Source organism: Phalacrocorax carbo, chromosome 3, assembly GCF_963921805.1.
Source record: "Phalacrocorax carbo chromosome 3, bPhaCar2.1, whole genome shotgun sequence".
NCBI classification, from domain to species: Eukaryota; Metazoa; Chordata; class Aves; order Suliformes; family Phalacrocoracidae; genus Phalacrocorax; species Phalacrocorax carbo.
In genome coordinates, this window is record NC_087515.1 from 30,408,547 (window position 1) to 30,460,098 (window position 51,552).

At 42.4% G+C, this 51,552-nt stretch overlaps 2 protein-coding genes and 1 long non-coding RNA gene across 9 annotated transcripts in view; 2 read left to right on the top strand and 1 right to left on the bottom strand.

The window, feature by feature from the left end:
- Positions 1-11,186: 11,186 nt before the first annotated feature.
- Positions 11,187-20,254, bottom strand: LOC135312494 (uncharacterized). Of its 4 annotated transcripts, none has more exons than XR_010372049.1 (3): positions 20,079-20,254; positions 18,624-18,784; positions 11,187-11,487 (listed from the first exon to the last, which is right to left on the bottom strand). It is a non-coding gene; the product is annotated as an uncharacterized LOC135312494 (long non-coding RNA). The 4 variants fall into 4 exon arrangements; XR_010372050.1 differs by having other exon boundaries at positions 18,684-18,784; positions 19,828-20,254; XR_010372048.1 differs by having other exon boundaries at positions 19,828-20,254.
- On the top strand, positions 20,195-27,613 carry SRP9 (signal recognition particle 9). Its single transcript, XM_064446356.1, has 3 exons — positions 20,195-20,377; positions 22,901-22,969; positions 25,040-27,613. Exons 1-3 carry the CDS (start codon positions 20,306-20,308, stop codon positions 25,157-25,159), a joined length of 261 nt encoding a protein of 86 aa, XP_064302426.1. The 5' UTR covers positions 20,195-20,305; the 3' UTR covers positions 25,160-27,613.
- A 7,047-nt stretch (positions 27,614-34,660) lies between these two features.
- EPHX1 (epoxide hydrolase 1) overlaps positions 34,661-51,552 on the top strand; it is a 23,591-nt gene continuing 6,699 nt past the window's right edge. The window contains exons 1-6 of one of the 4 annotated variants that reach the window (XM_064446357.1): positions 34,661-34,799; positions 45,418-45,514; positions 45,598-45,782; positions 47,589-47,769; positions 50,000-50,227; positions 51,271-51,400. In XM_064446357.1, coding sequence (XP_064302427.1) covers positions 45,603-45,782; positions 47,589-47,769; positions 50,000-50,227; positions 51,271-51,400 — 719 coding nt within the window. In that variant the 5' untranslated portion in view covers positions 34,661-34,799; positions 45,418-45,514; positions 45,598-45,602. Of the gene's footprint in view, positions 34,800-36,985; positions 37,164-45,417; positions 45,515-45,597; positions 45,783-47,588; positions 47,770-49,999; positions 50,228-51,270; positions 51,401-51,552 lie in introns of all 4 variants that reach the window. The other 3 variants (XM_064446360.1, XM_064446358.1, XM_064446361.1) reach the window with 3 other exon arrangements.

Sequence of the window (51,552 nt, forward strand, 5' to 3'; positions counted from 1 at the left end):
AGAGAACTGTGCATTCTTACATGATGTCACATTATAGTCCACAAACAGCTTTATTGCTCATTACCATGTTTGGGAACAAAGGGAAAGGGATGCCAATGACGTATGTTTCACATTGGAACAATTTCCTTTTCACACTTGGGGAACAGAGCTCCTCTCTTCTACATACGTTTTATGTACACACACAAAACCATGGGACGTCAGGATCTGAGAAAAAAAACCTCACTTATGTTTCATATGTAAATCAGTGACAGCCGTAGTCATGTGCTAAATGATAAATAAACTGGTGAGGTTAAGTCAGCAAAAACTATCATGAGTTAATTTTTAACTTCATTTCTTAAGCCATGATCATGCAAGTCATAAGGACCATCTTGTTTAGACTCTGCTCTTCCTAGAAAGGTTGGACTAGATGATCTCTGAGGTCCCTTCCAACCTGTGATTCTGTGATTCTGTGACCTTTGAGTAGGTTGGGCTCTGTCATGCATGAATTAACTGTTGGCATAACTGATAGATACAACAGCAAAGAGCATCCTAGATCATAAACATCTTTGGGAAAATAATAGTTTGTGTCAGTCCAGTGTATAGCACAAGAAGACCTCACTGATGACTGCCTTTCTTGGCACATCTGTAACGTGATGCTTCAGTTACTGTTAATTCATTAAATCAGTTGACACCGTGGGTAGAGGGTGATGGTATTTAGCATACAGCCAGAATTCACGGTAATGCGGAATCTGTTCCTCCCTCATGTTCCCCCTGTTGTACTCCAAAACTGCCCTCCGATGCCCCTGTGCCTCCATTTCTGCCTGTGTGGTAATAATTTCCCCCTCCTAGGAAGGATGAGAGACTGTCAATGTTTTTAAGGTGAACTGAGGTCTTCGGCTGGAATTTTCAAAGTGGACACAGCTATTTTATAAAGTAGGTTGTGACATTATGGATAATAAAGATAAGGCTTCCTGTAGCTGAGGTTTTTACACTCTCCATTTAAGTCACTGTTTGCTAGCTGAATTACAATATTACAATATTAGCAAGTACTAACTCTGACAGCTGAAAGTTACCATGCTGGGTATTTACCTCACCTGAATACTTTTGGATAATTCTAGCAACCCAAGCAAGAAAGAAAGATATAATTTTTCCTTAAAAACATTCACATCCTTTTCTGTAGAAATCCTAGCCCATCCTTACTCTGCAGCAGGAAAGGATCACAAAAGCTGATGTCAAGGAGGCACCTTTTGCTGTTCATACCATGAGCCTCTCAATTTGGCCAAACCTCTGAAAATTGCTTTGCACTCAGTCAAGAATGGACAGGCTTGGATTAAACGTGTGTGGCATAGCACAAGAAAGAAAAGCTAGAGGGACTAGGAGCGGAACACTTCAAAGTTATGTTAAGAGCTGACTCTGTGCCTAGCTATGTCCCTCCCAGAATCTGGAATAGAACCAAGAATTTCTGATGTGCAGTATTTTTCTGTTTTTCCTATGGAGATCCACTAAAAAAAGTGAATGCCTAGTCTCCTTGCAGCCTGCACAGAGAACGATACATTTCAACACAATAAGAGATGTCCATGGACCTCTGCTGCAACCTGTGGATCTGGAATTCCACCCCTTCCAAGAAAACAAAGGAAACTAAATGTGGTAACATGTGAAAGGACATCAGCTTTCCTTCCTTAACAAGCTAAGAAATTCTTCTGTGTGTGTATACAGACATAAACTACTTTGAAAGGAACTTGCAATGTCAATGCATTCAGAAAACAGGAAATAGAAGAATTGATGTTGACCTGGCAACCATTGCTCATCTGCTTTGACCACTTCCATTTTTATACAGTCTTTATTTCTGCCACCTCATGCAGAAGTTCCTCCAAGTCATCCGGTGCACAAGAATTACTTCAGCCTTTTATTATAGCATTAGTAAGTATTTGTGTGGTGGTAGTCCCTAAGTCGGTGGGTGTTGTGTAAGCACAGAGGAGAGCCAGTCTCTTCACAGACAACTTTGCAATCTGAAGAATCTGGACTGTAATTCAATAGCTGGAACTTTTTGCTGCAGTGCTCAAATTGAATTCAGCCAGCCCCTCAGCCAGCTTATCTCACTAGTCTTCCTTCTCCTCCGCCTTTTATTTTTTCTTCACTCCTTAGGCTTTTGTTTCTTTTTTGTTTGTTTCACACTTTTTCAACAAAAATGAGAGCATTCTGTATTTCTCCATCCGTTTTCCTTTCCTGTTCTTTCCCACAATTACCTCACTTTTTTTTCCTTCTTCAGCTTTATTTCCCTCTTCTGTCACAAGGAGTGAAGCATGAGCCTGGATCTTGCATTATCTTTGTAATTATTTGAACCCGTATTACGTCTTCAGACCACCTCTATAGCCATGAATGTTAAAACTAGATTTTTTTTTTTTTTTGATAAAAACTGATTCTGGGCAGCCTTCCAACTATGATATCAGTCTTGTAACATTTGCCTGAGTTTACTGACATCCTGAAAGAATGCTCTCAAGAGGTGTATTCTCCTGGCTGAAAGGGCCAGCAAAGGCACATCACAGTCAGTCATTAGCCTGCCCACAGCTGATTATTCTGGGGGTTGAAACAGTGCCAGGGGGAAGAATGAAGACCCCAAGAGGCAAGCTCTGGAAATGACTGGAAGAAAGATATGCAGGGCGGGTGAGGAATAAGCAGAAGAAAATCTGAGGAGGAAAAGGAGGAACTTAAGAGCCCTGAGGCAGAAGCAGCAGCAGCCTAGAGGGGAGATTTTCTTAGTGTGATGGAGAACAGGAAAAAAAGCACCGATTAAATTTTAGTTACAACATAATTCTAATCTATGAACAAACCTCCTGGTGATATCAGTATGAGATCCAGTGATAACTGGAGAGATTATAATGAAACACAATAGCCTGCCTTCTTTTCTCCTCAGCTCTGCTCTATCATCTCCCTTATCCATCCCTATTTTTCCTGCCTAGGCCTGCCCAGCTCCTACAGAAGTTAACAGGAGCTTTGCCATCACCTTCAGGAGGAGCACAGTTGGACCCCGTTTGCAGATTACTGTAAATTGAGGCCAGCCTTGGCAACATGCTCACAGAGGGGCCAGTTCCACGTCAGGAAGTCGGGAATGTTTCACTGACAGTGTTAATGCACTGCAGAGCAATAAAACTACTGGGTTCTGGCATATTATGGAGCAATATGACAAAAATTGCAGAATCCACAATATTATACTACCCACAGTTTTCCATTGACCCTAATTATAGTTCTGTTGCTAAAGCTATATAATTTGATTTTCAACAGCACACCAAAAAGGCAGGAGCTCAGCAGTTCCCCAAGCGATTGCTGGACAAATGTATTTTGCTTGTAGTCAGGGTTAAGGTGAATGATGAATTAAGAAATTAGATGTCTAAAAATTGGGTCTCCAGTTCGACTAAAGGGTGACAACTGATATCTGTTTGTTAGGGCTGGCATGCCTGTATCTTTGAACTCCAAACATTTGAAGCTGATGATACCTTTTTACTCTAATGGCAGGTGGTTGATCCAGTGGAGGCCACAGTGTCCAGAGATAACAAAAGGCCACCACTGGTGTGATGGCACTTGGGCCTCATGCGTATGACAATAAAAGCACAAAACTTTTTCTGCTTATCCCCATTATTTATCCTGCTTGACTTATCTTTTGCCATTTTGAAAGCAATTTTGTAACTCAGTGTCCATTGGTTGCTCATCTTCTGTCCGTTTTGTTTTGACTGCCCAGTTGGTGGCAAAGAACCATCAGCTGTCACTAAAACCTGGTCTGACATCATTGAGCCATTTCACAGAAGATACTAAGCAGCATTAGCTGGTAACACAAACAAGAGCATCCAGACAGCACTGCAACTACCCACACACAGCTGGAAGTCTCCATTTCCTACTGCGAAGCCACCAGCTTATCCAGTGGCTATCTCTGGAGTCTTTTTCCTTTTTAACGAAGCAAATCAGCAAACACAGATTGTAGCTTGAAGTGAGATAAAAATATTCGTTAGAAAAGGAAGATTTCAAGTTGTAGCTCTCCAATAAATTATTACATTACTCATCATGTGAATTCATGTTTGGATCTTAAAGCATTTTGCCCTTCTTTTATTTCTATATGTCTGTGTTTTTGTTTATTTTGCTGTTCAAGTCCCTAATCTCTTTCTTGCCTAATTTACTGTTGCCACACAGCTGTCATACACGGTCGAGCTGATGCCTGTCCCACCAGTGACAGATGAGTATTGCTGTGGTAGTGTCAAGAGCTGCCACCCTCAGCTCCCCTGTCCTAATGGAGGTTTCCACCTGATGGCCAAGTGCACAGCAGGAAGCCTGTGCTTCCACCTCCACGGGGCAATTAGTGTAAACCCAGTTTAAAATCCAGTTGAGGTAAACATAAGTAGACAACCAGGCTTTCCATGAAGAAACTGAGATGTGACATACTTTTTTCTGCCAACATTGCTCAGGTGGCGATAACCTCCAGCAAAGCAGCAGGGTGGGAAGCCTGGGGTGGCGACTTCTGTAGCTGCTGCAGCAAAATTCACCACAACTCATCTCTCAACATGGAGTAATGCTCTTGGCATTAGTGGGAATTGGGCATCCTCTGACTAAAGTGAAAAGTGGCAAGGGACATGATTTCAGATTGTTACTGATTTTGTTTTGCTTTCAAAGGCAGCATGATTAAAATTTGGATTCTAATTATCTGCCCTTTTTTTTAAGTAGTGATGCCTAACTAATTCCCATCAGTGCTTTCCCTAAGATCAGAAGCAAAGCTGTCTCTAAAATACATTTTTTAGATTCCAAGCCAGTCATATAAGAACACTGACCAAGATGAATCAGTTCTATGGTGTTCTTATTCTGTGTTTAATAATAAAATAAAACCAAAAAATACTAATGAAATGCCAAATCCTGCAGGGTGCTGAAAATTGCAGACTGTTGTCTGAGCTTGCACTCTGACCCTGGCTTACATTTGTCTGCTAAAGCACAGTAAGCACAAATGATATTATAGAAACAAATAAAACACAATTAAACCAATCCATTCCGGCAGATAAAACTAATGAAAGGTTTACCACTTCTCAAAAATAATGTGCTCAGTAGAATACAATCTCTCAAAGTGCAGTATGTGTTAACATAATACATTTCCATGCTTAGATTTTCAAAACTGCAAAATACAGACATTTATAGGTATGTGTTTCAAATTTAAAATAATCTCTTTGGAGCAGACAATTTCTTTTTCTGACATACCGAAGGGGAATAATGTGCATTGTTTATGCATTTGCTCAAGCAGTGGAATTTTACATGGCTAAACTTCACTTCATTAGGTGTATATCAGATTAAATTAGCTCAAAATCCATCCCAACATTCATTTTCAGATCACAGTCTTCAGAGGAACTGATTTATCAGATTGCCTAAATCCAGATGCACTACAAATAAGCAAGGAAAGACAAACAAGCCTCTTGGCATAAAACAAATGAGCTGGGGGAAAAGGAATATGAAAAAAGAAAGAGCTAAGGGAAAGTAAGAAAAAAACTGCCAGCGAGAAGAATGCAGAGTTTCAGATCTCGGAAGCTACCCTACTTGGATTTCCTCGTGTTCCACCTTCACTCCAGCCCCGCCTTTTTTTTTTTTCTTTTTTTAATGTTGCCCTCTGTACCACCATCCCTGCTCTCATCCATCAGCTCTCCGCTTTCTCATTTACATTCCTTTTTAAACCACTTCTCTTTGACAAACCTTATAAACCATTTAGAGTGCCTGAATCAGAACAGTTCAGAAGCACCAAAAAGCTTTGTGCATGGTCTGATCAATGGTAGCTGCCTGAGTACACTTTTAGCTCCCAGCAAATACAAAGGAAAACAGAACAGGACCTTAAAATGAAAGGTAGTTGAAAGCAGACCCCTTATCACACTTCCATTGGGTATATCCGTTTGCTGATTCTGGAGTTGTGACAACATTGTAAAAGAGTACGAGTGAAGGAAAATTGAAATGCTTGTTTGATACCAGTGCTGGCAAGTAACAGTGGCCAAGTGTTAGAATAACTACTCTTTAAGGAATTTGGGATTAAAGGTAAAATCCTTCCAGCTGAGACCATGTCTCCTTAGCCCAACAGAGAGAAATCTCTCTTCCTGCACAAGCTCTCCTTTAATGGTGGCTAATTAACCTGGTGTTACGTTAAAGATTTACCATATTTATCAGGTCTGACTCAGTTCTTATTCATCGCTACTGAAGAACACAGCAGAGATAACTTGCCTCATTTTCATCCTTGTTCATGTAGTTTGGCTTGGATAGAGGGTTAAATGAACTCAGAGAAGTTAGTTCTGCTAGATCCTGTACATGATACAGTTTTACCAGGTAACACTAAGACAGTCAGCGCCACATGTATTAGCATTATACTCCTCTGTTCTTGATTTTGCTCCTTTTGTTTCCTATCAGACTCTCTAGAGGCCTTAGTTTGTATTCATTCACTCTCTCAAACGTCTTCCCAGATGCTCAAATCCCACTTCTGTTATAGCAGTTTCTTTTAAATTTGTCTGGATCCCTTGTGCAAAGTCAGGACTTTACTGTTCCTTAGCTCAGCATTCTCCTGGCTGGACTCCAGCTCAGGTAATTATATCCAGGGCTCTCTCAAACTTCTCTCTCTAGCTGCATTTGGAGAAGTTATTCTTCCCTTTCTTTTCCGAACTGCTTTATAACATTGCAGATGCTGAGAACTGATGGGATGTGTATTTCAGAGAGGCTGTGCGTTATGCATTAGGGGTGAAACAACACCTACCGTGGGGGGACTGAAAATATGGTCACAGTTTCCTTTCTTTTTCATTTCAACATTATTTTAAGTGGACACTTGTCACACAGAGTAGAAGCTGAAGGACAAAAATTTGGTCCAGATTAATCTGTTGTTGCTATTTGAATGTGGAGACTTCTCCCTCTAATTTACTATTCTGAATCTAGCCTAGATTTGTTCAATAGCTGTTCAGTGGCTTATGTCGCTTGAGCCGGTTGTCACAAGATGCTCACAAAAATAGATTTCTCACTTATTGGGAGAAATATCAATACAGAGGCTAAAGAGAGAATGAGCATTGCTAGAGGTGATGCTGCTACATCAACCATGAGGCAAACTACAAAGCAAAAGCAATAGAAAATTTAATTTTGCAATGCCCATGTTCAATCTGCTTGTTAACCAGCAGTTCTCTGATTCTGGTACTTATCCAGTGCTAGGCCAAAGACAGCTCAGAATATCCTTTCCAACGAAAAAGGGTTCAGACAGTATCGCAAGGAGTCTGAAACATTTAAGAGAGAGAGAAAAATATGTTCCTTCTTAACTAAGTAGGAATCATAAATTCAGGTAAATTACAGAAAGAAAAAAAAATATATAGTAAAAACAAAGACAGACGACAGCAATTAATCTACTTACTAGATGCTGCTCATTTCCTGCAGGATACGGGCATGAGAACTGGCTGCAAGCACTTATGCAAGCTTATCTAACTGCTCACTGCAGTGCAGATCTTCCAAGGCAAAGAAGTGGATCTTCACAATTCAAGTGAGTAAATTATAATCAATTCTCATTCCCTCACCTTGGAGGGATTTGAGCTGTTGCTATCAGTTAGCAGTAGTTAGCTGTTCCCTAGTCTGGGCAGAAATGCTGCACTCAGGGAAACCTTGGGAAGACAAATGATTCAGGAGAGGGCTATGGTCACAAGAGGTTTAAGAAATGTTTTTCTAATCTAAACTTAAAGGCTTTATTTTCACCATGGGCCATCTATCAGAGAAGGATTATCAGAGAGCAGCCTCACCTACTTGGCCCTGCTTGGAATGGATGTTGGCCCAGATTACCTCTGGAGGCCAATTCAAGCCTACATTATTCTGTGGTTATTCTCCAGCCCTGATGATGATAGCCAATATCTGGAAAGAAAGCGGTCGTGCCTGCTCTGCACCCATAGGGGAATCCATCACGCTGGGGAAACTCCTACTAAGGAAAAACAATAAAAGAAACATCTATCTGATGCAAAAGTAATATAGACTATATTGCATATTTTTTTGTTTTTCTTTTCCCCTCAAATCTTCCAGGTTTTAAACGCTGCCAGGTTCAGCTCAGCTTTCATGTTAAAAAACAAAATGTATACCCAGTTAGACCATGACTGAACTTGGATCACTTGCTGAATTAAGTTCTCCAGAGTGGTCACGGCCATCACAGACTTCACCTGATGATGTCCACCTGGCTGAGATGGCTTCTGCACTTGTCCCAGAAGGGGCTGCGGGTAGCGAAACGGAAAGGGGAAGGAAAGGACCAGGGGTCTGTGGAAGTGTACATCTGGAAGTTTAAGTTAACCCTACCCTACTGCAGAGTTAAGTTAGCACAGCCCCCGTGCAGTTTTGATGACAGGACTTGGCTAGTGCAAAAACAGCTGGCACCAGGTACAGCGTCTCCCTCTTCTGCTAAACAGTCCTTTCATGCAAAAAGAAATTGACCCCACTGTACTCGGTAACATTTTTATCCTCCCTCCCCTGCAGTTCAGTGGAACGTAAGCAGTAATAAATCCGTATTTAAAGTACTGTTGACTGCTTTAGAACTTCAGCAGTAAAGGAAATAAAGTAAGCACATAAGCATGTAGCCCTTGCACAGTTAAACATGGCGTCTACTGCTGGGTATAACTGAAAGCACGGTTGACTAAGGAACTAAATAAAACTGTAAAGCACTACTGTATGATTTATATCACATGGATTTTTCTGTAATCTTTGTAAGTGGAAACCAGGAACGGGTGTGCATGTTAGCACAAGACAGATGACAGGAACTAACTCATTTTAGGATTTTTACTGCAATCAAAGCACTGGGGACAAGGAGAAAGTCAAAGCATACAAACATGCTTGAGTGAAGGAATTCTTATGAAGAAAAAATATTCTCTCTGTAATGATATCCACGTAGCATGGATGCAATTGGCTTACATATTACCACCTGAGATGAGTCTGATGATGATGATGCTACAACATGAATAGCTAATAAGAACTGTAACTTGTATTATTCCACGCCTGTGTGTTTTCAAGCGAGGTGATGTTAGAATGAAGCCAATTCTACAGCTTCATAACCTTCAGCATCTGTTTCTTTTTTCCTGTTTGAAAACTTTGAACCCTAGACAGGTTTTAAGGCCAGCTAGCAGGCAAGTTAAAATTGCTTTATCATATCCAGCTCAGGATTTTCTTATTAATCATTATGGGTAAAGACATCTAATGTAAGAACAGCAACAGTCTAAACTTCCACAGTACTCATCACCCAAATTTTTTAACTACTTTACAAATATTACTAGGTGAATTTGCAATGAACAGTGATATGCATCTTATCAGAGAAACAAAGGCACTGCTATTATGGATCAAATTTTCGAAAGCATTGCCAGTCTTATTCTCTGCAGGGTCTTAACACACAGGGCAAGTTCACCATGGTATAATCCTTACCTTACTTTAGTCACTTAGTAGAAGAGCCTCAGAATGCTCATATACATTTCTGCAAATGCTGTAACAATCTCCTGTTCTCAAAATTCGTTAAGACAGCTGTATATTTTACTTTTAAAGATGTTATGAAAGAAACAAAGCGACTGCTTGAACTGCTGCTTTACCAGAAAGTCCTTTTTGGCGGCATGATTGTGAACATTTGTAGATGATCGAAAATGTTTTGAGTCAAACTTAAAAAAGAATGTGGAAATAACCATTAGTGATCCAGAGGTGCCTGTGAAGATCATAGAGGGTATAGAAAGGGATATTAAGAGAGTGCTGCGATTCAGCTGGGAAAGATCAAAGAGAGCCAGATAACAGCCAGGGGACATCAGAGTACCATGAAAGTTGCTGAGGATGTAGGAAAAGCCTGTGTAGTGCTGTGGGATGTAAGGGAAGCTGAATAAGATATGTATGTGAAGAAAGGTCCCAGGATGCTACAGAAAACCAGAGGAGACATCATCATGACAGAGCTGCCTAAGAAAGCCTCACAATGCTATGAGATGCAAACCTCAGGATGACGATGAAAACCAGAGAAGGCTGAGAATTGCTGGGGACAGCTAACACAAGGGAATGTCACCGAATGCAATCGCATCAAGAAGGGCTACAACTGCTGGGTATAGCTGCAAGGATGTTTGAAATAATAAAGTCACAGAGTGTCCAGATTTTATGGGGAATAACAGATGCCGCTGGAGATCAGGGACCAATAAAGGTAAATGAAGAAGCAATTAGAAATATGCCAGGGAAAACCATATTATATCACGAAATAAAAAAAAAAATTCATTGCTAGAGAGCATGAGGGAGAATCTGAAAAATGTTTTCAGCAAAAAGCTCCCCAGCCTTAGGAACCTTCTTGGAGCAGCTGTTGAGCCTGAAGAAGGCTATAGCACATTAGGGAATGAGAGAGCAACCGTAAGATGCCAGATACAGTGAAGCAGATTGTGAGTTGAATGACAAATGTGTAAACTGTTGGTTGCTATAAAGGGCCACAGTGTCAGGAAATGCTGGAGCCTGCTGTTCTGCTTCTGGAGGCATCCAGGAAGAATGCAAGTTGAAAGAACACTGTATAGGTTGAATAGCGTCAAGAAACATTGGAGAGGGCCATGAATACCTTTAAGCCTGTTCAGCAGAGGGATCCAGACTAAGGCAGTGAATTACTGGAGTGGTTAGCTATGCAGCCACATAGAAACCAAGTCGAGGCTGTGATCTCCCAAGGGCCCAAGATACCAGGAAAAAGCTCGAGGAAGAATGCAGATTGCCAGGGGGACTGAGGAATCCTGCATATAAACTAGGGACAACTGAAAAGCTGTGAGGTCTGTCAGGAAGCACAGGGTAAGGTCACAGCCTGAAACAACTCAGATGTCTGGTTTCACCATTTGACTAATAGAAGAAAGATGTGACCCAAGATAATCCTGCCTGCTTCTCTTTTGGAGTGCAGAACAGAATCCCTTTCAGTACGTCTTAAAGCAATGAATGCTTCCTGCTGAACAACCAATGCCATGTATGGAAAATAGCTATCTATCCTATGTCATTGTATGTGTTTAAACTGGGCCTTGGAAACCACATGAGACTAGAAGAAAATAATCTCTTTGGGACAAGGGAAACTTTTTAAGGGCTAAGTTGTGCTTAGCTCTGCGTGCTGGCACAAGGAGCCCTTTTGTCCCTCACAGCACAGTTACACAGCAGGTAGATATCACTGGTCTCTCATCATGAGTTTATAAAATACTGATAGAGAAAAACAGTATGGAAAATATGTTTTATTCATGCAAACTCTAACTCCAGAGCACCAGTCCTAAATAGAGAAATGTGACCAATGTATTTATAATTCACAGTGGCCCTGGAGCGATGCCTTGCTGAAGCCTGGGCAGAACAAGGGCCTCAGCCCCCATCTGGCAACCTGTTTTTGCTGAAGAGACACTCTATTTGAAACCTGCTCCTCACTGCACATCTTCCCGGGGGAATGACGTTCGGCACCAGCACTTCAGCAGCGCATCTCTTCCCTCCCTCTAGCACAGCTCAGCCTCAGGAGAGCCATTCCGCAGCCTGTATTTGGATGGGGGGAGGAGAAGGGGGAAGAAGACAAAGAGTTATTTTTCATAAGATCTGCTGCGGAAGGCTGAAAACAGCCAGGTTTCCAACCTCTTTCCTTTGTTTGCCTTAGGTCTCTCAGTTTCTATATCAGGCTCTGGTTCAGCTTCCATTAGCGCTTCCTCATCAACATCGTTAACAATGGTTTTCTCACTAAGAGTATCACTAGGATTATACTTAGAGCCAGAATCCTCTGGCACAAAATCACTGTCTGAGTCAGAGCAGAGAAATAATTAACCCTCATGATACTTCTCTGAGGAATGAACAGAATACCTGATAAGATTTATGGGGCATCAAATTGATCCTGCCCCTAAGGAGAAAAGTGTCCATGTACTGAAGTTAGCATTGCCGCCAAGGAGTGAGGAGGTTCCTGTGTCAACGCAGGAGACATCTTCACTCACCTGTAAGTGGTTTGCATTACCCACCTTACATGTCTAAGCAGCAAACCACTGGCCTGCCACTCTGGCCCTGAATTAGAGCATGGTTTCATTACCCAAAAAATCTATCAGTGACAATGGATTCTCAGCTTCTGTGAAACTAGACAGGCTCTAGTCAGACAGGACAAGACTACCTTACTTGAAATTACCAACATTTGACTTGCAAACAGCCTTCAAACACTCCTGATCATATTCTCAATCTATAAGACTAGATTTATGATTCAACCTACAACTCCAGGAACTGAAATAGAACTGCTGGAAAATTTTCCCCACATATGGAGAAGAGTGTTGCCCCACAAAAGAGAAATAAGCATCAAGATTTACACAAATTTGCATATTTTTGCTGTTTTCAACTCTAGAGACCAGCGTTTTCCTTCCCTCCAAAAGGTAATCAGTCACTTTAGTGGCAGACACTCGCAAGCAAAGCTAATTAACTTTCTAGGTCCAGAAGGATCCCCTCCCAAAAGATAATATGTCTCAGTGGGGTAGGAGAAGGATAGTATAGTCTTAGCTGGCTGCGAGGGATCTCGGGAGAAGTACATATCATACAGATTTCTGTCTGAAAAAAACAGTAGTCTGTGAAGATCTGGAAGCTTCAAAATCCTTTCACTTCTGCTGGGAATTTAGTTCAAAGCAGCTGCATGCAAATTTTGCATAGCAAATGCTACGCTGGCAAATCTTTCTCATGATTCTTGTTTTTAAATCAACAAGAGTAAACTATATGGAAGAGGAGCTAGCTTTAGGGCAGCCAGATTTACCCTAACTGTTTGAAAATAAAAGTGAAAACAACCCTAAGAAAAAAAAAGGATTTGAAATATGTATGAGCAGACGCACTGCCCTGCCTCATGTCTTTGTGCTGCATAAGGGGGACACAGATTGGCTGAATCCTTATAGATAGAGATCTGGTGCAGATATTCCTCAGCAAGCATGCAGCTACCATTCCTAGTTCCTCTCACTCCCAGCCAGGAGTGGGTAAGAGGCAGGGAGACAAGGAAAAAGGGTCAGCATCAAGCAGGGAATTGCCTGAAGGCCCCCTCATGTTTCTCCAGGCCCTAAAATGATGACAGCGGTATTTCCTCCTTCATTCACATCTCCTGCATATGTGTTTCTGGTATCTGTACAACCTCTAAATTTCTGCCCCACCTGAAAGAAGGGGGAACTTTGTCATTTATTCCTGAAATAGCAAGATCACTTCAACATTTGACTTACTTCATACGCATTAAAAAAATAATAAGATCAGTAAAAGTTGCTAATGGAGAGAGAAAAACACCTCAGCAAGAATGCAATTGTTAAGACACATTTCAAATCTTGTTAGTAGTTATCCCTTCCACATAAAGTCACAGCCCTGGCATGTAATTTATACAGATACTCACCCTGCCCCCACTCCTACACGCTACCTAGATCTGCTTTCATATTTTTAATGTACTCCAAATCTTATGAAAGCACTAAACTTACAGATTTGAGGTTAAAATTTCTCTGCAGACTCAAGCCAACCAAAGGGACGGGTAAATACTTACAACCTCCATGACAAGGATCATAACAGCAGCACCATGTTGGAAGTAAGGAAGCCCTTCCCAGCACAGACCCCATCTCTTATGTATGCTTTACATGGGCCTGTGAGCCAGATAGCTATTCAAGCTCTGTATCATACGTCTTTCATAGAAAGCTTCCATACTGTAGACATCAAAGGAATGTGTGTGCTTGCAGTTGTTTCAGGTATTGGCAGTGCAAATGCCAAGAATCCACTAATTTGACCATAATTTGGACCTCTACCTGCACCAACTCTTGACCAAGGACAAACGCTTGAGCAGGGGAGCTCGAGGAGCCTGCAGAGGCTTTAGTCTGCTATGCATTCCTGGCAACAGCTGCTCTGCACAAAGTTTTTCTACTGTTGTAACTATGGGAAGGGGTATATGGGAAAACAGCTGCACCACTGTGGCTCCCCAAGTTCTGCCTGCCAGCTGAGCTGCCCAACACGCCTGTGTGTGTGTACAGCACAGGGCAGTGGCTGGCGTCCTCTTCTGCCTGCAGCTGAGGGGATGGGAGAAGTCGCTGATTCAGGTTCGCTCCCCCTGCTCAGCCCGTCCTACTTCTTCTTGTGGAAATTACCACTTCTTCAGATCTGCCTGCACCCCCTAACCTACTTTGGTCAACCTGAGACAGTCTTAGCTTAAATGGATTAAGTAGGAGGTTTTTGCTAACCCAGTTTGATTGAAGTGGGTTAAGGGGCACTCACAAAAGCATCTCTGCAAACACATCACGAAAGAGTATTAATTCCTGGGAAAAGGCAGTGACAAGTGGCTGGGACTACCAGCCACTTTTACTGACCCAGCTAAATCAAGAGCCCACTCGAATAACACCGCACAACTTTAGGGACAGACACGTATTTACTCTGCAAACAGCAAAAGTTACTGTTTCCCACCACCTGCATGTTGCTGCTCTCACAATAGGACAGGGGGAAGGGAAAGCGTGTCACTCTTTCACTTCAGCAAGAAGTCAGCAGGGTTCACCTGCCAGGGAGGTTTGAGCTTTAGCAGACTAGGAAATGCTCATGTCTTCCTTCCTGCAAGCTGAACTGAGGAAGAGGTAATTTCCATCTGATCTGGGCTGAGACATGTAATTTAGAATTAGAAGTCAACTTAGTTAAAAGTACGAAAAGCCCTTCTGCCCCAGAGGCAGTTACATGGCTCCAGAGGACTTGGGAAGGTATTGCTATAAGCATCTCATCTCACTTGCCGTTCTGCCATCAGTCATGGCAGCATGAATAACACAGGTAAACCAGCCTTAAGTCATGCCTATCAAATAAAAAGCTTTTCTATATAAAGATTAATGTAAGAAATCAATGTACTTCCAGTGTGTGTCAGCAGATGATCTAACCCTGTCTTAAGCATGCTCAGAAACTTCATGTAATGGTGATACAAAATCTATGAGCAGTTAATGCTAAGTGTCTGTCTGCTTCCAGTGTGCTTCAAATGCCGGTTCGTGAGCTGGCTACCAGATGTGTTCTTCTTTTCCCCGAAGGCCATCATGAGGACTGCTATTTCATTCTCAAATCTCAACAGTCGATGATGTGACAGCATAGAATCTGCTCCCTAACATATGTCTCTTGCATGACAGCACATTAATTTGAGTATGTTATCATGCTGAAGGGACTAACTGACCACTTAACAGGAAGGGATGCATCCTTCTAGCTATCAAAAGCAAACAGCTTAACAAGAACACTGTCAGAACAGCATCCAAAAATGAAAGGGCAGTTTTTGTTAAGGCCAGGCTGGCAATGCAGCCATGTGTAGGGACAGGTCTCTTGCTAGTGTAACAGCTATTGACATGCACGTATATAAACTCCCTAACGTACAGTAAGGTCAGATTAGACCATATTAAATGACAAGGTTTTTTTTCTAGTGGTTAAAACAACCTAGGATACAATGCTGCCTTGGGGAAGGCTATGGCTAAAATGTACAGTAAGTGTGGATCATGGTGTGCCCACGGTTGCGGGCTCCCCAGTGGCCTCGGTCAGGACATGTTTGGAGTGTGTTTACTTTCACAGGAGCAAGGGCACCAGGGAAAAAGAGGGAGGAGACTAACAGGCAGCCAGGTCTCATCCTGACTAGAAGTTGTGACTTAGCTGGGACAGGCGCCGGGACAGAACCCCAAATCCTCCTATCTGCATACAGCCTTAATTGTCATGAACTGTATTTTAACAATCAAGTCACACCAATATTTAGTCACCCTGTTAGGACAGTATGAGTCTGAATCACTCAATAAATTGCTTGTATGCAAAAGAAACAGAAAATTAGCATTGATGTAAGTATATATGGCTCAGCCTGGCAAAAACCATAGAAAGGAGCAGTACATTTTGTGCTCCTTCAGGAGCTGTGGAATGAAAACCTGTGGCTCGGTTTGGCAAGTTATAACCCATCCAGGAGCACAAACTGCTTCTGACTGCAGACTCAGGTCTCATGGGTACTGGGATTCAGAAGCCAGTGAGATGTTGAAGACCTCAGATCTTACTGCACTCAAGATCTATCTGCATCCTTATGCACATAAATGCCCTTTAAAAAAAAATAACCCTGTGTAATTAAAGTTTGCATCACTACAAATCCCAAGCTGTTTTAGACCATACACACACAAGAATGGAATGTATAATCACCATGCCCATACCTTCTCCTGAACTTCACTGAGGGCTGGGTTGAAGATATTTTGAAAGAAGTGACTATTTCTCCTTCTTTAAGTATTAAGCATTCCTGGCAGCAGTAACTGCCTTGTAACTAACTCCTCATTAGCACTCTTTTAGACCTGTATAACTGCGCTGACTTTATGTTGCTCCTGGTCCAAGAACAGGATTATCATCTCAGCACCAAAGTCTGCTCTTAATTAAATTGTAACAGATACAAAAAAAAAATATCCACTGAAATAAATAGAAAGACTCTGGATTTACAGCAGCATAACTGAGATCAGAGTTTGTCCTATTGTTTCCCACCAAATCCGTAATTTAGCATGATAATGCATAGTGGTCTGGACAAAGCTTCTTTTAGCTGGAAAGACCAGCTTGTTTTACCCACCGGTAGTATATCATGGTGGCAGATAACTATTTTAATGCATTTAATACTCTTATTTGAATTCCTTATCCAGGAAAGAAAAATACATTTGCAAATAAGAATATGGCACCTGCTTTAGATTGAATAAAAGCATTAATGAGAAGAACAGGAAACTAAATATCTAACCTTGAGTGATGCTGAGCAGCTGCAACTTCCATGAACTTTGTAGGAGTTGCAAGAACTCAAGATCCCTGAGGATGATATTTTAAGATTTAATGCAAGGTCTTTTTCTACTGCTTTCTTTCAATTTGTCTTTATGCAAAGGAAGACACTAGATAAAAAACTAAAGAAATTACCATGTGGAATCCAGGTGCCTGAACATAACTATACGAAGCAGAACTTGCAGTGGCAATGCATGTAGAAGCTTGATCAAAGAGAGATCATTAATCATGCACATACAGGTTGGATGAGGGGGAAAGGCCTGAGGAAAAACCGCATGAAAAATCTTCATCAGACAAGTACTTACATTATTGCTTCATAGCTTTTTATGGCCTTAAATCCAAGCTAAAAAAGACCTTATCTAAGGTGGTCTAGGGAATATAGCAAGGATATACAAGGACAGACTAAGGAAAGGGTAAATAAGGTTTTATAGCATTCCGGATTGGACTTACAAGTGATGGAATGGCCCTTAAGACTGCTGGAATGATTTCTTGCATGGAAAAAAGCAGGAACCCAAGAAAAGAAAGCAAGATAAGTATGTATGTTTTAGCAGAATTCTTACTAACTACTAAATTATTATTGGCTGGGTACCAAACACTCTGCACAGTGATAAACAACTGTTCATTTTATTTCACTAAACAAAAAGCCCATTGAAAGACTTCTACTATTACTGCAGTCACTGGAACTCACTTGAAAAATACTGTTTTGGACATACATCAAATACAGCTTACAGCTGAATAACTGCAGTGGTCTAAGTTACTTTTCAAACATGTCAAGAAAATGTTCTGTTCTCCACACAAGAGGAGAACAACAGAGCGAAGCAGCACACTATCTAGAGGTATCAGACATTCCCTGAGGCTCAGAAATAGCCTCTCTTTTTAATTGCTGAGATTTCAGCAACTGGCCATGCTTTCAGGGGAGCCGGGGGCAGGGGGTGGTTTCACATACACCCCCTCATTTTTGGTGGCAAGCCAGGAAAAACAGTAGGAATTCCCATATCCCATCTCACCACCAAAAAAGGTACATTTTCAACAGCTGTGTCAGCACAACAGTACGTGAGGCCACACAGTAAACTGGAAAATTAACATCTTGGTTAAAAAAATGCGTTACTAAAAACAGTGCTGCTTTTAATCCAAGCATAGGTTTGAACCCTGGCACAGAGTTACAAACAGCCGTGGCAGCACAACTGTGGGGCCATAGGTGGTGGTGGTAGCAAGGAAGAGGAAATCCTTCAGATCGACAGCCAGGAACAGGCTATGTGGAATTGTGTATCAGGCTGTAGATAACTGACATTGTGACACATCACAATTTTTTCAGAGGTAAGAACAATTATGAAATCCCTCTCTCTGTTCCTTGTCCTGGCTACTGCAGTTTGTTACCTTCAAAGTTGTGCAAATATAGCAGATTTAGAAGCTATATGCTAAACTGGACCACAGAAATCATCTGGTTAAGGAAAAATAAATACCAAAATGGATTTGTTTATTAATCTTGCTCTGTTGATTAGCTTAACTGAAGAAACTGTGTATTACAGCACTAATGACTGGCCATTGGCAAGCTCTTAAGTCTTGTGTCAAAGAACACATAAAAGACCCTGAACATTTGAGTCAAAATGAAAATCCTCTGAAAAGCAACCCTAAGGTGCTTCTGAAGGGACAGCCCGAAACTGGGATTTCTCCTTCGGAAATAAAATATCCATGTCCCAACTGAAAACCTGGACCCAATTTTGGTGAGCAATGGTTCTGTGAAATGTTATGCATGTTACAGGGTTTGCACTCCCCACACCTTTCATTTTCATGTAGTTACATCCCTTATGTGTCTGTAAAACACTACCAAAAGCAATTCCTACTCTGTTGTTATATATGGCTACCCAAAACCTAAGACAGTGGAGAAGCACTACCTCCGGTTTAGGTTCTGTGTTCAGGATAATTGCTTTAGGCTCTGTCAGTACATCCATCACCTTTAATCAGGGTTGTGATAATTAGCCCCGCTGAAAGACAGCTCTCACATTTCTGAAGCTGGGTTCTCAGACACAGCAGCATCTAAACTCTGTGAGCGGTTCTGCAAAGAAAAAAAAAGAAGTCTTAAGTCTTTCCACTATTCATAGCCTCCACTCATTGGTGCAAAGCCCTTTAAGAGAATTGTTTAGACCACATAACACCCACAAGTTGCAATTTATTGAAGAATGGCAGTCTAATCACTGCAGACTTTTTCAGAGTTGATCCCCACAGTAACAACTATTTTCTGTTTTCATGACTCAGTGAAATTCATTCTAGTTTTTCTCCCCTTACCTCCCATCCACCCTTTTATTTCTATGCCATGTTTCTTCATTCTCCCTTGCACCTATTGTGCCTTTTGTGGTCAAAAAAACCTACAGTTAGTATTTCCCCATGTCACTAGTGGAGACTGGAACAGCCTGCATAATTTGTCCCCTCACATGCAGATCTGCCCTGAACTCTCCAGTTTATTTGTTTGGCCGCAATGTTAAGGTTTGCTCAGTTCGGTAAAATGAACTTGAAGTTGTGAGTCATTATCAGGAGCTTCTGAGTTTTCAGTGCATCCCCATGAAACAGAGGACTGTGATTTTTACATGTTTCTTGTAATCACAGCAGTTACACAAGCCATAGTAACAGTCAGAGCTTAGTGCTGTGGCTGGCTACAATCTTTGTGCAATTAAGGAAAAAATCACAGGTTACTAAAGGAATGGGGTTTTAAAGCATAACAGGAGGCATCGCAGATCTTTTTTCCTAGCTCATGTAACTTTTGACATAATATCTAGTCAGTTTTATTTAAATGCTTTACACACACACATATACATGTATATTTGAAAAGCAGGGCTCCCCAAGATCTTTGTAATTTCTTAACTTTCAGTCGCTTGCTGAAGCCAGCAGTGTTACTTCCAGCACCGCGCTGGGCCTCAGCACCCCTCTGAAACAACTGCGGCTGCCCCGGCAGCCCCAAGATGCCAGCGAGCTGCTCAGAAACATCCTTTTTGTTCAACACGGAGCCACACTTCAGCTTAACAAAGGCCCTTCCAGCCTGGGAAAACCTGGGCTAGGCGCAGCTGGAGAAGCCAGCCGAGGTAACACAGGCTCGTCGCCCACCTCGCTTGGGCTGGCCTTTGTCCCTGGCCTCTCCTCCCGCTGGGCTCTCCTGCCCGGGCCGGGCCAGGCAGGGCCCCTCGCCCCCCCGAACCCCTCCGTGGGCCGCAGGCGGCGGGTATCTGGCCCGGCAGAGCCCCGCAGGTGACGCCCCCACGGAGACCCAGGCAGGCCCCCCCGCCGCTCCGCCAGCCACGGGACTCGAACCCGTGTCCCACGTCCGGCTGGCGGCCACCCCCAGCAGGAGCCCTCACCTCCGCGGCGAGCGGGGCGGGGCCTGCCTTCATCCCCCCGTCATCCCGCCGCGCCTGAAGGGGTCGCTGTGGCGGGGATGCAACTTCCGAGTCATGCGCTTGGCGATTGGGCGACCATTTCCCGCCGGCCAATGGGAGGCGCCGGTTTGCGATGACAGGGCGCCCGCCTTCGGCGCCATCTTGTCGCCGGCGGGGACACCGGAACGCCGCGCTGTGCCGGCCCCGCCATGCCGCACTACCAGGCCTGGGAGGAGTTCACACGCGCCGCCGAGAAGCTCTACCTCGCCGACCCCATGAAGGTGGGGTGGGGCCCGGGGCCCCGAGACAGGGCGGGCGGGCGGGCCGGCCTGCCGTCCTCCGCCGCCCGCTGTGTGCCGCGGGGAGGTGCGGTCCTGGGGTGAGGCGGTGGGCGCCGGCGGGGCTGGTTTGGTGGCTCCGGTGCTCTCGTTTCGTGTCTCCGGAGCCCTTCGTCGGGCCGTGGAGGTGGCCGGTGTGGCCTAGCCCGGGAGAATGCGTGTCCGAGCGCGCTCCGGAGCTCCCTGAAGCAGGAGCGAGGAGGGGGGTCACGGGCCGGTGCCGCCCCGGACCTTCTCCCGCGAAACTGGAGGAAGTTAGCACTGAGTGGACCCAAAACGTGCGGGGACGGTGTTCGGGTGTTATCAGCGGTGTGTGTGAACGCCGAGAATCCGACCTCAGACGCTGTGCTTATTTGCAGTGTACCTGTGTGTTGGAAACCGAGATTAAAGGAGTTCTGTAGAATGAAGAGTGGGTTGAGAGTTGGCTTTTTTAATGAGTTTCCAACGTATAATACTATATAATTTCTGTTTGTCTTCCTAAATTATTAAAAGTTATTCGTTACTCTAGCATCATATTGTTGCCAGCAGTGTCACTTCAGATTGGAAGGTGTTAGCTTCCTGAAGAATATTGCTGTAGGAGTTAACTTCTTGGTATATGACTGTTTTTTATTTCTGGTAACTTTTTCAGGAGTATGGTTTGTGCAAACATTAAAAGCAACTTTAGTCTTCAGAATTAGCACTGTGTTTTAGCTAAGAAGTAGCACAAAAGGTAATGTGGAACTCGTATGCCTAAGATGACTTCTGTAAGAAAGGCCTAGTTTTCCTCACCAGAAATAGAAGACACAGGGAAACCACCAGAAGTAGTGTTTAACATCTGTCTTTAGCTAGCATGGTTGACCACTTAATATGCACTTGCCACCTGTCTACTGATAATAAATTGTTCTGTTCTGCCTTCTTATGCTCTGTAATATACAGTTAAATGAAAGCACTTGGGAGGGATGCCACTGCAGTCAGGAGTTGCTCTGCCCCTTTTCTTAAGGGACGTCCAAAGACAAACTTTTCCTGACCATGGCAATAAACTTGTCTGTTTACGAAGGAGTTCACATAGGCCCCAGGATCGCAACACAAGTACTCTCCTTTTAATTTGCTGGAGAACTAGCCTGAGAAGACGTTTTATGTAATTGGGCCTGTCAGGGAAACTGAAGGAATAACAAGAATTGTGGGAGATGGGTGTGCATTCTTCACGGGCTGATGAGGCTGGGCAGTGAGTGCTCTTGCCTTTTGCAGGTGCAAGTTATCTATCTAGTCTGTGCCTGCTGCCTCTGGCAGCCACTCTTATGCTTTAGGGCCTGCTCAGTCAAGAGATGTACTGCTGCACAGCTGTTGTTGGGGGAGGATGACAGTTTGTTAAATAAGAAGGGTAGATCTGAGGAGATCTGTCTCGGAGCAGGAATTTCAAAAGGTATTGTGTAGTCAAGGAGACTGTGACCATTAGCACTGGTCGCTCTGTAAGACAAAGACCTGTTTGTAGTGTGAGTTTAGAATGTTCTCAAAAGGGTGCCTTGCTTTTTTTTTTCTAGTTACTGATGCTGGCTGAGACTAGAAACAATACATACCAAGTCTGTGTGGCCAGCTCTGCAGTTCAGGAGGAAGCATTTAATGCTCACTCAGTTCCTGAGGATGTTGATTTTTATTACTGTGGTTTTGAGAATTTTGGTGATTTGAGAGTCCAGGAGGAGTGCAGGCAGGGTGAAACTCAGGGCAGGTGTCAACAGTAGTAACTGTTTTAGTGAGAAGTTGAATGCTTGTTTTCAGACTTCAAATTTAGCCTTACTGAGTCTTGAAAGCAATTTCATCTGCAAGAACTCTCTTCAGTCTTCTGATTTTAGTTACTCTAAAAGTGTTATTCCTGTACCATGCCTTTCTATTTGCAAAATGTCAGCACACCTCAAATCTGTCTGTAGGCTTCAGTGCAGCTATTGAATTAACTGTAGTGACTGGAAAGACAACTCTTAAAGGTAATAGTTTAGGTACCGTAGAAGAGAAAGCAGTAACGCTGAGCTTACCTCACTCAGTTAATAGCTTTCAAGTCTTCATGTAGGATGACTACTTTGTGTTTCAAGTCTATAAACACAAGTTTCCATTTAGTTTTTCTGAAGTGTGATACCTGGCGGGGGTTGTCTTATATTGATATGGCTCTCATAGTTTATCTTACCTGTCACTGAGGTCCCTGCAACCATCGTTGCTGTACCTATAGTGGGTTTGAACATACCCAATGTTAAGCTAGCTGATGCTATTATAACAGTTTAATGTGTCAGGCAGGGAAACGGGATGGTTCAACTTCCAAACCGTCCTGGCTGTAGGATTAATGACCAGCAGAGCTGATGACAGCCACAGAGTTGGTGAAAATGTGAAGCAATACATAATTCTAATAGAAGACAGTCTGAATTTGGGCAGATTTCTCTCAGATATGTTTTGAGAATTGTTAGATGCAGGTGCTAATTCATAAAATGTTTGTCATTTCAGGTGCGGGTTGTTCTCAAATATCGACATTGCGATGGGAACCTCTGTATCAAAGTAACGGATGATGTAGCTGTAAGTACAGAATATATTCCCCTTTCAGGGCTGATTGTACCTCTCACAGACTTGCATTTTGCTGTCAGTCAGCTTGTGGGCTCTTAGCTGTTTCCTTGAGAGCACCTGACAGTTCCCTGAAAACTCATTGTGCCCGGCCTTCCGTGGTCACTGTGTCTGTGACAGACATTAACCCGTGGTTCAACTCTGCACAGTCTGTGAAAAGTTCTAACACCTCAGTGTTCTTTATGGGTGCCAACATAATTATTTTGGGATTCTATGAAAATGAGGACAAGCACTGCAAAAATTTTGGATCCTCCCTCTATCAGAAAATGCTTCACGGAACTACATTGGTAGCTTCTGAAGTATTTCAGGAGCATCTCTACACGGATGTGTTTAGTAATGTGAGTGTGGTCCTTCTAATTTGTTCAGAGTGGTGACACTTCCAACCATAGCTTAGGCTCCTTGTTTGTGATTATGAGAGTGTGGAGTGCTGTCAGACTGAATGACAAGACTTGCTTGCAGTTTAGAGATCCCACCTTCTGAAATACTGTTGTGCTGTCGGTTATGCATTCAGTAAAAACTGGTATACGCGAGATGGAATTCTGTGGTGCCCTTCCAAGGGCTGGATGGGCAATGGGCAAGGAGGTGGAGCAGCTGCGCTTACTGTTTGCCCTTGTTCTAAATAGCCTGGGAGGATGCTTAGAAGTGTGGGCGGGGCTAGGGTGCAGGATGGTAGGCAGCAGGTAGAAATGGTCAGCATGCATCAGCATACACATGCTGCTGTGTGACAGGTTCTTGGTGCTGGTGATGTTACAGCCAAGTTGTTGTTGGTCTGCAGTCCAGAGTAAGAAGCAGTAGTCTGCCTTTCTCTTCAGATTTGGAAAAATAAGATCTCTTCTTCCCAGTAAATGTAGTTTGGCATGGGTATTTCCAGTACCTGGGAGAGATGTGAACTCCACTAATGACACTTCTTCATAGGATAAGAGAGCTTATTATGGGCAAGATGTTGAGTGTGGGGGACTGAAGAGCAGTGAGACTAAAATCTTCCGTGGGGGAAGGCTGGAGTCAGGTGATGCGTGAACTTGGACTGCTTTCAGTTATAGGCCTTCTTACCTGCTTCCAGTCACAGGAAGCTTTACACTGTGGGGGGCAGGGGGTTGGTTTGGTTTTGTGGGTGTTTAGGGTTTTGGTTCGGTTTGGGTGTTTTGTTTTTTTCCTGAAGGTGGGAAGTTTTTCTCGCTGCTAACTCTGTAGAACTAATATAGCTGAAGGAAAAAAATAAACTGTTTTTCCTACTGCTTGTGTCTCAATTAAAATAGGAATTTAATGCTGGCAAAAGTTGCTGTGCTGACAGCACTGAAGAATGGAGCGTTCTGGTTTTTTCATTGTTAAATCATCCTGGGCAGCCATACAGGTCGTGCTGTACAGGTGTAAGGAATTACTTAGTCTGCAAAAAAACTAAGCAGTCTTTGCATGATAAATCACTGGCATATTACTCTTGTTTCTTTTGCATTTACAGGCTTGTCACATGAAGGAGTTCCTTTTGATCTTAATCAGATGTTATGTTCCTTATTTAGTACTGTCTTAGAAACAGATTTTGCTTGGGGGAGGGGATCCTCTTCAGTGGGAAATACTAAACTGATTTTATGTCGCTGGCATCATAACATTAAGGACTGTGAAAGGCAAAATAAATATGCTTTCAGAATATGGAGAATAGGAAAGTAATTTCAGGTTTAAAATCTGCTTCTGTGTTTAGACCACACAAACAAGGGTATCTTTAAAGGCAGCTTTAAAACCCAAGCTTTAGCGCCTCCTTTTTGAGAGGAGAAACTAGGATAGATCATGAACTTCCCTGTTCTCAAATGGAAGGCATGAGCTTTTCAGGGAAACTTAAATGTAAACACAGATGTGTGTGTATTTTAAAACAGGGTAGGTATGTGTTGGGGCTGCTTCAGGGTAACAACGTGCCACAAATGAACGCTTAAGTATTTACCTTGTTTTGTGTGTTCCAAGCACAAATTTGTTGCAACTGTAAACAGGATAAAAACAGTTCAGTGAAATCTGATATTAAGCAACTTTCTCTTACAGTGTTTGCTGTATAGAACAGACCAGGCGCAAGACGTAAAGAAGATCGAGAAATTCCACAGTCAGCTAATGCGACTCATGGTGGCTAAGGAATCCCGCAGTGCTGCCATGGAAACAGACTGAATTGCTGAAAATAAAATGAGTGCTCCGGTCATATTTCACTGGAAGAAAATATCTCTTGGATTTGAACGAGTACTGGGACAGGAGATGCTTTTATGTACCGAAGTGGACTGCTGACAAATCTGAAGCATTTCCTCCACCACCCCCCTCCAGACTCTACCTTGGAAAACTAGGAAAATAAATGCTTTCAATTGAAAGCTTGTATTTATTTTTGGGAATCAAACAAGAAACTATTCTTACACATTGGGTATGCTAAGAAGACAAGTAAATATTTTAAATCTACAGTACTTTAGTCTGAGTTTGACAGGCCACAAGCATATTTCTGGAAAGTTACTATAAAATGTCATATGGATTTCCTTGTGTTCATACCTTATGCTGGTGTATTCTCACAGTGAGAAGGTTTATTAACCTAATACTGTAGCATGATGACTGGATCTAATAAATATTTACATAAATGATATACATTAGTGGGGTTTAGAAGAACGGATGCTTTCCAAACTGAAATCTTAAAATTGCCAGTTTGTATTAGCACTGTCACTAGCAAGGATTTAGCTTTTAGTATTGATCTGGGTCATAACCTGTGATGCAATTTGTAGAACTGTTATATTGGCTAAATAATTAAACATCTGTATTTTAAAACTTAAAGTAAAACTTTGCTTAAGTATGGCTAGATTGATGAGGAGCTAGGAGTTTCTTTTCTGCTTATGCAGATATTGCTAATAAAAAATGTATGTGTTTTTTTTCTCAGTACTTGAACTGTTTTATACTAGTGGGGAGGACCTTTTCCCATCTTTGCTTCAGGCAAAGTATATCAGCATGACAAATTCTAGAAGCTCTTGCCTATTATGTTAATAGAAACATGCAACCGAACACTGTCCAGACTCCTTATTTTAGCAGCTTCCTAACTGTGCATTTTCAAATGTTACATGTGGTAGATGGATGTCAGCCAACTGAATAAATGGATGAAAACCAGCTTAATAAATATTTAAAGACCACTCTCAGAAATAGACTAATGCTCCTGTGGCTTAGACTTGTTTCTCATTGTTACCTCCAGTAGGGTGATGGAAGCCTTCTTTGTCTTTTGTAGATCCTCTTTGCTTGAAAATCCAGTAGCTGAAGTTGATACTTGCTTTGACTAGATATTGCATACTTAAAATCAGATGGATTTTTTTAAATGTAATTGTGCTATTGGTGTAACTAGGCTTTTCTAGAACTAATGTTTTGGGTTAAACCAAGCCACAGAAGTAAAGCAGAGCCATACAAAGACTGGTCTGTAGTAGCACTTCATATATAACAAAACAATCTACCTAAGTAGTTACCTGCTGTCACTTACATAAAAATAATTGAGCTACTTGGAAGCAGTGGAGTTCCCATGTTTGCCAAGGACTCAGAAAAAAAACCAGGCTTGAATATTGCATTAGAGTACCCTTCCAGCTGAATATATGATGTTAGATGTTGTTGGAAAATACTGCAGCGCTAAATTCCCAGTGGCTGCTTAGATTCCATTCTATAGGAGTGACTGGTACATAGGTAATGTTTTTCTTTTTGTATTGGCTTTTGAAATACAAATAAATCCAGCAAGAAGGCTAATAGTTCATAGTTCATAGTTTGTTCGTAGTTAAACTTTAATAAGATACTGTAATGCTGAAAATTTTCCTTGCTGCTCCAAATTATCTTAATATTTGCAATGTAGTGTATTAAGTAGCTAAACCAGTTTTGTCTAAAACACTGTTCTGCAGTATGAACGGTTGCTACTCAAAGTCATGTGAGCAAATAGTTAAATTGGCAGGTGAAAAGGCTGCAGTTATTTTAGTGTGATTTTTGGACATCTGTTACAAATTGGTTTGGCACACAGATGTCTTCTGTGAGCTGAGGTACAGAAAGGCTTGAGTGGTATTTGCCAAAGGATGGAGGATAAAAGTAAGAGAGAAGACTAGGCAGGCTTGGTGTACCAAGTGGCTGAAAGGCTGATGCGCTGAACCTATATACTTGAGTTGGTTTTAGAGGGGGCAATTACAGTACTGTATATTAGAGCAGCACTTGTCAAGGAAAAGTGTCAGGGGAATGGATTTCTAGTTTTCTAAATTCAGGTATTATTTCTGTAAAACCATAAGGAAATACTAATGCTACTTTCATAAGAGTGTGTGTTGTTAAGCTCCATATGCTGACGGGAAAACTATGGTGGTTTTGTGCAGTCATAATACGCAAGAATGCTGATAAAGCTACTGCTTAAAGGAAAAAAAAAAAAGCTTTTGGAAACTTCTTTAGAAAAAGACAGGTGCTTCTTGACTTTATCCTGGAATTTTTGGCAACTTCAATACTGTGTTCATGGGGTGATAGAAAAGCTGTGAACTCAAAGCTCTGTATATTCTTGCTTATGCTCTTGTTGAGAGCGTGCATGTGTGCATATGTACGCTCGTCACCTCCCTAATAAACTTCCAGTGAGTGAGTCCATCATATTGCCAATGATTCAAATGTGTCCGCTGGTACGTGATAAAACAACAGCTTAATACGGCTGTTGCGCCAAAGGGGTGATGGAACGCATTGCATGTGGAGCGCTGAATTTGGCGGCCCGGCACCTCGCAAATGCTTCTGATCGCCAGCGAGGAGTTTGTGCCAATGACAGGCAGTAAATGGGCAGCTCAGGAGCAGGACGGCAGCCTGTGTGGTTACAGACAGGTAACCTTTGCAGGAGAAGTGGAACGGTTGAAAAAAAAACAGGACATTTTCCCTTGCTATAGCTAATTTTGTTGCTGTGAGTTAGATTCAGCAGTTGTTTTGTGAGAACAGTTTAATAAAGAATATGGGTCTTGTTACTGTACAAAGAAATGGGATTACGTTCCCCATGGAATCTGTTGTTTTTCTGGCATTCTCACTTCCTGGATTCTCTGAGCATCTTGGTTTCAATTCTTCTTTAGTGCGCAGTACTTAAGCTGACTTTGGTCTGATCGATCTCTTACACGCAACTACATCACTTCTGTTTTCCTTTAGGGGTTTTAACCCTGAGCTCTGTATGTAGTCCATTCTGTAAGTGTGTTCTGGATTAGAGGAAGATCCCTAAGTTATCCATAGAAGTCAGAATTTTAGTTGCAGGTCTTTGTTTTAGAGATCCTTGTGAAAGAGGCCTCTGCTTCCACTAAAGTCCTGACTTACCGCTTTGAAGAGTGGCAGATTTATTCTGGAAAAATGGATGCTTTGGTGCCTGGGTCTGTTAAAATGGGCAATGGAACTGAAGCCAAGCAGCTGCTTTTAAAAACGTTTTACCTTGTCAAAGGAATTATATTTAATCTCAGTAAGTTCCTTCCTGCAGTACAAAGGTGGGTAACATTCAACATTTTGCTGTAATAAATGTGAAGAAACCCTGGTTTCTGCCAGATGCCGTCAGTAAGGCTTAGATGATCACTTATTGCCATGGGTTAATATCAAAGGATTAGCCCTCTCACTATAAGTAGAACAAAGCCTCTCTCTTCATTCATCTGAAGTAAGGACAGTAACATGTTGTCCCCTGGCGCACCTTTTTTTCGCTGGTGTTCCTGGCTTAGGGGGAAATAAAATTGTAATGCAGATTTAATTTAAAGTTTGAGATCTAAAGTGGAAAAATGAAGATACAGCAAATAGCTGGGTTTTTCCTGTATAACTTATTCTCAGCCAGACTGCAGATTCTGCACAAGTCCAGTTGCTTTAAGAGTCTCTGTGAGTGTTAGCGGGTGACCTTAGGCAGTAAGACCTTACCTGAAAACAATATTATTCTTTGTACAGTGCTCTCTGCTGAGGTAATTTTTAAATCTAATTTGCTGAAGCAAAGCTGTTTTGGTCAAGCATATCTAAAGAGTCTTCTTGTGAAGATCCTGTAAGAAAAGTAGCTGCTAACTTTTTGTTTTTTTTTTTAAAGGAAACTAGTCTTGGTTTTGCTTAAGTTGATAGTGATTTGTTTTTCAACACATGGGAGTGTCTGTTCTGAAAAGCCGATACTACTTTAAAAGTAGATGCTGCCTGACTCAGGATAACACAACTGTTTGTTTATAAAGATTTTATCTTTTACAAAGGCTTTGAGAGTTCAAGGTCTGGCATTTAAGTACAGGCAAGAGTTGGATTGTCATTGTTGCTGCGGATGACATAAAAACACGCCTTTCATATCTTACGACTTTTACAATAAGTAGTCTCCTTAGACCAACTTCCAGATAAACCTCCCCACCTTTATGCTGGGCTGAATTATCTAATTCGCATTAGAAGGCAGGTGTGGGCTTCTTAGTCTGTAAAAATGGTATTTTTGAGATAAGAATGATGTCACAGTATTTTTGAAGCAGATCAGTGAGCAGAATACAAACCTTGGTAGTTCGCTAACCCCTGCTAATTATGCAAGTTTGTGTAGGTCCTGTAACTGTTCCAGCAGACTAAACGCTCTCAGGAGAATGTGGGCTTAAACTGGACGGTGTAAAGCTGAAGTCTGTGTGAACTGAGCCAGCAAAACCACGGTCACGGCACGATAGCAGAGTTAATTGCCTTTATGCAAGTTCGGGCCCTGCTGTTGAACATAGTCTTTGTTTCCGGTGAAGGTATGTGCTTGTTTTCCTATATTGTGCCAAAGTTTAGTCATAGGTGTCTGTTCTCGGAGTCCTGTAGTGGGAATGCAATTACTTTCTGCCATTCTAACAACATCTTAAGTCATTAGTGCCATCTCTGAGTGCTCTTACATGAAAATGCCCAGTCTTCTGGCAAGAACCAGTATGCTCAACCTGTTAGTGCTCCTCCTACAGACAGTTCCTAGGTGTTGTTATAAAACTAAGAGTATAATGTTTCTCTGAAACTGTCACACTGGTATTTATGAAAGTGTTTGCTATTCAAATCAAGACCAGCTCTGAGGATATTTTGCTTTGGTTTTGTAGCAAGTTTTGATTTTGTGCTTACATTCTTCTGTCCCCTTTTTTTTGTGGTGATTCTTAGTCATTTTGTTAGAACTTAAAACATCAGTCATACCAAGAGGTCTGGGAGAGATTTTTTTTTTTTTTAAATTTCCTTTGAAGATGTTTTTGCATGTTGGGTTCATTTTTCATCTAGAAGAAGTGGTATCCATAAAAGGACTTATCTGCGTTTTCGGCTTCTACTGAGCAGGACCTTCCTGAGTGTAGGCATGTGTTTACAGCAAGATTTCAAAGACCAATTCCTGGCCAGGGGGTTGAGTTTTCTGGACATCTACTGAATGGCTTTGCTGGCTGGCAGTGGGCAAATGAGAATTTGCTCTTCGCATGGGCTAGCAAAAATATGTATTTTAACTGGATTGCTCATGCATGTAAATACAGCCATCTATAGTACAGTTCTGCTATCATTATGCAGCTGAAGATGAAAGGCTTGCCTCAGGGCACTGACAAATGAGCTCTGGCAAACTGCTTGCGTGGCTTAAAGATGTTACCTCCCGAAGGCACCTGCTCCTTTAAGGAGTCAGCAGGCAGGAGGATGAACTAATGCCTCAGACACCTCCGTGTGAAAGTCAGCGTCTTTAAATTGCCAGAAAAAGATACCTTTTAAATTTGGGGGCAGGAGGGAAGCCGACCTTTTCAGTGAGTGACTGACAGTTGGGGTTTGGTTGATTTGGGTTTTTCTCATTATTTTTTTAGACACATTTGCTGTGGCAGTGCTATTGTATGGCTGAGGGCAGTAACCAAAGAAATAAGATTCACCAGGGGATTTTTCATTTGAGCCCAGAGGCAAACCTCCTCTGTGTTTGTCACACAGCAGACCCACAGAACTCGTGACTATATTTAAACATGCAAATAACCATGTTGTTAACAGAGCAAACAGCTGCTTTGCAAATAGCTTCTTAACCAGTGCAGCAATGTTCATTGTTGATCATCTACCAGATGTGCAAAGACTGGGACTCCACACGAGCCTTGGCCAACATAACAGCTGACTGCTTCTTCGGGTTGCACCGATTCTAGGGTGCCTCAGAGCCTCAGCTAAACCATTTCAATCTACCAGCGCATCAGAAAACTCCTTCATGTTCTGGAGAGCCGCTGGTTTGCTGTTCTGCCTGGTTAGTGTGCTGAGGTGGCTTCACAGACGGTCAAATGAGTGCTAGAGGTAGTGAAATGGAGGGGTGAGAGCTCCCAAGTGGGGTGACAAGAAGGATGGGAGTGAAAGAGCCAGTAGTTAGATTGGCTTAGGTTGCCATGGAACCACAGCCTAAATAACTTGCACCTTGTAACTTCCCTGACTTGCTTGTAAAAACCTCCTGTCCGTCCCATTAAATGCTCTGTAATATACATGCCATCTAATATTTATCTATAAATGAGATATGTCTGAATTTGTTTCTGTATCATTCTAGTTCATAAGGATGGTACAGAAAGTGTGGAACCAGAGGTTGTAGATTATATTCTCCCTAAAGGCCTGTAACACTCTGGTAGCCTCTCAAATGGAGTAACCAGAACCGAACACATGATACAAGGTGAAGACATATAAAACTGTGTTGTAATTCTTAACATTCTTAAAGTGCTGACGTTGGGGCTGGGGTTTAAGAAGGGGTCAGCAGGTTGAAAGGCATATGTGACTGCAATAGTAACTGTTCAGCGTGCAGCAGCTCCAAACCGATAAATTCTTAAGAAGCCTCCAGAATACATCCAGGTGCCCAACCCTTGAAACACCTACAAATACTGAAACACCAGCTGGATATGGTTTCACTGGTGGTGGGAATGGATTATCTTGATTTCACGATCAGAGAAGAGTGGTTTTCTTCTCATTCTTTTGACTTCTTTTCTGACTTTTGAAGGAAGCTCAGAAAAAAGCTTCCTCCTTTTCTGATTCTTCATTCCTTCTTTTTTGTTCATTTTAAACTTATTCTTTCTCTTTAGATCTTTAAGATGTGTTCGTCTTATTTTACTCTACATAGTTGATCACGGTGACATTTTGGTTGGCTTGGGGAAAGAGGATGGTAAAGCAGATGCATCTTTATTTTCTTCTGCTTGTAGGTGTAATAGAGGATTTTGTTCTCCAACCTGAGCTTCGGTAGAGGGAGATTCTGCATTGTCACACCTGCAAAGAGTACGTGTGTAGGTGTCACAGAAGCATTAATAGTAAACTGCATGACTGACTTCCTTATCCAATAATAGTATGAAAGAATATTTTTTCTGGATATCGAAAAGAGCACTTAGGCTGTAGCGAATGAGACGTTCCTTCGGCTCGAACTCTGTGTTGGAGCACCTACCTAGACTGCTGCAATTAACTTACTTTCCTGTACTGCAAATTGCATACTGCTGGACATAATTTTATTTGGCTGATGACTGCCTACCAGTCTACAACTCATAATTATTAGATCCTCTACAATTCTCTATAAATATTTGTCATCAATATCTGTCTTTTTTTTTAATATTCTTTATATTGTAAGGTAAAAACTGTTCTCCAGCCACATCTATTGTCAGTTTCTCTGTGCTTATACAAATCTGTCAGAACTCCCTGCAGTTTCCCTCACGCTAGTCCCCTAAGTTTCTATGGTGGCCATATCCTCCTGCTAATCTCTGTTTGCTGTAACGAACATCAGGTGGATATAATGCTGTGTAATGTTCTTCTACCTCAGCTCGAGACTCTAAAGCAAAAATAACTTTAAGGAATGGAGGACTGCGAAGTTGCTCATGTTTTCTGTTTCTCTTGTACACTTTGGTGGTGCTTGCATCTCTGTGTTGTCCTTTGACAGGCTGTGGGAGTTGTACAATTTTGACAATAAACAGCCACAACAGTTCCAGTTAGGACGAATGTACCTAAAGAACTAAACCTGATGTAATCTTCCTCTGTTCTCTGTATGTTTGAGGTAGTGTCTTTGCTCACTGCTGTTTACTACTGCTACTGCCAAAGAGCCTGAGTCCCACTGATGAACCAGAAGCACCATAGGTTTAGTTAAAGTTTAGTTCTGTTAAAGCACAGAGGGAAAAAAAAATTAATGAATTGGCAATTTAAGACGGCTGACACCCGCAGGAAGACATACACGCAGGAGTGGTATCTTGATGGTAGAAACTTTGAACTACCCTGTCAGCTTCATGAAAGGAAGAACTGGAGGGCAGTAAGGAGGCAACAGGGTGCTGTCCTGGGTGACTGAAGACACCTGCTTTAAGAATATGGGACAGCCTGGATGAAGTATGAAGCTACTGCTTTAACAAGTTACACAGGCTGGAATTACTGGCTAGCTAGATGTTAGTGTTGGCATCTTTATGACAAATAGGGGATAGAAGAAATGCAATTTTTTATTAACTAAGTCAAATACAGTATCTATTGGCAGCTGTAATAAAGTGTTAAGACAGTGGGACATAACACAGTTGCATTTTTTATCTATCATCCTATAAAAGTTGTTATGCTTTACTAGAAATTCAACACAGTCTTATTTGTATGTTTGTGAAATCCCTGTAGGCCTGCAGAAGAAAGGTGCATTACTACTAACATTTTGGCATCTCAAGAAAAGTAGTATGGAGCTGTTGGTCAGGAGAGATGCCCCAGAAGGGGCAGAACTCTCAGCCAGCATGTTTAATGTGGGAGAAAAAAACAGCAAAAAAAGGCAAGCCTTACTTACAGAAGAGTTTAGGTGCCTGTTGCTTTAAAATAGATTACTTTTTAAATTTGACTGCTATTGTTGCCCATAGCAAAAGAGCATGAGGACTGCACCAAATACTCTTTGGGCAAAGGTCTGCTTGAGCAGTCTGGGATGATTGGGTAGAAGAGATTGAAAGATGTGAAAGGAATCCTTGTCTGCAGTCACAAGTCTGCGTGTTAACACTTCTCTTCAAAAATCCAAACAAGAGAATTGAGATGGTGCGGAGGTGGTGAAAAAAGTTAAGATTGGAACTTGGGGGTGAAGTGATAAGTGAAAACTGAGATTGAATGGAAAAACCTCAAGGAGCTGATACTGAATTTAAGTCGCTTGTTATGTTCTTGCTGATGAGATTAGTTGCTACAGGTTGAGCTGAGGCTTGCTCTGCTCACTCTGACCAAGTTTGGAAAACAGGCCTTGAAAACACAGGTTCAAGGAAAAAGTACCCCTACTCTATGCATTCTCAGTGCACATCCGTGGGCTGCACAGGGCAGCAGCCGGGAACGTGGAGCAGTTGGGCTGTGTTTCTCCTCGGCCAGCCCTACCACAGCGCGGGGGAGAGTGGCTGAGAAGCCGTTTAGGGAGCTCACGCGTGGTGCCACTCTATGACAGCGAGTTGCTGCCTGGCTGTCCCCGAATTTTGGCGTTACAAGGGTGAATTAGCGTTTGCTGGGGCTGAAGCCTGTAACACCCTGTGCCCACCCGTGCCCAGGTGAGCCCCGTCGCTCCCCACTGCCCGGTTTTTGGTCGGGGCTGAGCATCGGTGTGCCAGCGCGCCCGGGCGGGGGGAGACCGGCGCTGCCGGGGCAGGGGGTGCCAGCGCCCCTCGCCCGGCCCACCGCCGGCGGGGGTGAAGCCTTCGCGCCCCTCCGCCTGCAGCGGCGGTGGCCGCGGGAGGGAACTGCATCTCCCAGCGGCGGGAACTACATCTCCCAGCGGGCTGCGGCGGGAGGGGGCCCGGCCGGCACCGTGCCCCTCTCCCGGCGTCGCGGTGGGCGGCCCCGGCGGCGGGCGAGGCCGAGGCCGAGGCGAGGCGAGGGTGCGCGGCGCCGGTCCCCGCTCCGGCCGCGGCAGGTAACGGGGGCGGGCGGGGTGTGAGGGGCGGCTCGCTCCCTCGCCTCAGGGCAGAGGCGCCAAAGCCCTCGGCGGCGGGGCCGCGCCTCGCCGCAGCCCCCTGGCGGGGCAGCCGCGGCGCTTAACGCGGGTTTCAGGGCGGCCGAAGCTGAGGGCGGGAACCGAGGAACGTTTAAGTTCCCTGCCTGGAGGGTGACTTGGTACCTCTGCCCTCCTAGCCGGGGCGGTACGCGGCTGAGGGGAGAGGGGGGGCGCTGGCCCGAGCTTCCCATCCAGTAAGAGAAATTATTTTTGTAGGTTATTCGGTGTGCAGGCATTGAACACCGAGGGAGGGGGGAACGAAGACTGTTTAAAGAAGGCTCTGCGCTTACGTGCCTGAAATACCATTATTTTAAAGAGCGGGTGCCCCTCTGCCAGCTGGCAGTATCAAAATATTAACAACAATGGGTATTTAAATTAGAGTCTGAATAATAGCAGTGGGGCGGGTGGGGATTTTCGGGTTCACTTCAGTAACAGGAAGGCCCTAATTGGCTTTTCTGGGGGGAGTGTAGATGCGACATTCCCCGGCAGCTTGCTTGAGCCAGCTTTGTTTTTCCAGCTCAAGGTTCCTGATAAGGTGGCCTTAATGCTGCTAATACGTATGGAAACAACAATTTTACTTATTGTTTGTTGGGAACCTGGCCACGTTTCTTGGTTTAGTTAGAATAAGTGGCTTTAACTATTGGTATATAAACGGTTTAGTCTGGGTTTGGTTTGGTTTTTTAATTCATCTCTAAATGGGGATATGAAATGGAACTTTTTTTGTTTGTTTGTTTATGGGTAATTTACCAAACCTGAAAATTATTTGAATGAGTACCATATACATAGTTCATTTTGCTGAACAAACATTTTAGGGATGAGAAGAAAACCTTTGAAGTTTAATGACTATATTTTGTTGTATAACTGAGCCGTTCTGAAAAGGCTAAGCAAATGGCACGCTTGCTTCTCAAGTTTGGCTCAGTTTGTCAGACTTCAGTTGGGATTTTGATTTTCCCCTGCAGTTAAAACATATAATAATCAAGTATGTTGCTTAATTTTCCAAATCTATTGAATTAGACTGCTTTCTCTTCCCTTATTTTCATAGCATAGCTTTCTCTAAAATAAGGAAACTTGCCTAGTTATTGTAGGTGAACCTATGAAACAGGATCAGTCTTAGAAGCCACTGTCACAAATTCACTTACGCAGCCACAAATGTGGGGTTAATATTTTGATTGGCGCTATTCTTTTGAGATGCTGTGCATCTCCTCTGAAACGGATATTACTCCTGTCTGAAGTAAGCTAAAACTGAGACTTGAGTGCACAAATTGCTAATGCTTGCTGAAAATCGATGGGAGATAGGCACCAAAAGCAATTAGGCAGCTTTGAAAATCAATCCACAGTTGAAGTTGTCCAAGGACAAGGATTAGATCTTTGTCAGAGCTGAAGTCTTTGTGGGGAAGGTCCTGGCACAGTCTCAGGTTCATGACTCTGTATTCTACATATTTTCCAGTCTGAATTAATATATAAAAACTTGTGTGTGATTTGCTTAAATTCCATTTGTTTGTTATTTCTTCTGAATTCTGGTTTGGTTCCTTTTTTTTTTTTCATAGGGGCAATCATGGTGTTGAAGTAAACAATTTGATATAGAGCACAGTTGGTAATAACCAGTGCAGCCTGAACACACATGCAATTTGTCTGTGTGACTTGCCCAAAATAGGTTTTGGTTTATTAGGTGTTTCCAAAGGCCTTTTTCCCCCCTCTTGATCTACTATACTTCTTGTATTTGGTCATTCCATAGGGTAATACCATGTTTTCAGCCTGTTTGTTTATCTAGGCTTTCAGTAAAGCTTTCAGACTTCCCTAGTATTTTTAGATGTAGAACTGCAGTGTTCTAGTATGGTAAGCATTGTGAAACAAATTCAGGCTTCTTAGCAGAATATACATGGCCAATTTGTTCTTTGTAATTACAGGAGGTGAATAAAAAGGTTTGGGGTAACAATACCTGAATGGTAATAGTCCCAGAAATTCCCGTTTCTTCAGTAATAGTGATTTGTTGATGGAGAAGTAGCAAAGTGGGGATGGGGGTGGTAGGTCAAGTACAGTTTATAGCTCTAGGCCAAATGAATTTATTACGTTACATATTCCTATGCACATTTTTTGTATTATAGTGGGAGCATTCAAATTTTGTGACGAGCAGAGGTAAAGCCTTACCCTTAGTGGTAGAGCGTGCACTGCTTCATTGAGCCTGCAAGAGTATTTTCTTCATGCAATGCACAATCCCAGAACCAGGGCAGTCTTCTTCAACGTGCAAGTTCCAAATGTGGCAAATAGATCTCTAATTACTGTGTAAGTCCCTGAAGAGAAGTCACTTGGAAAGTAGAGTGTCTTGCTTCCCTCTGAAGAGCTTTGGTCCGCTTGTAATTAATGCCTTTTCCCCATCTGAATACTACTATTGAAAAAGTCCCGGATTCTTCCTCTGAACATGTTCTTTTTAATTAAAAGCATCATTGTGTGTGTAAATGGGTGTTTACGTAAAGCACAAAAATCTACTTCTAAAATGTCATTTGCTTTAATATCTTGGTCATGCTAGACATAGTGCGATGGCTTACGCAGTGATTTGAATATACCCTGGGTTTTTATGGGGGTCTTTTTAAAGCGGCATTATCAGCTTTGATATATATTTAAGCATGTGGTTATTGATTAAATGCTTTCTGATTGGCAGGGCTAGGAATATTTTTGTGGGAATCATGGTAGCCATGCTTTGTTAGTTGCTTTTTTTCAGTAGTGTATGATGCTGACTTCTAATGCATTTGCCGGAATGAGGAAATTATCTGTGATCCGATTTATGGAGAGATCCTACTGGGGTAAAGAACAGGAGCCGTTTTCTAGGTTCCTGCTCTGAAAAGTGAGCTGTTCTCTGACATTCCCCCAACTTTTTTTATGAAACATCCCCATAGAAGATGATTACGTGCAATGCACAAGACAAGTAAAGGGTCAGCAAACTTTGTTCTTGTTCTTTCTCTACCTCAAGCATTCTTCTCGTATTTCTTGCGCCCAGCAGTATTTTTTTTTTCCTTCTTCTTTTGAATGCTGCAATGAAGACATGTTAGCTATTGCTCTACCAGTTTGTTCTGTATGCCCTGGCTGCCCACCAAATCTGTACCCTGGGTATACTTTGCTGTCTAACAGAAGACAGGTCCTTCACTCGGGTTAAATGGCTACATATTATGAATCAAAACTAAAGCTCTGTTGAAGGACCTAGTCCTCTTAGCTGCTTCATCGTGAGTGTTAATTGCTCTAATCTGTTGGGTACAGGTAGTGCATTTTTCTAGACCAAGCCCTTAAACCCGAAGAGAACTTAAATATTTAGTTGTTATTAACAGAGAGATGAAGTAGCAAGAATTGTTCTTGTTACATGTTTACTCTGGCACATCCTTTTGGTGTTGCAGTTATTTGACAGAAAATGATGACTACCATCTGTTCCCCTCCTCTCTCATCATTCAAAGTTCCTTTTCTCTTTGAGAATGAAGTCTTCATAAAGAGATAACAAGTTTCTGTCTCTTCCTGTTTCCATAGTCACAATTTATTTTTTTCAAATTTTTTTTTTCTTTTTGCACTCTCATACATGATTTCATTCACGCTGCCCTTACTACTTGGAGTCATGACCCTAATTTAAATTTACAGTGTGCACCTCATCTTACTGTCTTGCAGATTGCCAGAAACTTCCTCTGACAGTCTTTATATTCATCATTTCCATCTCCACACCTTTTAACTGAAAGACTGTCATGTACTTTGTTCTTACATGTTTTGGAGTGCAAGATTTCAAATGGTTAACACTTTTTTTTTTCCCCTCTAAGGCACCATGTACACGTTAATTCTACATATGTCAATAATTAAAGGTTTTAGTAACACAGTTTTCTAACAGTGCTAATACCAAAAGCTCGTAAAGCTGCTTGTTAAATAAGATCTTTCCCTCTCTGATTTCTTAAGGAAGAATCTTAAGAGAATTAGACTAATGGAAAATCCAACAGTAAATGGACACATGCTGTGCCGTACCACCAAGCAGTACGGGATGAACCTGAGTCTTATGTAGAGATCAGACCAGGCAAAATATTGGCAATAATACCCTGGCAGGGGAGGAAGGCAACCTTTTACTCTTTAGTACTGGAGGATTTGGTGAAGCTAAAAATGGAGCCCGAATTTCCCTTAGGACCTAAGGAACAATTACCTCGATCTCATTTCCGTATCTGTAATATCTAACTCTTTTGGTTCATCTGCACTTTTTTCCACCCCCTCCATAAAAGGCAGATACAGGCACAGAGTGAGGAGGTTAATGTCGTTATTGCCAGAAACTCTGGTGGAAGGCAAAACAGAACAATGTGCTATTCATAATTTCTTTTCAGACATTAGAAATTAAATGTTGAAGTAAAGCTCGAGATGTTCTTTGGAGTCTATTTTTTTGGACTGTGTCATTTAGTTGGCTGGACAGTGGCTAAAAACTGTTTTAAAGACTTCTTATTGGCATGATATCCTTCCCTTTTTTAACAGTAACATGATTTGAGAGAGCTCTGTCTAGGAGACCCAGCTTTCAGCTGTGTTCACCCCCAAGTTGTATGCCAGGCTTCTGTCGCTTCTCTGCAAATGTGCAAAAAACCTGCTGTTGTTGGAATTTCAGGGTCATTAAATAGGGTAAAGGCTGGATAGAGTAAATAGGATAAAATATCTGGATGACCTAACCTTAATGTTGTAGCTATCAAATGTATTATTCTGAAAGTTTAAACAGTTCTTTCACCCTTAATTATCATGACTGAACAGTGCTGGTTTAAGAATTGTTTTAGCAGCTTTTCTGTCTGTAGTCTTGAACAGAAATGATTGCAGTTGCAGAGTAGATCTGCTTTCCGCTGAATTGTGCACACAATCATTAGGTCACAGTAACGGGCATCACACAGATCCTGGGTTGAATTCTGCCAGTTTGCATTTATGCAGCCCACAGGCTTTTTTTAGACACTTTAAAGGAAGTAGGTTTGTTCAAGCATAATAGAAGCAAAATAAGGAAAATTGAGATAAGACATGTTTTTAAGCAGGACATAAGAAAGTGTTGGGCACTGATTTGACAGAGCAAGTAATGTTTAAATTATGTGTTCTTGTAAATTGAGTGTCTTCCCCTTAAAAATGTGGCGTGCAGTATTTTAAACTAGGATTGTGAGATGAGCTTAGACTGGCCAGTGGTTGCATAAATATGCTGCCTCTGTGTGAGGCAAAGTGGGTAACAGTGAACTTAGTCCCGTACTACTTTTCTTTTATGCTTAGCTAGGCTTGGGTCTCAGTGCCTGTCAGATTTCAGTGTAGTACTGAACCGATGATACCGCTCAACTGTCACAGTGTCGTAGGAGAAATTAGGTGGGAATATGTTGTATAAGGTGTTCGGGTACTCCCCTGGAGTGAAGTGCATCAGGGACTAACTGCCGTAAGTAGAAGTTCTGGGTGACGCATATGGGCACCCCCAGAGCCTTAAACGGGCTCTCTGTTGTTGTTACTGTTGCCCCAGGGGCACAGCAGATGACCAGCTTCAGGGGAGCAGTGCCTCACTGCCACAGGCGTGGGACATTCCTCCCTGGGGACCGGGCGTCCTGGGAGAGGCCTAGCCATCCCGCTGGCAGAGAGTGCTGTTACTCCTCCGCTGGGGAGGTGACCTCTTGTTGTGGTCTTCTAAATAGGTTCCTGCTGTACTGGCTAATTCCTGATTGTGAACAGTCTAGAAAAAGATTGTGGAACAAAATGATATCATCTCTTCCTGCTGTTTTGGAGATAGCATTGTGTGCCACCTCCCTATGGCAATAAAAAATGTAAATGCTAAATTTCTTATCGAGACAAGCCAGAAACTCTGTTGGATTTGTATTTCCTGTTTTTGATTTGCTTCCCTGCGTGGGACACACTATTTCATCCGATGCCTACCTCTCCTCCTTTCCTACAATGTTAATGGATCATTTTATGCTCACCTGGGAGATGTTATCAGCTGTATGCAAAGCAATTCCTGCATTGCTAAGCTATTTTGAAGCTTGTCATAATGCTCCATAAGCTACATAAATAGGAAGTTTTTCTTATACAAACGTCTTTGCTTCATGGTTTTCTGTCTGCTTCTGGTGTTATGTAATGACAAAAATGCGATGCCCGGAGATGGTAGGATGTAGACTGAGGGTAAAGCTTCTGGGACCGTGCCATGTTGTAGCCCCTCTTAGGCTGTCAGTGCTCAGGGGACCCTGTTACAGGTGCCATGAGTTTTTGAAGTCCTCCAGTGGGTTGTTTCTCCTTCAGGTCTGTTGGGAAGAGTAACCTGCAATTGCTGCTTTTCAGGCGAACTGATCCGTAAACAAAGACGCTGCGGCAGAGGGGTGTCTTTCCAGTAGAACCTAATGGGGGATTTTATGTAACAGAACAAAAATAAACGGAAACATCACTTCTAAATTGAGCTGTTATTTCTCCTGCAGAGTAATTATTAATCAATAGACCGTGTACCTGACAGCGTGCGCTAAGTGCTCTGAGCTACCTTGCAGTCTGCTAGTAAACCAACCTTGGAGAGAAAACGTTATTAACTGTAAACCACGATCACCTCTGGCCTGTGTCTGAAAGCAGCATGGTCTCTCAGAGCTTTTGCTTCACCCCTATGCCAGCAGTTTTGCGCTGATAGGGTTTAATAGCAGCACTTGGAGTTGCGGGTGTTGTGCATCATTCAAGCCATAGCAGCTGGGTTGCATAGTGTTTGGGCCAAAATGAGTTCTCAGGTATTAAGTTGAAAGTCTTTCCAGCTGCTTATTTCTCCAATAACATGTTTCAGATGGATTCTAATGCTGCAAGGTAAAGGTGAATGATTACCAGTATAACAAGATGGAGATTTTACCATTAAGCTATTTCATAGATGACCTCTCTGAAAAATAAATAGCGCTGTTTGCTGGGGCATCTGTTACTGGATACTGATGGAGACAGGGCGTGAGGCAGGACATAGCTTTGATGTAAATAATAATTGCTCTGTTCTTGTAGAGCTATTAGCTCTGCTTTTAATGCACGAAAGGAGGACAGCGCAAATTAAAATGCAAACAATGCTGGAAAAACAGGTGTTTTCAACAAAGGACATTGTAAAAAAGTTTTGGGATTTTCTTGCAAACAACCTATTCCTTGAGATGCGCTTTGCCTTATTCAAGAGGGGCTAGTTTTTGGGTTGTTTACTGGATCCATCACACTTCAACATTTTTCTTTCAAAACATGTTTTTAAAGTAGTAAAACAAAAACATTCTTCCTTGGACTCGTTAGGGTAAAAGTACTGTCTAAGGTATTTAAGTGCTGCCTACAAACAGAAACCACCATGGAGTACAGCAGAGTCTTGGAGCCTAAGTACTTGACCATGGAAGAAATGGAAATATTTCCTTCTAAGGTCTTGCATATAAAAAGAGGAAAAAGCCAAACCAAAACATGAACTCCCTTTGAAGTAGTCATTTTTAAAGGCAACATGCCGGGGTGGTTGCATCAAGAGGCTTCAGAAAATAAAAACGCCAGCTCTTTGGTTTTTACCTCTCTCAACACTGCAAGTATAGAACAGTTTTACTGTACCTGTTTCTCCTTCCGCATTCGTGGTTCTATATTGCTGTACTATGGAAGAAGTGTAAGGGGCTAATAACTTTCATCTCACAACAGCTCAGTAGTGATTAGCGGAGGAAATTCTGGTGCAGATCCATCACGACTGAGGCTGCTTTATGCTTTTCAAATAACGCACAGGAGTTTTAGAGAACTAGCTTGAATAGCAAACTTGGGAAATCATTGATTGCATTTGTTCTAAGTGGTCTCCTCTCAGCACAGGCTGGAGAGGTTGGTAGGAGCGTGCCGAGTTCCAGTAACTCATCCCTAGCAAAACAATCCCTTTGAGTGTGCTGTGAACTGGTGCGAGTTAAAATACTGCTGATGCACTTTGCCCTTTCTCTTCTTCCTGTCCACTCAGGAAAAAAAAAAATGAGGCACAGTTGGAGCTCTAGGCCCCACTGTTCCTTGTAATTAGGAATTTTACAGGCACTTTCAAGGGAACTGAGAGAGACTGAATATAGTGGGCAACTTGGGATCTCCCTCTGTTAGCAAAAAAAATAATCCAACCAGTATCAGAGGCAGCTTCTTCCAAGTCAAAATCACATCTGTCTCTGGCCCCACTTCTCTCTAGAAGACAGAACTTTTGTGAAACCTGAAGCTGATTTTGGCTCTTATTGCTGGATTGTAAACAAGCTCGTCCTAAAATCTGTGTGGAATTAATTGCAAAGAAGGATATATTTTCACATAGCGAGTTCGTTGTACGCACGCTCCAGGGCGAATGCAACATGTACATTTGCACACCATCCCTCCCATGTCTTCTGCTGCAAAAATTCTGATTTCTCAGGTCTCCTTGAGAGCAGATGGGGGAAGCAGAAATGTTTTTGTAGCTCTGGGTACTCCAGTGACTTAGTATATACAGGTTTCTTACTAGAGAATGGGCTGGGATTCTGTTCCTGGGTAAAGCAGTTCTGTGTTAGGTGCTGTGCCTCTGTCACCATGTTGGCAGAGGCTGTGGTGCTGATACAGCATAAGCCAGGAGAAAGAGTCCCCTGTTTTTCTAGGTACCCCAGCCATCCTGCCTGAACAACGGGGCTGGCGCTGACAGCAGCTCTTTTCTCTTGGCATGGCTGTTTGTCGTGGGGCTTTGTAAACGTATTGCAGTTGGACAAGAGTTTGAATTTTTCATACGTGGTGTGTACATAGTTACGCTGGTGAACCTCTGTAGCCTAGGCATGGCCAGAGCTGTGCTGTGATTTCAAGGGAAGTTGCTGCTGTTCTCTGCGAAGACTTAGTAATAGAAATGGTATTAAATACTGTGGTAGGTATTATTTCTATGTAAGTGCCTTGAAGTTTCTTAAAGTCCCTCCAGTTCTGCTTTGCAGTAAAATTTAATTGTGCTCTGGAGGCTCCTAGACTGCATTGGTTTATGTGTTGAGGCAAGCTGAAATTGGACAAACTTTTTAATTTTGGGGTAAGTTATGGCCTGAGTATGCTGGAAGTGGGAAAACATTGTTGTCTTGTGCTCCAGAGAACATGGCGAAGGAAAACTAGCATCTCCTCAAGCAACAGAAATTATGGAAGGACAAGTGAAACAAATGAACAGATTGAGTTCTTTCAGTGCCTATCATTTCCATTTCTTCAGCCTCTGAGGACTAAGGAATTTCAGGTCACTTTTCAAGGCTGTAGCACTTGCGTATGTAAGCAATATATTGTTGCAGCTTGCTGTTGTACCTGCACAGTGCCTGACTTCTCTACAAATGTTTCAGTGGCTGCTTATTTTGACAGTTTTATTTATTTCTTTACTGTCAGCCATTAGAAAATTAAACTCAAGAGGTTGACTAAAACGTGTCCTGTCACATAAAGGCACTTACAAGACGGGTCAGTTTTACTCCTGTTATAATCATGGCAACTCCCATTAACTTGTGTTACAATTCCTGTTTTGATCCAGGAACAAATTTGGTCCATTCTGTTGACTTCTTTAGCAATTTCAGAGCCTCAAATTACTCTGCAGCAACAAAACAAACAAAACCTCCTAGCTCTGGAGAAAATGAAGACTGTTCTGTGTTCATAAATAATGCTTGCCCTACGAAGTTTGAAATCACAGAATGGTAGGGGTTGGAAGGGACCTCTGGAGATCATCTTGTCCAACCCCCCTGATTGAGCAGGTACACCTAGAGCAGGGAATACTTCATGTCTTCTCAATTCCCCAGAAAATGAGTGTTTGAAACATGACACTCTTTACAATTATGCATTAAATTGACAATGGTACTGTTCCCCAAACCACCTTACAAACATTTTTCATACTTAGAGGGATGCTTGATAACATCAATAACTAAAGAGCCTGAGTAACTATTTTTACTACTTGCAGCATGTAACAGTTCACATTATTCAAAATGGATTTTTTTAAGGTGTTCTATTTGACTAAAGCACAACAGCCCTTGCAGTCAGGTTGTGCAGATATGCTGTGAAATCAGGTTGTTCTTCAGTTTGACAGAATTTTATCACTTGGTGAAGGGTGTGTTAGTGCCAGGAGAGCACACATGTGGTCTTCTGTTTTCTCTTTAGAACAGTTCCAAGGGAGGAAGAAAGGGAAGGTGCTTCTACCCTTTGCACTGCTGTTCAAGGATTATGTAAATATATCCCTGCCCTGCTCCCCCAGGCTCATCAGGAGGTACAAGGTGGCTGCCCTCATGCGCTTCACTTTTTATTCTTTATATATGTCTTGGGTTTTTTCTTCCAAATCTCTAACAATAGATAAGTGAGCCTTACTGAAGAGATGCTCTGCTTTGGAGTCTGTGGGAAATGTAGTGCTTCAGAGGAAGAGAAAGCATTAAACTTGAACTATATCCCCAGTCACCTTCTTTACAGTTGAAGTTTAGCAGCAATCAGTGGCCACTGCAGAAGCCAACATGGTGTGTTTAATCAGAGGACTATTTAATTACCAAGCCGTGTGATCTCTGGACTTGCTTTGAGTTTTGTTTTTACTAAATGTCCTTTATGTAAAACATTTATTTCCTCCTCATTTAAGCTGTGTAGGTTAAAACATCGTCTTTCTGAAAATTCACAGAAGCGTTGATGTCCTGTGAGTGACAGAACATTGTGTAGATTGAATCCTATCTTTAAAAGTGAGTAAACCTCTACAGTCTTTACAAAGTATGTCTCTGAACTATCTGATTGGTCTTACAAGATTTCTGTACTTCTCTTGCAGGCATTATGCTGCTCGAAGTATTCCTGGTTCTGGGGACAGTCATCATCTACTTCTTGCTTTCCAAGAAGAAAGAAGAGGCATTACCCTTCAAAGAAGGGTGGTGGGGGAAAGGACAAAAGCCTGACACTGAAGAAGATACAACTATTTGGCCGTTTAAGGTGGAAACTACAGAAGAGGAGCTGAGTGTAAGCAAATCTCTGTACTGGGGAGAGAGGAGTAAGAAATGGCCAAATAAATGCAGAACTTGTTTGGAAGTAATTTTTAAATTGAACCAATAGTTACATTTATGAGAATGAGCAATGATGCCCAGGACTTGGGGGAAGGGCTTTTTCAGTACTTCAGAAGATAGGTATGGATTTCATATCCTGCTATACAATTTTGTTCTCAGCTGGCTGTTGCAAGATTGCTAGTAAATAAACCTCCTTTGTAAAGCCTAATAAACATAAAAATCATATTGCAGATTACTCAGCTCTGTGTTCCTGTTGTGCACCTTCCTCAGTTTGATTGTATAGACCAGGATAAGAACAATGTCTTTTTTTTCCTTTCAGAAGCAATTATGAATATCTCATTTTCTTGACTGCTCTGTTTACAGCTGTGTTGAATGCTGATTCTTCTGTAATTAATGATCTACTTTGGCCAACGCCAATACCACAGTGGTAAATTACAGTAAACACCTACGTTGCAGAATTTGTTAGATAGCAAGATTTTGATTGTGTAAGTCGGGGATTGCACAATTACATAGATCTGTGTGTCATAGGGGTTCAAACAGTACTCATGGGATTGCTTGTATTAGTCATTTATACTGGTTTCCTATTTTCTCAGTAAGGCCTCCTGGGGGTTTTAACACTTTGTTTGCCCTCAGTAATAGCAGTGAACACTGATCTCCGTACATGTTTTCCCCTTACACTGCAGACACAAAGCTAGATAATTTCTAACTTACAGGTGTTTTCAAAAACACACAATTCTGTATTATGACAGCTATTGCAACATAGCCCATTGGTAGAAAACTCTTTTCTAAACATATTCTTACATAAACTAGGAGTTAAAGTTATGCTAGCATACATTATTAAAACATCTTTTAAAGGGTGTCAACCATAGACAAAAAGCATGAATGTGAAGACATGTTAAAAACTTCATTTAGAAATCCATGCTTTCTGTACCCATGATGAATGCCAAAACCAGTGAGCTTGCATACTAACGTCTTGCCTAGACGGAGGCTGCCCATTCAGTGTGAGGCATGAGCCAGTGCATACGCCTAACTTGTCTTCTGTCAGAATCAGAGCCTCCTCTATTGCTGTATTAGAAAATGCTGTTCAGGTTTAAACCCCACAGAGGTTTGAGCAGTATTAGATTTCTAGACCTGCCTTCCCCCCTCACCATTCCATGGTTCTGTTTGCAGTAGGAAGGGGCTCTGGGCTGTCCTTCCCTGCTAAGTGACTTTGGACTGATTTTGCAATATCATCAGCATCCCTTGTAGCCTTGAAGTGCAGTAGGAAGGCCACTTTAGTAATTATTCTAGATTGGGAAACTTTCACTCCAGCCCAGCTTCACCAACTTCATAGTCAAGCGAAATCCCTTAGAGTGTTTCCCGGTGAAGACCCCAGCCCCTTGGTTTGGGAAAGAGAGCAAAAGGTTTGGGCCAGATCCATGCATTGATTCTGAAGTTGGGCTCACAAGTAACCTGGGGAGCAAAGTACTGTGGGAAGGCAACGAGACTCATGCTGTGAAGCCACAGTGCTGTCAGAAGAGTGTATTGTCCTCTGTGGATATCAGCCTGGCAAACAGGTTAGCCTGCCCTGCAAAACAAAGACAGAGAGAGGGTTAAGAACAGCTGGAAATGGAAGAGGGAGGAGGCCATCTGGAGGAGAAAAATGGAGATGTTATCTTCATTGTTCTGGTTTCACTTGGGAATAACTAGAAACCATGTACAGTAGAGCCCAAGATGGCAGACACAAGTGCCTGTAATGTCTCTTCTCTCCTTTTCCATGTAGGACTTATTTAGGAGACTTGACCAGGCTCGATTCACTGAGCCGCTGGAGAACAGCTGCTTCCATTATGGGACTAACTCGGTATATCTCAGGAAGGTTGTATCCTACTGGAAAAACCAGTTCAATTGGAAGAAACAAGTTGAAGTCCTCAACAAGTACCCACAATTCAAAACTAAGATTCAAGGTGTGTGGCTTTTTTTCTTAAAAAATAACCAAACAGTAATACATAATCTTGTCTACAAGGGATCTTGGTGCTAAGAATGCTATGGCTGCATCCCATGGGGCTGCCCCTCCCTGGCTGCCATGGCCACTGAAGCAGCGAGAAACTCCATCGTAACTGAAACCTTTAGGACAAGGAGTGACAAATGTAATTCCCTTGTGCATGGATGGGTTGTCAGCTGGTGTTAACAGGAGCCAGGCACAGGCATTTGGAAACCGAACTGGATCTTAAGATGTACACATGTTCTCTGACTTGTGTGCAGTCACGCAGAAATACCCACAGATGCTGCCTCTTGCTCCATGTAGTTCCCCAGCTGCTGCTGTCATGGTGATGCCGTCAGTCTCGCAGCCCTCCTCAGCTGGGCATGCTGGCTGCTCAGGTTGTCCCTGCTTGGCAGGGCAGATGCACTCTGCTGTTCCATTTCAAGCATTCATAGGTCTAGAAACGTAGAATGCCTTTCCCTTGGGGTTGAGTGTGTGAGGTTGAGCCAGGTGTGAGTGAAGGGTTTGTCTTTTCGTTCAAAGAACAGGCACCTTTTGAATGAGGCCATTCAGCTAAGGTCTGCTTGAGCCAGAGCTTCATCAAACTGGGTGATTTAAATGCTTGAATTAGGGTTGTGCTTGGGTCATGTGGGGATACAGTTGTAGATGTAGAGCGCAGCAGGCAATCGTCTCACATGATGGCAAAACTCAAGCTTGAGATTATGCTATTACGTTTTTCCTTGCACCCGTATTTGTACATTATTTCAAATGGGGCAGTTCACCATAATATTTAAAATGGATTTGGGACAATAAACGGTTGTTACGTAGTGGTTAGAAGATAAAGATTTTATTTAGGCGTATAAAACATGGTTAGTGCTGAAAAAGATAAAAGCAAAAACTCTTCCCTTAAAAAAGAAAAAAAAAAAAAGATGTATCATCTGAGATAAGAAAGGAAGAAGCAGCCAAGGACGATGCACTATGTATAGCAATGGGAAGACAAATTTCAACATTAGGAATGATTACAGAGATGAGCCATGAAAAGACAAGATCAGACCTGACATATATCAGATTCATAGCTTCTGTCATCGCTTCAAAGTTTTGCAGAGGATACAGAAATCCACGGAATTGTCAAGGGTGGGGAAATCTCAGTGAGTGAAACGGGGTGGGATTTCTGGTGAGTGGGAGTTGATGTGAGCAAAATGTGCTTAAATGCATCAAGAAGTGAGGCATTCAGGCTCTAAGAGCAAATTATTGTTTCCTGGAAAGCAAAGCCCTGAGTGAGTTTGAGGAAAAGCAGCTCACCTGGACCAACTAGTGCAATGCTGCGTGAAGCCTGCTGCTTAGGTATTGTAAGGATCACAAAGGAAATGGGACTGCAATTTTTACCTTTTTACTTAACAATGAGGAGACTGGTACTCGAATGTAGTTTCCAGGTTTGGTTTACTCATTTAAAGAGATACTGAAAGCTTGAGACAAAAGGCAGAAGAGAACTACAAAATGGAACATTTCAACTCTCTTTTAGCAAGGCATGTTTTCAAATCCTTGATTCAGCATGATTGGTTTATCAGCAGTTAAGATGAGTGACTTGATTACCGGAGGCCTCCGCAGACAGAGCGTACTTACTGAAGGCTTTTAAAATTCCTTTTGCTGTAACATTAGGCTCAGTGGCTGGAGACAGAAGCCAGACATGTTCAAGTGGAAAGTAAGGCATGCACAAGACAAGGAAAGTGATTAACGCCCCCGAACAAACAGCTGCTAGTTATGATGAATTCCCTATCCCTTGATGCCTTCAAGTTGCAATTGTGTGCCTTTCAGGAAGAAAAATCTGTGGTTGGCTGAAGCCTATCTAGTGCCATATAGGGACATCTGGGTAAAATTTAAGGGCACTTGGACTAAATGATGTAATCATCTCTTCTGCCTTTAATCTGTGTGAGTCACTGTGTTACCGTTAGTAGATTGTTTCACTTCTATGTCTTAATTTGCCAATTTATTTTAAAACAGAAATATGCCAACCTCATTTGGCTGCTGTGCTGCTTAATTGCCCATTATAAAGTACTTTAAGGTCGTTGGATAAGTGGATCTAGAGAAATGCAGTGTGTTTGCATGCTCACCAAAAAGAGACTTCAATACAGATTTGTTCATAATCTGTTCTCTGATTAGTTTCAGTGTCATGGTAAATTTGGGCATGTTAATTAATTATTTTATTTTTACAGGCATTGATATCCATTTTGTTCACGTAAAGCCTCCTCGTTTGCCTGAAGGCCAGTCTGCAAAGCCATTATTAATGGTTCATGGTTGGCCTGGCTCATTTTATGAGTTTTACAAGATCATCCCTCTCCTGACGGATCCTGCCAGCCATGGCCTCAGTGATGAACACATTTTTGAAGTCATTTGCCCATCTATCCCTGGTTATGGTTTCTCAGAAGCACCCCACAAAAAAGGTATGATGTATGAGAAGAAACTGAAGTAACAAAAGCCTAGCCTCATAGTGAGATAGCCCCTGTTAGCGGAACAGTAACTCTTGGCTCTTCCTGTGTCATGTGGGAAGAGGGAGGTGAGGGCATGACTTCAGGTGACATCATTGATTAGTTTCAGGAGCAATGTATAGATAATTTACGAAGGACTATAAAAAGTTATGAAGTGACAACTCACAAATTGTAATTGAGTCAATGAATTGTGTGTGGGTGAGCAAGAAGAGTAAACTTGATTTGTTGCTGTTCCTTTTGGGTGTTCGAATCCGTGTTCAACAGCGTTATACAGGTAGGTGAGAAGCAACAGTTGAAACAAATCAGTTCATGTATCTGCATGGTAGACTGCAGCCAAATACCTGCTTGTTCAGCTTGTGCTCTGAATTATACAAACACAAGCTGCAGCAAATTGGAGTGAGGTGGTATTTAAAGTGATGCTGAGTTTAGTATTTAATTACATGTGCAGGTGAATGATGTGGGGAAGGCTGGTATTGCTTTTCTCTGCTTCCCTGGTTGTGATTTATGTGGTCAGCATTTAGTGAAGTGCAGAAGCACATTAGTAGTGGAAACTTGAAGTTTCCAACTATCATTAAGATGAGGCTATGCTCATGGTAGACAAAATGGAAACTGCCTGGGCAATGCTCAGTGCCTCTGACAGGGCTCATCTGGAGTGTAACTACAGTTTAAAGGCAACCCCTTTGAAGTCTGGCAGCCCCTCACTCCGGCAAGTGTGCAGGCAACTGGTGGGGTTAGGAGAACACTAGTCTGCAATGAAGGCTGGATTTTCTCGTCATGGTGTCTGCTTGCTCTCTGCACCTTCCCTGGGCAATGTGACAAGGGTTTCCATATAGTCAGTCTGTCAGACTGGCAAGGAAAAATGGACTTGTAGCTTTTTAGAAACTTGAATGTTGCCTTTATGGGGAGAATAAATGCTGCAGAGTCAGAAGTGTAGCTGGAACTAATGCAACAGTGATCTGTTTCTGTGGTTTTGTTTTTGGTTTTTTTTTTTAATGCAGACTTTAATTCTGTAAGTGCCGCTTCTGTTTTTTATGAATTGATGCTCAGACTGGGATTCAACGAATTCTACGCACAAGGTGGTGACTGGGGCTGGCTCATCTGCACCAATCTGGCCCAGATAGCTCCCAAGTGAGTACCCCTTTGGTACAGTGCTGCATGACTGGCACGCAAAGCTGTTTTATTCTTTAAATAGTTATTTCTTGTGCACTTGAGAGCTCCTGTCCAAGTCCTCCTATGATCACTGTGTAGTTTCTCCTATAGTGCTCAGGGTTAAGCAGTGA

Excerpts from the sequence above, each read along its gene's own strand:
- SRP9 (XM_064446356.1), top strand. The coding sequence starts at position 20,306 with ATGCCGCACTACCAGGCCTGGGAGGAGTTCACACGCGCCGCCGAGAAG. Across the intron at positions 20,378-22,900 it reads ACCTCGCCGACCCCATGAAG|GTGCGGGTTGTTCTCAAATA; the intron begins GTGGGGTGGGGC and ends TTGTCATTTCAG. Across the intron at positions 22,970-25,039 it reads AAGTAACGGATGATGTAGCT|TGTTTGCTGTATAGAACAGA; the intron begins GTAAGTACAGAA and ends TTTCTCTTACAG.